The 72089-nt window shown below is 34.5% G+C and overlaps 2 protein-coding genes, 3 long non-coding RNA genes and 1 pseudogene across 8 annotated transcripts; 3 read left to right on the forward strand and 3 right to left on the reverse strand.

Annotated features, from left to right (window-relative positions):
• Positions 1 to 2763: 2763 nt before the first annotated feature.
• Positions 2764 to 8557, forward strand: LOC126876510 (venom serine protease Bi-VSP-like). Of its 4 annotated transcripts, none has more exons than XM_050639363.1 (7): positions 2764 to 3223; positions 4641 to 4838; positions 5021 to 5116; positions 5188 to 5342; positions 5670 to 5724; positions 7379 to 7474; positions 7551 to 7772. In XM_050639363.1, exons 1-6 carry the CDS (start codon positions 3121 to 3123, stop codon positions 7384 to 7386), a joined length of 615 nt encoding a protein of 204 aa, XP_050495320.1. In that variant the 5' UTR covers positions 2764 to 3120; the 3' UTR covers positions 7387 to 7474; positions 7551 to 7772. The 4 variants fall into 4 exon arrangements, 2 of the variants coding, with proteins under 2 accessions (XP_050495320.1, XP_050495321.1); XM_050639364.1 differs by lacking the exon at positions 2764 to 3223 and adding an exon at positions 4228 to 4569; XR_007694244.1 differs by lacking the exons at positions 2764 to 3223; positions 4641 to 4838; positions 5021 to 5116; positions 5188 to 5342; positions 5670 to 5724 and adding exons at positions 5997 to 6011; positions 6422 to 7186; positions 7905 to 8173; positions 8257 to 8353; positions 8516 to 8557 and having other exon boundaries at positions 7551 to 7829.
• On the forward strand, positions 8556 to 9628 carry LOC126876526 (uncharacterized). Its single transcript, XR_007694254.1, has 2 exons — positions 8556 to 9058; positions 9207 to 9628. It is a non-coding gene; the product is annotated as an uncharacterized LOC126876526 (long non-coding RNA).
• An 8682-nt stretch (positions 9629 to 18310) lies between these two features.
• Positions 18311 to 20104, reverse strand: LOC126876509 (uncharacterized). Its single transcript, XM_050639362.1, has 2 exons — positions 19107 to 20104; positions 18311 to 19019 (listed from the first exon to the last, which is right to left on the reverse strand). The coding sequence occupies exons 1-2, from the start codon at positions 19978 to 19980 to the stop codon at positions 18691 to 18693; spliced, it is 1203 nt and encodes a 400-aa protein (XP_050495319.1). The 5' UTR covers positions 19981 to 20104; the 3' UTR covers positions 18311 to 18690.
• Positions 20105 to 22723: 2619 nt separating this feature from the next.
• LOC126876524 (uncharacterized) lies at positions 22724 to 38237 on the forward strand. Its single transcript, XR_007694252.1, has 3 exons — positions 22724 to 23990; positions 37021 to 37152; positions 37779 to 38237. It is a non-coding gene; the product is annotated as an uncharacterized LOC126876524 (long non-coding RNA).
• Positions 38238 to 41313: 3076 nt separating this feature from the next.
• LOC126876525 (uncharacterized) lies at positions 41314 to 42116 on the reverse strand. The gene is made up of 3 exons (XR_007694253.1): positions 42036 to 42116; positions 41850 to 41952; positions 41314 to 41776 (listed from the first exon to the last, which is right to left on the reverse strand). It is a non-coding gene; the product is annotated as an uncharacterized LOC126876525 (long non-coding RNA).
• A 3-nt stretch (positions 42117 to 42119) lies between these two features.
• Positions 42120 to 43652, reverse strand: LOC126876505 (uncharacterized; annotated as a pseudogene).
• Between the last annotated feature and the right edge of the window lie 28437 nt (positions 43653 to 72089).

Below are 72089 nucleotides of genomic sequence, written 5' to 3' on the forward strand. Positions count from 1 at the left end.
CTGGCAAAGATCTCAAAAACGAGTTGCGGCACAATTTAAAGCGACAAATAGCATCGCGTGTCTCGTTGTGGTAACACACGGTTCGCCAGTTTTTTTTTTTTTTTTTTTTTTTTTTTTTTTATATCGGTGACTGCCATATTCTCTTGAGTTTCCAAATCGTAAAGAATCTTTCCCCAGGGATTGGTCAACTGTGTATGTCCCCATGCGACGTAACTTGCTTAAGGAACACGAGCCGGTGATATGCAGGCAACGTATAATTGATTATCATTCGCTCTGAAACGCTGAAGTAATGACCAGTGCAGTGGTCCAGTGGTCATATTGAATGCCGCTGGATATATCAGCATTTGGCAACCTAACCCAGAGAAGCAGGAAATATGAAGCCACCGAATACCAATTAACTTCGTAGTTGCACGGTTCACATTCCATCATTTCTGAATATGCGAGGACAGTCCTCTTATTGTGCTTTTAATTCTTTTATTTGTTTCATTTTCAGCAAATATACTGGTTTTTTAAATTAAGCTTCTTTTTATACAGAGTTACAGATTATATTAATTTTATATAGGATATATTTAAGAAAGATATTTAATTTTTTGCTAGTTAAGTATTGATCGATTAAGTTACTGTACCTTTGTTCCGATAAATGCGTGCCATTTCCTCGAATCTAATATCATAGCAAATGCCAATACCTATTTTGCAGCCCTTCACATCGAACGTCGTTAGGGAGTTACCACTCCCTGACTGAGTGAATCACTCTCTCGAAAAGTAATCTTATTAGGAATGTCGATGTCGAATAGATGTACCTAATAACATAAAAATGTGGTCGCTAATTCTATTGCTGCAACTTTTGTAATTTAATATCAAAGTTACCAACTCCTAAACTTTAATTATTTTTTATTTAATAACTGACAGCGTTTTTATCACTTTCTTTTATTAAAAAATCTTATCATTTAATAATGTTTAAAAAGGAGAAAAAATAAGTATAATAATATTTTAAGTATGTGAAAAATTTATACAACAACAAACACATTACAACAAAAATGGGCGTTTCCCGTATCATAACGTATTTTATAAACCGTAAATTATAGAATTGGTTATAGTATACGTATGTACATATGTATATTCCTAAATTATTCCTAGATAGAGTCACTTTCTTCACCCCAATATTTTCAAATTCAAAGCCATAAAGGAATATATTACTTACCTTTCGGTGTTTTGCTATCAAAGTTCCATCGGGACCCCAAATAGTACAGGTATTGTACAATTTAGCGCCCTCTATTTCAGGCATCGTACCACCAACTACATAGATGTTGTTTTCTTTAGCTGCGTTCGATGAAGCAACGCTCGTTTCACCATCAGGAATACTCTCGGCGTATTTTGGAAAGTACTCTGCAATGCAATATTTCAATTAATGAAATGTCTTTTGTTCCAACCATAAATTAAATTGAAATGTTTGTCAGTTTTTTATTTTTTAAATTATTAAAATAACTAAGTTTTATATTTCGACTTAATTAAATATGCAATTACTTAGCTAATAGTATATATAATAAATTGTTTCTACAGGTTCAAAATGAAAAATGAATATTTAGAAATATTTAATTACGACAATGCTATTTGTGTTAGCATCAGTGGCTTGTTACTCAACGACTTTGCTAGTACTTTTTGAAACATAAAGTTAGTTTTCAATTAACACTTATACTAGAGGCGGAATTATAAATGCAAAATAATTGATAATACTAATTTATAAGTACCTAATTATTAGTATCTTAAAAAATATATTTATACAAAAATCACGATAATCATGAAAATGGGGAAATCCTATATTCTCGAATCAATTCACAATTTATTTTGTATATTAATTAGATTCCGCGCTCATCAGTACGTACTCACTGGCGACATCGAGAAAATGTATCGGCAATTCCTCGTACGACCAGAGGATCGGAAATATCAAAGGATATTATGGCGCAGCGCGAGTGGAGAAACAGAAACATATGAGCTTAACACCGTAATACTCTTATCATAGAAATAGAAGCAGTCCTCAATTCCCGCCCGCTAACTCCTATCTCCACCGATCCAAATGATCTCCTAGCCCTCACTCCCGGACATTTCCTCATTGGCGATTCATTAATGTGCTTACGTGATCGAGATTTCAGAGACATTCCATCGAACCGACTCTCCAAATGGCAGCATATCCAACAGCTTAAACAACATTTTTGGAACCGCTGGCATAAGGAGTATTTGAACGAGCTAACCAACCGCAATAAATGGAGCAAGGGTGGACACAGCATCCAAAAGGGCACAATCGTCATCCTCAGAGAGGACAACGTTCCCTCCATGCATTGGCCTCTGGGCCGAGTTCATCCAGGCGCCGATGGTGTTGTCACGTAAAATAACAAAATAAAAAAGGAATTTGAGGTAAAAAATAAAAAAAAGAAAACTTTATTTTTTTTCTAACATCAATACACTTTACAATCTACTTCCGAACTCTGGGCGTGACTTTTTAAGACTGACTCTTATGATTTTACTTTCGATCGGATCCGATTACTTTCTTTTGTCATCCCTCAACATCCCCACCGTCCATGCATTTGCTAGGCGTCCGCGACCGTTGCCACGTGCTCTTTCTTCTAGAACCTTCGGTGGAAGGACCGTTGGGATGTTGATGGTTCATTAGGCACTTCAGCGATATACATTGTCGCCGAGTGCTTTATCTCTATCGTCAGTCCGTCGGATTTGAAGTATGCCGGTCGTGACAGTGTCATCCGGACAGCTACAGTTCAGACGGCAAAAAGCATTTTGGATCGGGGCGTCAAAAGGCTTGTCCCACTGCCAATTCAACCCGATCTCGAGAAACCCGAACAACTAGCCACCGAGACGAAATAAGATGGGAACTTCAACCACACCTCGCTAGTTTGATCGGTACCCTCTCAACGGGGGGAGAATGTTACGCCATGCGGCTTACCATAGGTCATATTCTTAACTATCGATCGCGGCACTATAATGTCGCAGACGGACCGTCGCGTCTGCCCGGCAAACAAACATTGTAGTGGCAAGCGCATGGTTCATTAAGCAGGGCGACTTCCAGAAACGTCGACTCGTAGTCGTTATTTTACCTCGCGTAAAAGAATGTGGCGTGATCCGAACGTAGTGGAGGTCGCCTTCCAGAAAAAACGAAAAAAATCGAAAGGCGTTCAGAACTTTTCGAGAAGTCGAACCGTCAACACAGGTGGTATGTCGCGCATTACTTATCAACCAAAACGCAGTTACATTTTTTTTGTTCCATTTATATCTTTCTAGTTAATAAGTTGTTGAAATAAACATTAATTTATTTGTGTTAATTCTGTGGAATTTCATTGAACTACCCTTATTATCATAATCGAAATAAGGGGATCGATCAGTTCGTGGCGTCGATTATTTAATCGTAATGGGAACTTACAACTCTCGTTGACGTGCTATCTCGCGATCGCGTCTCTCCGCGAACGGTCGAAACAAAATGATTCACTAAAAACTGTCCTGAATTCCTAAGAATTTATTTACCGCAAAACTGACAAAGTGTTTATTTAAAACATGAGGTTGAAGGTAGTCCTTTTCTTTCATTTCATTCATTTTCATTTTCTTTCTTAAGTATGGCTAACACGATATCTAATCAATTAAAATTTTATATTTTCACGTGAAAAGTTTCTTTAGATAATTATTATCAACATGATGACTAACTCTTACGGATTAATACGTGTCTGTAGGGCAATCCGGTGGACTTGATCGGCCTTTTACTTCGAAAGTTGAGTAATCGGTGTCGCTTTCTTACGCATCTTTGAACTGTATAAATGTTTTAAAATTGTTTGATCCAGAATGTACCACACCGGACAATCAAGAAGGCAGGTGCCTTGACTACAGAAAATGTAAACCTCTGCAAGAAATATGGCAGATACAGTACCGTACAGCCACCGATTTTTATAGACGATCAGTGTGCAGATACCAGGGCAATGTTACGATCGTTTGCTGTCCGAACGATCCAAACAAAGAGAAGAGAGAAATTTTAATAAAAACTGTGTATAAGTATAAGGCTTTGCGACCACCATACTGTGGTTTTAGCAACGTCTCTCATACCAGGGTGGTCGATGGTAAACCAGCTGAACTTGGTACGTTTTATGTCTTTCTTTCCGATTAATAATAAGCCATTTACTGCAAAGAATGAACTTTAAAGGCATTAAACAGCACATCAATGTACATTTCAATTAGACTAAATAATAATGCTATGATTTTATCGGTAGTAACTTTACTTATTAACTTGAATTATTTCTTTCTTTTACTTCATGTTAGGAAGAGTATCTTTTTGCTTGAAATAAAAAATTGATATAGGAGTAATAATATGGATAGAGATCAAAAACTGTTAGGGCAGAAATTACACGTTTGAACTTTATAGTTCAGTATAGTTCAAATAGAAATTATATAGAATTATTTAATAATTTGTATTCCACTGGAATAAAAATTTAATTTCTGTCTTTATCAAATCTCTATTTCAGAGTATTTGTACGTATGTACTTATCGTCTGCTGTATGATCGAATATCGAATAGGTAATAATCGTTGTTACTCGTTATGTGAGAAAAAATTATGTACATTCACAACTATGACTATTGCATTTTAGGCGATTGGCCATGGATCGCTGCATTAGGTTTTCGTAATCCCCGAAACCCAGACAAACCACTATGGAAGTACGGAGGTTCCCTGATATCGGCTAGGCATGTTTTGACCGCAGCACATTGTGCACATATGGATGGAATAGAAAACATACACAATCATAATATTGTCATTCTTAGATTGGTGGAGGAGGTGCCATTTTCGAGTAAGTCCTCAAATATATATATATATATATATATATATATATATGCTATTGAGTATTACTGAAGTATCATATCCTGAAATTTCTTACTGTACACATATATTGTGTCATAAAGCGTGTATAATTCTTTCTCATACTTTTGGTCATTCGTTTCCTGCATTTTCATTTATTTTTTTATTTTTCAGGGTACGTATATCCCATTTGTACGAAAGAGCCCCTACGAAAGAGCAACTTCGTCGGCTATAACCCCCTTGTTGCTGGATCGGGAGCATTAAGATATAGTAAGTGATATCAATTTTATAATAAAATTAAATAGTTCCAGTCTTAAATATCTTTCTTATTTTCTTCGTAGGACGACCACGACGTAATGCATTAATGGAAGTACAAATGCCAGTGATTAAGAACGCCGAATGCAAAATAGCTTATTCCAAATTTCCTAATGCACCTGATATCACTGATGGTATAATATGCGCCGAACATGCTCAGGGTGGAGAGGATTCTTGTACGGTAATTAAGTTACGGAGTTACTACAAACTATACGGTATCTGAAGACACGTCGATTCGAATTAACATCAAATCGACGTCTTAAACATTAAAAATAATAGATAAACACAATTTAATAGTTTTGCCCACTTCTCACACCTCGTTATGGTATTTAATCTAATTTCCTCTAATCTTAGTTTTGCTCAAAATACATATAACATGTACGTTATAAATTGGAGTATTTCAATACACAAATCAATAGAAGATTATTACTGTATATAAGTATAATTTCAATACAATTCGATCGATATATTTCAGTATCTTTGATTAAAAATTTAACGATCCTTTCAGGCTGACCGCGGCGGACCACTGCTGATACAACATGAATTAACCTCGTATTTAATAGGTATTGTGTCTTATGCTTATAAGTGCGGCACAGCTGGGTATCCCAGCGTTTACACTAGGGTCACATCGTACCTTGACTTCATTCTCCAAGCGATGCAATAATATGATATTACTGTTCCATAAATATCATTGTGTAAAAAACGTAAAGTTGGATTTTCTTATTGTGGAGATAAGAAACAGCTCAAATTTACATTGTTTTGTACGTTACAAATTATAGGCTTAAAATGTACGAAATGTAACTTTGAAACGACACTAATTTTTTACGCACGATAAACCTCCACGACTTAGGTATGTAAAGATGATAAACGTATATTAATTCTATTAATTTGGTAATAATAAACCAACTTTCTGAGAAGTTCTGTAAATTTCGTTTCTGTTGTATCAAGAGAATAATGGAATATTCCACTTAGATCGTATACTTCTTGTACGTACGTACAAAATTTTCCGGCTAATCTAAAACACTTCATAAGATAGAGAGCTTCTGGAAATTCGGACACAGAGAGTGCATAAAATACAAGATAAGTCTCGTGTCTTTCAAAATTATTTTTTATTCGCTAAAAACGTCCTGTGTACTCATGCAATCACATGCAACCTCGAAACTTCACTTATTTTTTATCACTTTCCAATTCAATACACAGTTTCAGCATTTTTGACTATATGTAAGAGAAATTTCCATTCAGCCAAAGGTGTACTTACAGATTATAGATTCCTATACGACTCTCAGTAAAAATTTATCCGCACTCCAGATAGTTAAAACTTCTGTCGACCGTATTGATCCATCTGCACTCTTCGTATGACGTCAATATCTGTTCAGTGCTGCTGCGCAGGTTTCTTTGTGTTACGTCAATTCGTTTGTGACCGTTGCGCGAGTAATGGCGCTTTGCAATGGTGATTTGCAGGAAAACAGTGCAGGATGCTGTGATTCGTTTCTTGTGGTCGGAGGTTATGTTTGATGCCTATATTTATCAAAGATTTAATGCACATTATGGAGAAAGTGTTTTGTCACGAAGTGTGTTTGAATGGGCACAAAAGTTCAAAGAAGATCGCACAAGTGTTATGAAAAAACAGCTGGACGCCCGTCCACATCCCCGATGACAACATTGAACGTGCTCATGAACTTATGCTCTATGGAATAGACGAGTGACAGTGGATAATGTGGCAAATCATTTGCAAATCAGCCACGGCTCTGCTTATGCAATAGTACACGACAGATTTGGATTTTAAAAAGTTTGTGCGAGATGGATGCCGAAAAAGCTGATGAAAAGGTGAAGACGACGATGCATTCGTGGTTCGCAGCTCAGCCCAAAACATTTTTTAATGAGAAAATACAAAGGTCCTTCGGCAAATGGACAAAGTGTATACAGAAATCGAGTGATTATGTCAAAAAATGATGTATGTCTTTTTTGACAATTGCTTAAAATAAATTCTACACCGACAGAGCTGGTAACTTTTTACTCACCCTCGTAAGACACTTAAATTTCCAATCTATTATGATGAATAAAAGAGCTTATACTATTAAATCTAATTGTATTTTGTTGCATGAGAGTACACGTGTATGTGATGTACATTACCTTTATATCCCCTTGAACGCTTCAATATTGCGCATATATACTATATTTTGTACAGCTTCTATAAAATTTCGTATGTTTGTTTAGGCTGTTAATCTAGAGGCTGGAGTACAAAGAAGTGGCACAATGATGTGGGCTGATGACATTTATAATTATCAAGGAATCACCCCTACATTCGCTCAGGTATATATCGTTGACTATAACGTATTTAACATATATGATTGTTAGAATATTAATAATTAATTTTTAATTCTATCAGAATTTTAATGAAACTGTCCCTTGGGAAGGAAGAACTGATACCTTGATATCACGGTTTGTACATCCTATATATACGACAAATTTTAGAACATTATATAACGAAGAACCAGATCGTCGTGGCCATGTGATGTGAATAAAAGGACTTGAATTTGATGATATTTTTATAATGTTAGATAACATAACTAAGTATCTTCACAGTAAGATAGGATGACATGGTTTACATGATCTTAATGTTGTTCACTTGAGTGATGATATTATAAGGAAAAGTGTAATATCACAGGTAGGATGATTCATAATTTAGAACTACTAACTCATGTATGTATTAAAAATTAAAGAAATATATTAAATTTTATAGGATATTTATGTTTAGTAACCAGTAATTCAGAGATTGGTATTCATGGTTACTATAACGAGGCTGTAGAAACGCACCCTTTCTTCTTTGCAAATGGTCCTGTATTTATGTCTAAGCCGAAACTGGAACCTCTGAATAATTTAGATTTATTCTTGTTATTTTCTAAAATACTTATCTACAGTATACCATAAGGAATGATACCGTATCGCACCTAATCAAGTGCCTTAAGAAACATCAACAGGATATCACAGTAATCCCTTATCGACTGATATGTAAGTAAAAGTTATCTGTCATTGTTATACACAATTATGTGTTAGTGTTATACACAGTTATTTATCATTTTCTATTAATTCAGTTGTAGCCACTACAATATCTATGACACTGGTAGTAATTATAAGAACAATAATGATGTTCTATAAGAGGAAATGATGATTAGGAACAAAAACTTACAGGTAAGTCAAAGTATATGTTATTTGCCATTTGAAAAGAAAGTTACTAACTTGGAATTTTTTGATAAATAATAATTGTGCAAAATATATTGGATTTCAAATTTGTCAAAAATTGAAATTTAAGAAGCATTGTAATAATATAACATTAATATTTTGATTTTTCAGGAGATATCATGCGGTGGATGGATAATATGTAAAAAATATTATATAAGAAATAGCATCATGACAAAGAATATATAAAGACAGTTTCATTTTTTATAAATAAAAATTTGTTGTTCCAGATTTTGAAATATAGTGAAACGTTTAATTAGTATCTTAATATCTTTAAATAATTATTATTTTAGAATCAATTGTAATTGTATCATACGTACTTTTGAATTCATGCAAGAACATATGTAATTTTGAAGTAGTTATTATTAGGAAATTGTTAGACGCGAACAGTATGCGAAAAGTTAGTATGTAGTGTAATAATTATCAATCAAAGCACAAGAATTAAATTCTTGAGGAAAAAATTTCCGGAATTTCTTATTTACATGATTATAAAGAAATCCATAATAAAAAGGAGCTGTTTTCTAATACTTCTCTTCCTTGTAATGCCTACGTTAATAATAACGAGGTTCGACTTTTTGTTTTTAGAGGGATACTGGAAAATTTGAAAGTACAGTACCATTGGGAAGAAAATCACGATATTGAAAACGATATTTGCAAGTAAATTTCCAAAAAATCTGTTTTCAAATTTTCGCTTTCTATTTCACATTAAAAGAAAGGGAGGGCTGCCTTCTTTTTCTGCAAGACAAAACAAACATTCTGAATCTCGTATCAATGAATGATGTCAATAAGTTATTTTTCTTTTCAGATTGAACAATATTCCAGATTTATTCATAATTTCATACTACGCGAAGAATAGACTTTCATAGGTATATAAAGGAAATATTAAGTATTGGAAAACTCTTTTTCGTTGTAGGTGACATATGCTTCACGGTTGAACACATGTATTTTTGAACACATATAAATGAAGAAGTACTCTTATGGAGAAAAAGAATTGATACCTTCGATTGACATTAGATAATGTATATAAACTTATGAACAATCACTATCAGTTTGTATTTTAGGTGCACACGCAGATTTGTTGGAGTTCTTATAAAATGTACTTCCTGTACGAACGTTTTATTCTTCCAAATTTTACGATACTATGTCTCATATAATAACTATATGGATTAAACGTAATATAAATGATCCGAAAATAGACTCGAACGACATTAATTGTCTTTCTATTTATACCAATATCGAAAATACAAGTAAAGCTGGAGCAATAGTATGCAAGAATGGACTATTTATTATTTTAAACCAAATCATAGCATATTCAGAATGCACAATATTATCATGAAATGTAAATGAATCAGTTGTAAACGAACGATTTTACTGTAAAATCATTGCCACCTTTTTTTCATCTGAAATATAGCAGCAATGAGTACATTCTTTTAATATATAATAAAACGAGATATCTTTATAAAGTTACATATGTCATCACTGGTAACTGTTATCTCGTATGACACCAAATATACCGTTAGTATGGAATGATATTTTTATGAAGATATACTTTAATGATAGATTTTATGAATGAAACGTTATATAAGAAAAATTATCTCTTGTTATTCTATGAAGTGTAGTAGCTAATGAAGATTAATTTTACGAAGTATTAGGGCAAAAGAGAATTAAAAAATTAAAAAGATCTAAATAAGATTGTTCGTGTGGCTTAATTATCTCAATTCTGGTACACCACTTGTTACATTCTAACTACTTAGCGCTAAACAATAACTTGCAAATATTAAAGATATTAACACCTTAATATTAACACCTAAAGGTTTTCAGGAAATTTTATAATATTTGATTATTGTATATCTAGTCATTGATTGATAAAATTTCTTGTATAAGCATAGATCGAGGTTGACGTCATACGCAGATTGCATTACAGGTATCGTTTTAATTTATTTTATGGCTAGAATCATTTGAATATTATACGAATAATTATTTCCATTCGAACGATTAATAAATCACGTACCTATAAAAGATATATTATGAAAAAGACGTGACGAAACAAAAAAATATTGGAAATTCCATTGTCATTAGATCAATTATTTTTGCAATGATTTTTATTTCCATGTAATTACATATGAAATGGGTAATTCATTAACATCTCCTCGAATCGAATATAATTCGTTACACTTCACAACGATTCAAATAATGGACGGGAAATATATAATAACTTTCCTGTCCTTGCGTTAAAATAGTACTGTACAAATCAGATGATACAGGAAATATCCAAAAAACCCAATTACATCCACATTGCATGACAGCACACTTGCAATGGATTTTTGTGATTTCAATGTCACAGACAATGACACAACTAATCAGAACACGTTCGAGGCTATAGACATTGAAATTACCGCGTGTTTAATACGTTTAAAGCATAAATCTAAATTTCACGCGATTATTTCTTTGTACATTGTGAAACTCTTAAATTATCTTAATCGAATAAATAATCCTAATGTAATAAAACATCTTGAAATAGACCTAGATATCTGAAACAGAAACTCGAAGGATAAGAAATCCTAAAAGGTACTAATCCTAAAATAACAAACTCCTAAATAATAAACAAGTGATAAAACCTGTTATAAATAATAAACCTTACCTGGAATAATCAAATCCTAACTAATCGAAAATAAAATAAGGCAAGCAATTCTTAATCTTTCAAGTAATTTTTCCGAAAACACAGAAAGATAGAGAAATTAAAAAGACGCAGCACAAATTGCAGCACAATGAAAGTTTCGGAGCGATGAATACGATCGTATTAAACTAAATAATTTTCAAAAGTGAAATTACACTGAAACGTATATCGATGATATTTGTCATTTCTACGATCTGTTTCGCTTGATCGTGCTTCTTTTCTGATGTAAATTCAATTTATAATACGAACTAAGTTTCCTTTATTATTATTAGTCCTGCGTCTTTTTAATTCGTCACTTCTTTTATTTCAGAACAATGACGGGCTCCAAGATGCTGTTCGGATGTTTGGCGTTAATTGCTTTTCTGCATCCATTAGTTCACGTTTGTACTTCGAGTAGTACAGCTCAAGGTTTGTACTTCGAGTTGTCTTTTTCCATGCACTTCAAATTCCAATACGATCTGGTCACGTGGCCTTCGTACAATTTCGAAATTTTACCTGTTTGGTAATCGTCAATGAAAAAAGAAGTTATGCGTGACCTCAACACATTGAAACAATTTTTATGATTTTTTATTTGCCGGTTGGTCAGCAAGTTAATGGAAAAATTTCACTTAACTATTCGCGTTAATTTCTTCGGTTTAACTTTTGGGAAATGCTTCGTTAGCTTCGGGAATATTCCAACGATTCGTTTTACGTACAAAATAAGCATGATAAATATTACATCACGGTAATGTAATATCGGAATATATTAAAGGTGTAATTTTGTCCGATTAATTATAATTTATTAATAATGGATTGAAAATACAGATATTAGTTAGACAGAGAAACGATGTTTGATTAACAGGAAAACTAAATGCAACGCTCGTATTTACAACAAATAACTTGACAACTATTTGGTAACTCTCTCTCTCTCTCTCTCTCTCTCTCTCTCTCTCTCTCTCACTAGCAACTCTAACACTCGACAACACTCGCAACTCAATTCTAACGACTCTATGCTTCGACGTCTCGATCAACTCTGATTCTCGCAACACGCACACTTTTCGATTCGCCTTGAATAGCGAAACCGTCCTTCTTCTAACGTTGTCTATTGTTTCCCTCATATCTATGTAAGAACTACCAACTACGTGCCTTTAGTCACGTAGGCACTCTTAAATGTAAACGAACCACGGAAACACGACGTACACGGTTTTTCTATTTTCAGCCGATCTCCAATCAAAGCTATTCTACGATATTACAATCGGCCTTTCCTGACAATCACATCTGCCCTCAGATGTGCTCATCAGCGCCGCTCGCACTTACATCACTATCGTCAGCATTCCACCATTTCATGTGATCGGCTGCCGTGGAAGTTGTACGTGGCCCTTCGTGCTCCCCCTCTCGCTGCACTATGTATCGGCCATTTCGCAGGACATTTATCACCCGATACGGTCCAAGAAACTTCGGATGCAGCTTTAGCCCGGGACCCCTCTGCATCCTCTCGATTGCCACTAGATCTCCCGTCCTGTATGCTGTCGCCTTCTTGCGTCTCCTGTTATACGCCCGCATGTTTCGGATTTGGATCTCCTCAATCCGTCTCTTTGCGTCCGCACGCAGCTGATCTCGTTCCTCTTGGAACACCGCGGCCTGTTCGTCCTCGATGCTACTGCTCCTCTTTCGCTCTTCCTCTATCTTCCTCTCCGTTGTTTGTTTACCCATTTCACTCTTGTCAGGGGCTTTGATGCGAAAAGCAAAATTTCATATGATCTCACCAATTTCGGATGTCAGTCAAATCAGTCAAATCAGTCAAATAATAAGTTCGCGTTAATATACACGTTCGATTTTTGAAAAGCTTGTTCAATTTAATAAGAGTCTTGGTAACAGGCTTATGTTTTTAGACCTAATTGGTTGTTTTCATTTACAAGTACCTCGTGTTAAAGTACTCATAAAATGACATTAAAATCAGAAAACTAATAACTGAAAGATTATCATTTTTTCTCTGTGGTAGTTTACATATAACATAATGCAACTAACATGTCACGATTAATGCAAAATAAATAAATTACTAATATAGACATTTTTTTAGTAATTTGTATAATCGTGAAACGAATTGGACTTTCTAAAGGCAAATATTAAAGGAAACATGGAATTGATGCCAAATCTATCACAAATATTATTTATACTACTTATTTGCGCCGTCTGAAGCTTTATACTATATACTGATCTACTACATACTATATACTATAAACTGAATCCTTTGACGTAATCTTAATAGCTTGAAGGAATCTCTAACCCTGTAAGCGTTTTCGTTTTATGGATGGTCCTTAGAACAATACTTAGGTTTATTGCGCACTCTTACAAATAACGGAGAAAGCGGGTAGTTATTTTTCCAATAAACAATGTCACCCACGAGCCACGTTGGTAGGAGGCTTCCTCCTCCTATCTTCGTTCATTAACGTTGGCTATAATCAATGGGCACCCTCACTTTCCTAACGAAAAGTGTGAACAACGAATCCGCGTTCTTCGTTCAGAAAGCACACCCACACTGAGATTTCCTCTCGTGGCGGCACACGAGAACGCAAATCTCACCACTCGAAACCAACTAGTGTCGGACGACGGCAGCGCAGTGGTTAGCGCCATAGAGTACAAACGTTCGGATCCCGGGTTCAAATCCCGGCGCCTCGTACTTTTCCAAAGTCCGATGTTTCTTCCACGACATCTAAATAAGAAGGAAATACAGCAGTACTACACCCCGGCAAGCGACATCTACAGCCAGCAGCCTACAATTATCACGGATATATGAAGGAAGACGGAGAAAAAGAAGAAAAAAAGTGTGTTTCGTCCAGAGCCTGCTAGTGGACTCATCAGTAAGGCTTACCTAGCAGGCTCATGCCTTAGACACAATGGAAGGAGGGGGAAACAAAGCTATGTACATGGCAGAGACATTGAAGACGGATTCCTCCCTCCCACGGCCGGACACTGTATCCAAGGCCGGTCGGATCTCCTACCCTCTCTTGCGACGTATCCCAGTGGAGCGGCCCCACTCTTAATCTAGTTTGGTGGGAAAGGTTCGCGTACACACCGTGTGTAAGAACTATTAAAAACCACACAGTGTATCGCGACTACCTTTCTACTACTTAACCCAAGTCCTATATATTATCAGTCTTAGGTCCGAGGCGGCTCCTGTCACGTAAAGTTGGTACTTGGGTGGTAGTAAGAAGGCTGAGTCGTAACCCAACCACTTATTTTCCTTTATAAAACTTTATTATAAACACTTACAAAATAACACCGAACCGGAGAATAGGGGTTGTATGAGTACAGCAACTAGAAGAGGAACAAGAACTACCCGAGCTGGGTGAAGTCTCGGTTTATATTCGTTTTGGTTTTAGGATGTTGAGGGGCTAGGTGTAGGTTATGATGTAGAAAAGTGTCCGAAGGTCGGGGGTCCATATCCTATCTCTGATGTGGACGGAGGTGCGTCACAGCCTTGGTGTATGCTATGATGATAAGGTGGTGATGTGTCCAAAAGTGTCCGAAGGTCGGGTGTCGATGTATTATCACTGATGTAGGTTGAGATGTGATTGATGTCACATACCCCCCCCCCCCCTCTTTAGATTGATTTTGGTCCTCCAAAATCTTAGTGTTTCCTCAGTATGGAGCGATGGAATTGGACTCTGACTGGTTCGACTTGTACTTGTTCTTCTTCGTCGTGGTATATGCTTTTGCTATTTCAACCTGTGAAGGTTATTGGCTGGTTAAATTTCGACTACGATTAATAGGGATAATTTGCTAAGTTTGACGAAATGCCGCAGTATCACGTGTTGAATCTTTTGTAGACTTTCTAACAGCCTGTGATATAGAATGAGTTAGTGGTCTTTGAGTAATGGTTTTATACTATCTTGTTGTTTCTTTATAGTTTGATTGTTATCCAGTTGTTCCTTTGATACTTGCATTTCTTTGTTTTGTTTAGCAACTTCTAAAGCCTTTTCAGCATCTACAACTGGTTCTTTTTCCATGCATGTAATTTCTTCTCCAACCAGTACAACTGTGCTTTCCTCTATAGTTCGTGTTTTTGTGTCATTTAGTAAACTTTTCAATTCAATTTCCACAGTATCTGGAGCTTTAGATACCGACTGACTGTCATCTTCTGCATTTTCAATGCCCCAATCATCAAAGATATCCTGAATGACACTTCTTTTGTTAGTTATGCGCACTTTATCTGCTTCACTTATAGATTTATTCCTTCCTTCTGTATTAGCAACATGTATAAGTACGACAATTTTATTATGAATAATTTTCTTTTCTACATTAATTTTATGTGAACTATCAAAAGATCAATCTTGCCATTTCCATTTGTTGTTTCTTGTTATTCTTTTCTTTAATATCAATGTCATCTGCAGTTTCTAGATCACTAATTACTCCTGAGGTAATAGGAGTTATAGAATCGTTTCTTGTCTTTGTATGATTTAATATGTCATAATTGTATTTCTGGCTACAATTTTCAGAAACTTCTTGAGCCACAATTTCTGTTGAAATTACTTCTATAATTGTTCCATCACTTTCTCGTGCTTAACCTATCGAATTAAATTCTTCATTTACAATTTCAGCGTTCTTCATTCCTTTTTGTTCTGCAGAAACATTTTTTTTTCTTCATTGGAATTTACAACAGCATCCTTTTCATGTACAGTTAAAACAATATTTTTTTCCGTACTTTCATTCATATCATTAATATATAGTAGTTTCTACAGTCAGTACCATTACTTCTGAACTACTATCAACTAGTTTAGACAAATCTGTGTCTGTATCCGTGAGATGCAATGTTTGGGCTTTATCATCAAAAGTTTCACCAAGTGTTTTAATTAATGCTTGACACTGAGCATTAGTAACACTAACTGTATCTATATTTAACACTGTACAAACGTTGTGTTTCTCAATGTTTTGTTCACCCTCATTTGTATTAAATATTTCAACATCGTTCGTACTTTCTTTATCTAAAGATGTGTCACCTGCATATCTTGAATGATCTCCAATCTCAGTTGTATTCTCTGCTTGCTCTTCTTGAAATTTCTCATCTTTTTTTTTTTTTTTATATTGATCATCAATTTGTGGGTCCTTATTTATTATTTCTTGTTCTACTTCATTAATCGCAGCGTTCTTTATGCTCTCTGTCTCACTACTTTCCTTACTTTAAAAATTTTTTTTTGTTTTTATTTAAATCTGTTACATCACATTTATTTACTACTAAACCATCTTGAATTGTATTATCTGTACATTCCTGTGACTTTTTTTTTTTTGATTTTCTGGAATATCATGCACATTCTTTATAATATCAGTCGTTGATTCTGATATTAATGAAGAAGATACATCTACTTTTATCGATGATTCTACTTTATTAATGTCACTGTGCACTTCATCTAGTTGTTCCATAGTAAAACATCAAGATTGTTACAATTACTTAAGAAGTCATAGATTGTTATTTAAATATTTACTGCACTTTTCCATCAATGTAACTCTTTATGGCAGTTTGACATTCTACAGAACACCAATGCTGTATCAGTTTATATTTTTCTTCATCATGAAGTTTTATTATATCACCTAATTCTTCCTGATGTTTTTTTTTCTTTTTTTTCAATTTTCAAATAAGAGTGTGTTTTCTATGTGAATCTTTTAATTCTTGGTTCGCCTCGAGTAAGCGATTATTAACATCTTTGGAAAGTTTTTGGACGTTTTCCAGTTCTTTTCTAAGAAAATTATTTTGTTCGTTCATATCTTTTACTTGACCTTCAATTTCTACCCTACGCAATATTTCAAATTTATTTTCATTGACAAGGATCATTTTTCTTATTTTTCAAAATCCAGTTTCAATTTATTAGTTTCTTCTTCATATTTATATCCAAAATCACCCACTTTTTCATATTCACCCTTTAGTTCGTCTAGTTCACATTGAAGGGCAGATTATTTGTCCTTGTGGTTCAAGAACTACATTTTATCTCTTTTGCATCTTTAGCTCCAGCTTCACGTTCCTCCATTGAATTACTAACACATGAATTAAGTTTGGCCTTTTTTTTTTGTTCCAGCAAGTCAACTTCATATTTGTGACTTATGTTATTTCTTCTAATTTTATTGTTAGTTCTTCAATTTGTATTCCAAAAGATTGAACTCTTTTTACGTGCGTGTGTGTTTTTTTTTTTTTTTTGTAACTCGTCGAGTTGCAATTCTAATTTTTGCACTTCCTCCTTCATGTCCTCTATGTGCTTCTCGAGCTCTTGTGTCGTCCTGTCTTTGTCGGAACATTCTACTTGAAGATCAGCGAGTTGATGCTCGGGATCGTAATTCAATTTTTGGTCGTTAGCAGTAATAAGCTCACGTAACTTCACTTTTGAATTTGATCTTGTTTGGTCTTGATTGTGTTTTCCTGGTGCTTGTGGTGTTCTAAAAGTAATCGTCACGTTGCTTGCATTTTTAGTGCACATTGATACACTGCACTCTGCACAGGCAATGCTTTTGCTGTCATGAAATCTCTCTAACTTTTCAGTAACAAAACCTTTTATTTTATTATTTAATTTTGGATCATGCCCCTGGTGGAGATACATTATGTGTTCTCTTTACCTTTATTATGCACACGTTTTCCTTTTGCTCTCAATTTTTCGATCATCTTGTGCTGTTCTATATATTGTGTTCTTATGTTCTTCGCATATAAATCCTGTCGATTGATTTTATCTTTCAGTTGAGGTACATGTTTAATTATTTACCTGTGATTATGATGAACAACCTCAGCGTATTTCCTTTCTCTCTCTCTTTTTTTTTTTATGGATTTCTTGATAATCTTTTAGAAGTTGCTCGTTATATTTGGAAAGCTTTCTCACTTCGTCTTCAGCTGTTTCCTAACGGGATTTTTCTTCTTCAAGTCTTTCTGTAATCATTTTTTCTAAACTTCTCCATTTATTCTGTTCTTCTTCGAGTAATTTATTACGTTTCGGTATCTGGCTATCTTTTCCTTTAAAACATTTAATTTTATCAGAGAGTTCTCCTATTTTCAAACTTGCTTCATTTAAGGTAACTTTATGAATTTCCTATTGATGCTTTAACATTTGATGTAAGTCTTCTATTGCTGTTTCACGTTCTTTCAACTGTTCATTAAATTCGTTGTTTAGCATATCCACTCGAGAAATTTCGAGTTCTTGAGCATCGTTTCTTCTTTTAGAAATTTGGTTTATTTTCTCTCGCCTGCTGCTACATGTTGCTGTCATTTTATCAACTTCTTTCTTCTTTTTTTCTTTTTTTTTTTTTGTTGAACTTAAAATCTTGATTTAAGGTTTGTGTTTCACTATATGATTTATTATTATTAACTAGTTCAACATTATTTTCAGTAGATTTTTTTTCGCGTGATTTTTATACTTATTTAAATAGTTTAACATGAGCAAATGCATCGTACGTCAGATATACCATTTTTAATAAATTGTCGCCTTTACAACTCGAGTTACCTCTGAACGAGTCGCATGATTGATCAATAAGCCATGAGTAATTATGCAAATTCAGTTTTTTTTTCATCTATTTATTTGAATATTATAACAAAGACTTTACATTGAATATTTTATTAAAATTGTAAGTTTTTCATAAACGCTTCAAAAGCCACAGTCTATTGATCAACTCCTCTATCCTTTCTCTTTCTCCTCACTAAAATAGATAAATTCCTAATGTAGTTTGTGGATAATATTTTTTTTTTTTTTCTAAAGCAAATCACATTTATCATCTGATATATTTTTTGAAATAATTTCTGTCTGTACATTTTCTTCTTTTCCCTTACTCCTCTTTCTCTTTCTAATGAATTCTTTTTATTCCGTAAAATAGTTTTTGTATATTCAATTTTGTTAAGTGCAATCCTTATTTCTGATAACTTACTTTTATTAGATAATTCTTGTGAATCTTCTACTACATCTTCCATATCATTTTGAGTGCGGCTTCTACCTTCAGTAAATTTAATATCTTGAACCGTATCATTAATTTCAATAGCTCTTTCGGTATCAAGTAAATCGCACTTATTATTGAATATACCTTTTGAATTGACTTCTGTCTCTGTAGTTTCTTCTTTTGTATCTTCTTCGAGTTTTCTTTGTTCTTCTAATCCACCCTTCTCATTTTGTAGGATCTTCCTTGTATCTTCATCTTTTTTAACTTCGACTTTATCCGATCTCCTAGGTCTGCCTCTATGTTTCGCTTCATCAGTTGCTATTACACCCGTTACTGCATTATCATTTTCTACAGATTTATACCTATCGCTATCACTAGCTGTGTTCGTTAAAAGAACTTCCCTTCGTTGACGAGTATCAGTTGTTTCGTTTTCACTATCTGAAATTGATTTTTGTTTAACACCTCTTTTTTCTTCTTTGGCAAATTTATTTTCTACATTTTCCGATGCCTTTTGTTTATTAATTATTTCACACTTGTCTTCGATTAATTTCGTCTTTAAAGCGCTTCGCAAAATTTTATTTGTGTTTGATTGTCTGGCTTGATTATAAACAATTTCTTCAAATTTTGGCGAAGTAGCAGGCTTTGCAGCAACATTATAACGACTGCTCCGTTTACTACTATCTAACATAGATGGAGATGGATTCTTGTCATCTTTATTCTCTAAAGACTTCTCTTGTCTATTAGCATCTAAATTTCTCGACATAAGATCTGCTGAAGTTTTTGATTCTGTAGTGTCACACGCATTTTTCGCTGTCATCATTTGGTCTTCTTCTATAAGCAAATGTTCATTATTGTAAGCATTATCTCTTGCTTTTTGTATGGATTCTAATGATATATTTTGTTCAACGTTGTCTATTGATTTTGTATCATTTTCAGCAGTTGATTTACTAACTGCTTCTAATTCCTTCGTTTCAATTTGGTTTTCTTTATTTGTATCGCCGTCCAAAATATTTCTCATTGAAATATTATCCTTCTTGTTATGATCTTTTTCTGCTTCTCCTAAACTTTTACTTTTTTTGTCAAACCATTCTTGTAAATTTTGAGTATCTTGTGACGAAGATGGTGACAAATCATTATACAATACCGCAATATCTTCTTTCCTTCGTTTCACAGACTCTTTCTGGTATTCTGTTGAGCTATTGACATCAAACATTAAGTCTGTTTTAATGAAAATATAATCCTGTGAAGCGGTGTCAATTGATACTTTCTTTTCATAAGAATTTTCTACATTAGACTGCAATTCTTTTGAAAATTCTTTCAAAACCATTTCTTCATTTCCTACAGTAACGTCTGTTTTCTCCAAGCTTTTGTTCAAATTATTAGAAACTAAACTACCCTGATAACTCCGACTAGTCGCTGCTTTAATAGTCTCTGTTACGCCATGCGGCTTGCCATAGATTATATTCTTAACTGTCGGTCGCGGCACTATAATGTCGCAGACGGATCGTCGCGGCTGCCCGGCAAAACAAACATTGTAGTGGCAAGCGCATGGTTCATTAAGCAGGGCGACCTCCAGAAACGTCGATTCGTGGCCGTTATTTTATCTGGCGTAAAAGAATGTGGCGTGATCCGAAGGTAGTGGGGGTCGCCTTCCAGAAAAAATCAGAACATTTCGAGAAGCCAAACAGTCAACACACATCTTATATCGCGCATTACGTAGTCACATTTTCTTTTTGTTGTTCCATTTATATCTTTCTAGTTAATAAGTTGTTGCAATAAACATTAATTTAGTTGTGTTAATTTTGTGAAATTTCATTAAACTACCCTTATTATCATAATCGAAATAAGGGAATCGATCAGTTCGTGGCGTCGATTGTTTAATCGTAACGAGAACTTACAACTCTCGTTGACGTGATATCTCGCGATCGCGTCTCTCCGCGAATGATCGAAACAGTCTCTTTTAACAGTTTTCTTAACTTGATTTCGTTCTGCTTCTGCATAGCGTCTAGTATGGCCCGAATACTTGGATCCACACCAGTAGCCATAGGGCTAACAGAAGATGTGTCTTCTGATTTTTTGCTCATAGTGGTTATTGTACTGTTGTTGGAATCTGTACTAGCGAAGCTATTGTGACGAGTATATAATATTTAAAAGAATCCAGTTCTTTACCTGAATATTCTTCTTTTTGTGACCAGTTTCAGTTTTGGTGATGACCGTAGTCCGCTTTCCGTAGAAGTCGTTTTCACGTAAAGTGAGCTGATCTGCAGAGGTCCGCTGATCCCTCAATCGTCAATGATGCACGTATGCCGAAATGCGTAATTTCGTTTCCTTGAAGTTGATGGATCCGGGCACGGATCGCCAAAATGTCACGTAAAGTTGGTACTTGGGTTGCGAGAGAAAAGAAAGCTGAGTCGTAGCCCAACTATTAATTCTCTTTTATCGAACTTTATTATGACTTTGGCACTTACAGTAGAATAACGTTGAACAGAGAAAGGGGTGTTGTACAAGAACAGCAACTAGAACGAGAACTCCCCGGGCTGGGTGAAGTCTCGGCTTATATACACCCTGGCTTGGGGATGTTGGGGGGTTTGGTGTGGATTCCAAGGAGTCCGAAAGTCGGGGTTGGGGCCTTATCTCTGATGGGGACTAAGATGCGTCGCGGCGTTGGCGTCCGACAGTCGGGAGTCGATGTCTTTTCTCTGAGAGGTAATTGGTGTCACAGGGTCAACGGGACGAACTCTCCATCTAACAAAGGCATTAAGTAATCCTATAGCTCTCCTTAAAAGAAAGATTTGTAGCGGCACATGGCAGTAAACATTCCAACGGTTTCTGTCCCGTAGCTCGCCACACGCAGATCCTATTCTCCGGGCAGGATGTTTACCAGATGTCGACGCGTCTCCACAGTACGCGATCGGCTAGCCCGAGGACCGTCATAAACACTAATATCTAGTTACCTAAAATCCTTCAACAGATACACAGTCTTTGTCCCAGTTACGGGAAGACAGGAGAGACCTATTTTTCCACGAACGACGTCTCCCACTAGCAACCCTCCCTCAAGGGCGGCTAGCATCCTTTTCTAACTACCGATATGGAGATTGGCCAATTAGCAGCAACGTCAATTTCCCTTACTTTCCGAACGTAGGATGTCCCCGACGAATCCGATGATTTCGTGTCCTTAGACACACCCCGTCATATTTTTCCTCTGGGGTATCACCGGGTCGGAAAGTCTCTCTCTCTCTTGCGGTCTCATCGACAAAAAAGGATTAACTCCTTACGGTCAGCGAATATTAACACAGAATCCGACTTAGATTTTTTGCGAGTGCGTACGACTACCGTCCCGTTGTCCGCGGATTCGTTATTGAACCTAGGATCATTGTCATTAGTCTCTCGAATATCTAATAACCACGGTTACTTGTCCGGTTCTATGGTAATCGTATTTGCACTAGTCAATGTCTTCTCTATTGCATAACGACAACGTGTAACCCAAACGAAGATTCGTTTCACGCCCCTAACCCTAATTCTAATGTAAACCCGACGTATATATATATATAAATAAATAAGTAATTATAAATTAATATTACCTATTATTAATAATAATTTAATTATATATCTCAAGATAATAAAATATTTATAATTTATATTAATTTTTATATATAAATAATTAATTATATATAATACATTTTTTTCAATTTAAAGTTAAAATATTTATATTTATATTTTAATTTTTTTTATAAAATTAAATGTATGTATAAAGATTTTAAAATTAATATATTTAAAATTAATAATTATATATTAATATATACTTATATACAAGATAATTCAATTTTTATCAATTTTATTAAAAAATTTTATTTTATTACGTTAAATATTTATAAATTATTTTAATTTAATTATCTAATTAAATTATTATTAATTAATTATAATAGCAATATTTATAATAGTATTGTTAATTTTTTATTTTTATATTTTAAAATATATATATAATGTACGTATCCATTATGTATTTCCAATGTACGTACAGCAGATACTCACAGGAAAAACCAACGAGACTAATAATAAAATCAATGAATTAGAAAAAAAGAGCTATAGACAAATATCTTATAATATACCGTGGCATAATCTGCAATTTATTATAAAATAATTGATCCGAGCAGTATCAATTATAAAAGAAGATGGCTGAATATGATAGACACTGTCGAATACTAATCAAATATAATCATTTAGTTAATCTTTAAGATTTAAGTTAAGATACATCTTTGAGGAATCAATAAGTGTTTCGCTAATAGCCTAATAGATCTCTTGATAGATCAAACGAAGAAATACCTAACCGCGATTACAGCCAATTGGTACATATTATTCGATACATAATTAATATTTGTATCACGTACAGCGATGCAAGTGGTATTGAAGAAAATAGCCATTTTATGTTACAACTATAACGAGTAAATTTACTCGTTTAACTTGAGAGGAATTAAAAAGGTACCTGACTTTTAAATAAGCATTAAATAAGAAATTTAAATATCGCAGACGGTGATGTCGGTGTTATTCAAGAAAAGAGAACATTTTATTTTGTAATTAGCACGAGTAAATGAACGAATATCGATAATATAATATAAGGATTAATATGAATTTTATCTGGCTGATTATTTAAATACCATAACATATTTCACAGTAACGTCATCGACTGCCGTTAGGCTCTTTTCCCTTTTTGTTCAAACTAATTGATAGTCGAAAACTAGTATCAAGGAGGTGTGAATTTAGTCTTAGTTTGTAGAAACTATTAAAATGATAAAAATGGATACCGTATTAAATCGTCGAAGGCGCCAATTTACGATAAAAATTAAGAAATTGTTCAATTTGATTTTGTTACAATGGAAAACCCCTCCTTTGCTATGTCAAGAGATCGTTAACGTTTGATTGACATCTCGACACCTTGTCAAGATATATAAGGAACGCGGAAGTCGCGCGCGAGCTCTTTCGTGCCTGAAATTCCGGACAGTGAACATCCAAGAAGAATTTAAATATAAGGTAAATAAAAAAAATATCAAATAACAACATTGTAACTAGTAGTTTATAACGTCTAAGCCATTAATTTACAATACTTGAGAAATTAATTTATAATATTTAAGCTATTAATTTATAACATTTAAGCCATTAATATATAACATATAAGCAATTAATTTATAACGTCTAAACTATTAATTTATAACATTTGTTGAGATATGTATAATTTTCTGTGTTGGACTGGGTTAAATGTGTAGTAGAGATACTTGTATGTGAACATCAGCGTGTGGATGTATGTGTGTGCGCGGCGTCTCGAAAACAGATGAATGTAAACTGTCCAGTCGGTTAACAGTCGGGTATAGAAGAAAGTGCTGAGACGCGTGCAAGTGTGTATCGATGAATATATAAGAAATCGTCCATGAAATAAATATATTACTATTTTAAAATTAATCCTCAGTATAAATTTAGTGTTCTTATAACATTATTTCGACTTCAAAGATCCACAATTCTCAACAACATTTGTGCTATTAATTTATAACATTTAAGTTATTAATTTACAACATCTAAGTCATTAATTTACAACATTTGAACTGTTATTTTATACATTTAAGTTATTAATTTATAACATTTAGGCTATTAATTTACAACATCTTAGCCATTAATTTACAATATTTGAACTATTATTTTATACATTTAAGCCATTAATTTATAACATTTAAGCCATTAATCTAAAACAATTATATCATTAATTCTTAACAGTTATAACAATAATTTATAACAACATTTTCCCATTAATTCAATGTAATTATGCTCTTAATTTATAACAGTTGTACCCTTAATCGGAAGTAACTCTACATTCATTGATTTTAATCAATGCCATAAATTCATAGTGAGTGAATTAAAGATTTATTTTGCTTTATTTTATTAACGAAATCTATCAAGTCTTTGAAGTGCTATTTCATTTCCATATAGCATTATATTTTAACTCTGAATACAGTATTTGATTTCCAATTTCACTATTTCGTATAAAATCTGTGGTAACACAGAGTGTCGATGTATGTGTCACGTAAAATAACAAAATAAAAAAGGAATTTGAGGTAAAAAATAAAAAAAGAAAACTTTATTTTTTTTTTAACATCAATACACTTTACAATCTACTTCCGAACTCTAGGCGTGACTTTCTAAGACTGACTCTTATGATTTTACTTTCGATCGGATCCGATTACTTTCTTTTGTCATCCCTCAACATCCCCACCGTCCATGCATTTGTTAGGCGTCCGCGATCGTTGCCACGTGCTCTTTCTTCTAGAACCTTCGGTGGAAGGACCGTTGGGATGTTGATGGTTCATTAGGCACTTCAGCGATATACATTGTCGCCGAGTGCTTTATCTCTATCGTCAGTCCGTCGGATTTGAAGTATGCCGGTCGTGACATATGTAACGATATATGGTATAACGTTGTAACGTATTACTTTACATGATATAACTTTATAACGTATTACGTTATATGTTATAACGTTATAACGTTATAACGTAATACGTTATATGGTATGACGGTATAACGTATTATGTTATATGGTATGACGTTATAACTTATTACGTTATATGGGATGACGTTATAACGTATTACGTTATATGGGACTACCTGTTTCTGTCTGGAGATTGATTCCTAATACAACGTGTGTCCCATTATATCAGCATCTCTAAAGTACAATTCTATGTGATTTCTAGGGAGAACAATACAACCGATCCACACCTTCGTCAGGCAAAACGTTTATCCCGTGACCGTGGCTACGTTCGGCGACCAGTTGTCACCTCGAACCCACTTTCGCTTTCACAAATGTCAAACAATTACAAATGACAATTGCTTAATTACAGTTATGATAAAATCTAGGCTAAAGCATTAGAAGGCTTCCTCAAAATTGCAAAGGGAAGGCTCCGGTTTTCCTTTCATCTCCGACATATATAATAACCTGTTAATAGCAGCGTTCTCTTCAAGTTAACTACCCTTATTATCCCAAAAGAAATAAGGGATTGAACGATTCGTGGCGTCGATTAGTCAATCGTAACGGGAATTTACGACTCCCGTTGGCGCACTTCCTCGAGATCGCGTCTCCCCACGAACGTGCGAATTTACATATTTAACAATATATATATGGCGGGTTAATGTTGAAATTTTGGGTGTTTGGGCGTTAATTTTAGTTTCTTTACATTTTTTCCCTTTAGAAATACCTGCACTTTATCATTTATGGAAGTTTTGTTAACAGAAACGAAAAATTTAGAAAAGATATGTATAATCAAGGAATCTCAGGATAGCACACTTAGACTGCAGATTTTTCTGTATGCAAAAGTAAGTCAAAGGAAGAGGATGAAGTTTTCTTGTATAAGGCTTTGTTTCTGCTTGAGCTAGCTTACAATGAAATACGTTCAGTGTGACAGAGTATCGACAACTATTTCAAACTTTAGCTTTAAATACAAAAAGTTTACGCGCAAAAATAAGCTGAAGAAAAGAAAAATGTTTTTTTTCTTGTTTGACGTCTTATCCTGTCTGGCGGTATGGAATTATTCTGGAAAAGCCTGTATATGTACAGAGTATATAAAAAATACACTTATTTGACCGGACCACCTTAATTCTACAACTCTAGATGATACAGTTTTACAAACGTCTACTCATCGCGAGGACCAACTTGCCAACTTTAGAAAATAAGCTATGAGTCGCAATTGAACCGTTTTCTGGAGAAATGACGTTGAAATTCCATTGGGTCTTACATCGAGATTATTCGCAACAAGTTTATATTTCGCAGTCAGATAGAAAGTAAGCAATGTGACATTAACGAGAAAACAACAAGTTTTCGTTAGCAGGTGGGATAGCCCGTGATAAACAGAATGGAGCAATCAGTGTGATTTCACATTATTACAGAATTATCTACTGTGTGAAAAAAGACTTTCAAACAAAGATTCTGATTTTATTAGCTTTCTTTTAGAATAATAGAAAATAAAATTTGTAAATAACAATTAATCTCATTATTTTAAATAATATATTTAAACTTGTTGAAATTGCAAATAATTTATTTCTGTCTTTTAACATTTAAACAATTATTTAAATGAAAATTTATTTAATAGTGCCCAGTATTGCGCGCAACACATTTTTGGAACAACGAACAATTCGATAGTCGGTAATAGAGATAGATGGCAAAATAATTGGATTTATTGATAAAATGAGGATTAAATTGATTAAAAAAAGTATACAAATGTATACAAAAATGTATACAAATCCTACATATACAAGAATAATATCTTGCACATCATGGTATCCAAATATACTTTCCCAGTAAAGTTCCATTTGATCCTCGTGCTAAGTAGCATACGGTGCCAGCAAACGTCAATTTTTACAAAATTTTGCATGAATCAATCGATCCAGAGGCTCCGATCCTCCGAAATCACGCTAGTGGACACTTATACGCCCTGACACTTTTTATACATGCTGTACATAAAAATATATGTATCGAAACTGTTGTTATTTCTATACTCAGAGGTAAGATCAGAGTAGTTATTATTTTATTGAATGGATAAATCTATTACACCGTTCTGAGCCAAAAAAAGCCTTTATTGCACACGCTTACAAAAACTAGGGATAAAAACAAAAAAGCATCTTAAGCCTATCGATTAAATCTATCGATTGTAACTAGCATCATCCTCTAGTTACTATTTCTTATCACTAACGCATCTGCATATGGATGGCGAGCACGAACTCACGTTGTCATTTTCAACAGAAACTTTGATACAAAGTACGCAGATTTGTGTATAAATACATTACGGTTGAAAAATTGTTGAATATTTACTACTGTGTATCTGTTATACTTGATCGTTAACACCTGTTTTTTTCGCCTGCCTAACTTACTATCCTCAAAACATTATCAGATTATACATTTTGTTCGGCTGATAAAATGGAATTTCTTGGAATTTAGAGCTCCCTTTACATTCACTTGTTATTGTACGAGTATTTTGCTCGTTCACCAGCCGTTCACTCATTTTATTTTGCAATCGTGACAATTTGATGCTGCTTCTCCACTCTGTATAACGTGTTACCTACAAACACCAATATGTATATTGTAATATCGTAGAATAAATTTGAATTAGAGATCGGTTGAAAATAGAAAAAACCGTGTACGTCGTCCTTCTGTGGTTCGTTTACATTTAAGAGCGCCTATGTGACTAAAGTCACCTAGTTCTTACAGAGATATGAGAAAAAACAATAAAGAACGCTAGAGCAGAAGGACGGTTTCGGGTTCAAGGAGCGATGACCGAGAGGTCAGAGTATGCGAGTCGAAAAGCGAGTGTGTTGCGAGAGTCAGAGCTAATTGAATCGTTGAAGAGTAGAGTCGTTAGAGGTTTCGAGTTGTCGAAGAGTAGAGTCGTTAGAGGTTTCGAGTTGTCGAAGAGTAGAGTCGTGAGAATTGATAGAGTTGTTAGAGAGAGAGAGTGTGTGTGTTAGATTCGTTGTGACGAGAGTGATCAAATAACTGTAAAGTTATTTGATATAGATACGAGTATTGCATTTAGTTCCGTTAAATAAATATCGTTCTCTGTCCAATTTATATTTGTATATTCAATTTAATATTAATAAATTGTAAGTAATCGAAAAAAAAATTTCTATCCTTATTTTCCGATATTACAATATAATCTGATGCATTAATTACTATACGATACACCATGAGGACGTTAAAACACGCAAAACGAAATAGATAAACAGTATCTGCTAAAATTATAGCTATAATATATAATATAATATATAATATAATATAATATAATATATTTTTGTTACAGTCGACTTCTCCAAAAGTCAAAAGCTTGTCTTGTTATTGGCACGTACCGTAAACACTCGACTAATTGCGTATTTCTTAAAGCTATATTTTCCCTCTTTACAACTTTTTTACGAGATTAGTTTGAAATCAGCCCAATTGATAAACCATTTCAATTTTCAATCTCTATATTCAAAATTTATTATAATCAATTCTATTTTAGTTTTTGCTATCAAAGGAACATAAATTGGAAGTTGAAAAAAAAACATGGGTTCTAATTAAATATTACTATCTGCTTCTATTCTTAATCGTTACGAATTATTTATACATTATTACCAATTATCAATTGTTTATTATACATTGCTCGTTGCATTCACCCTATTACCCCTACACTTCCGTATCATCAACCATATTGCTATCTTCGAATAATTTTCCTCAAACGCAAAATCTCCCACATACCTAACCTTTTAATTTCAAAGCTAATTAATTCAGGGACATCTTCGATCTTTAACAAGCGTGTATCCTACCAATGATTAGCAGCTACTCTTCATTAATTCATTAATTCATTGATTCAATCTGTAACGTTTCTAGTATGTACATCGCATGTCGTATCATTGTATCGGTATTGTATCTGTTGATTCGAAAGATAGCTGGTTACTCAGGTGGCTAAATTGATCTCGCCATAGACGAAACTTATTTGTGTATCCATCTATGTATATATAAAAGATATACACAAGCAAACAGATAAGGCAATCGAGAATCAATGGATTCAATAGCCGGTAAATATTTACAAAAAAAGGAGATACCGCCGATTTTGACATTTTTTAAATATTTTGTTAATGTTATCAGTTTGAGTAAGATTTTATTCGAGGATTGCCGTTCATTAAAAAGTTAATATCAAAAAAGTTCAATGAGTCATTTGCATTTAAGAGAGTGTACTTAGTCAGATTCTTAGTAAACACTTATCCAACAGCCGATCGTTTAGTAATTTTCGATTCGATTATTCGTGTTCGTTTTTTCGTGTTCGATAACGTTTTGCAGAAAAAATTCGATTCAATGTTTGTAATATGTCGTGTATACAATTTTAATAATTACATTCGATAATTGCACAAAAATCGGGACTGAAACGTTACAATTATGGAGACTCTATTCCTCAAAATTGACAACGCGAATGAAAGAGAAAGAGAGCCTCGTTAAAGGCTGGCGATAAGTTGAAAGATTCTTATTTGCGATTTTTGATCAATGAAATTTTTGCTAATATGTTTCTTGCGTTTTACTGGTTAAAATGACACCAAACACGATAAAATTTGGAACATATTTGCTTACTTAATAATTGATAATTAAATATTATTCATATTATATCATGTTTGATCTTATTTTAGTCGGGGAAATCCTACAAATGCGTTAGTGGAAATTTAATTTTAAAAAGCCTAAAATAAGGCAATTTTCAGTTTTGAATGATTACTCGGATACATTGTCTCAACGATAACTGATAATATTGGATCATGTTACACTGCTTGATCGCAATGGACCGCCAAATTTCCGCGATACCTCAGGGAAATCTGTCCTTCTCAAAGTGGACACGACGGCTGTGTAACTACGTAGAGGACTTTTTCGTGCAATTATCGAATGTTTGTACTAATCGTTTAATTTCTTGTTCCAAAATTCTTATTCTTTATATTAGACGAATAATTCAAATATCTCACTGTGAAGTACCTGTGTTATTATTGATTGGTGTTTTATAATTATATTAAACAACTAATACTGAATAACGAAGTATTTTTCGGTTAAGGATTTCTTTCGTTATTCATAATTAATAATTATTATACATAGCAATTTCGACAAAGTAACGAAGATATAGAGTCGAATTCGAGTACGATAAGTAGTCACAGAAAATTTATCTTTTCTCCAATTGATTGCGTCTCCTAGTTTAATGGTGTTTTATAAACGGGCCGCTTATCTTGAAAATGGTAAATCCATTTTCCTTTGTTTCGGAATATTGAAACATTACGTTCTGGACACACATTACGATTGGACTATTTTACTACGTTTTATGACCTTGAGTGACCTTAAATGACCGCGATATTTAAATCCGTCTTCAAAAGAGCAACAATGGGACAAATAGGTATTCAAAACTACACGGCTACACTTAAAAAAAAACGAAGCCTATTAAAGTGTTCTTTAAAACTCGTAAACGCGTCCATCTGAGAAAAACTTTTTCCATCGCGTAATAGCCTCCTCGAAACCAAACAACTTTTGTTTCAAACATTTCCCTGCGTCTCAAAAAATTGAAAGAATTATTCAGGTGGTTTGCTGTTGAAGACTCAGCCTGTATATCCCCAAAATTCCATGTAGTTCTGATTGTTAGGCAAACTGATATTGTAATCTAACACGAGTCAACCTTATCAAGGGGCGAGAGGGAGGGGGTGTCAATAGACTAAACACAGAAGTATTCGCCTCTATATGTACCTCTATTCGCTATTTTGAACATGAACAGAAAGATAACAGTACGGAGTGGGTGAGAAAAGCATTAAGAATTTTGATCCAGCATTTTTTAATCTCTTTATTGCGACATGAAAACTACGGAAAAAGTAATTTAAAAAAGCGACCAGATATCAATGACCTACGAAAAAGATAAAATTCATCCGGACAGAAAGAAGGAAGAAAACTATTTAACGTTTCATCAGAGAAAAAGAATCGAGGAAAAGGCTTGGTTATTGATCTTGTGAGACAGGAACGTCATAAATGCTAGTATAGGTAATCTTGCAGAAATTGTTAAGAATCTTTATCGTAGTTTGGTATGAAAAATATCGAATAATTTGGATTTCGAATCACATACAAAATAAGATGCAGGGGAGAGTCGCACAGTACCTTGTGCTAGAGTTGGTAAAAATGAAAATTTACAAAGTGACTTTATAGCACAAATGGAACTTGATAAAAGTAGGAAAATTAATTTTATGAAATTCAATAATACGAATTGACGAATTGACAATGTGCAAGAATAGTAATGTCGGAATTTGTAGGAAACGAAAAATTGTCGTCCAGTACCGATCAATTATTTAATTATTTGATCTTTTGCTCTAAATGGTTAATAATGTTTTAAAAAGTCCTCTAGATGTCAGTATACATATTCTTATTCAAATTTGATTTTTATGTATATCGTATGGAAAACACTTAATATTTTCTTGATCTGCGCATTCGACGTGTGCCCAGACTTCACATTCGTCGTTTTTGAAACATTGAAAGCTTCAGTGACCTGTCTTTGGGCCATTTTATTTTTGAAGAGTAGCTTCGAAGCCCCATTCATGTTCTCCTCTGACCATTTCTCTCTTTTCTGTTTTGGACTTTCAGACATTTTTCTATGGAAAAGGTAGAAGAAAAATTAAACGGACACCTTCTAAGTTAGTCTCAGTTGCCAAAATATTGAACTTACAGGTAAAAGAAATTCGGTCTATGACTAAATCATCGGTATTGGACGACAAATACGTTGAACAAATACGTTTTAGATTATAATGTATATAATATACAAAGGAAATTATAAAAGTGGGGCAAATAACTGGTAATTACACTTAATAAATTAGATATAGTATACATTAAAAAACATTTTACTTACCTGAAAAACAACATGTCAACTCTAGAAAATAATTTTTAATTTTCGAAATATCAATGTATATGTTTGACATATCAGATCAATATGGCTCCGAAATATGTTACACGGAATTGTTCATTTTCATTTGTTTGTTCCAATAAAAGCGCTAATATCTGGTGAAAAATCCTATGTATTTAGAAATTAACAGAAATGTTAAGTGAGCTGTTATTTCGCCCGCATTGTATTTCTTACATGTAATGCCTGTTATACGTTTTATCTTTAAAATAGTAAACTCATTATTTACTCGAGATTTATTTCTAGCGCACAAATATTTTTCAATAGAGCGATGCAAAGTTTTACTGTATCTCGGATCATCACAAGTTAATCAAAATCTTGAGGATTCGATTTCACCTGCTCAAAGTGACTTTTGCAGGCAAAAGAAATTGTTCCTCGGATACTTTAATATTTTTTACTAAATTTCATCAAAAATAGAATTTTATTTGCTAATAGAAGATAACTATGTTTTGGTACTCCTACAGAACAATATCACGACATTCGCTAAAATTACAAATATTGTACAGTATATTCACTACAAGGCTAATTGAAATAGCTTGTAATCCAACATATAAGAATGCTACTTGCAAAGTATCTTTGCTAGTAACAGTTTAAAGTAGAGAGATATTCCTAAAAAATCATATATTTTATACATATATGTACGTAGTATATACAGTGGATATAACTATCTTTCTGAATTTATAAAATAACAGTATATAATAATAAATAATAATAATAATAAAAAAATAATATAATAATAAATAAAAATAACATAATAATAATAAATTTATAAAATAACAATATTCCAATATTTATATTTTTCCTTGTTGCAATTTTGTAAACCGTCAAAGCGTTTACAACAGAAATTCCCAGAAGGAATTGAATGCCAAGTTTTCTGTACCATTTGATTCCTTTTCTAATTGTGGTGGCATAAGAAACCATTTGGTCGGAATAATCTATACCACACTTTCCTTCGTTATATTCGACAACAGCTAGCGGTTTTAATGTAGCGAACAAGCGAAACGAAAGATCATTCTTGAGACCACCACTTGAGCGATTCGCATTACTAAAATATCGATAGGAGCACCTAGCAGAGAACGCTTGGTACTGCTGTACGCGTGGCCTGACGCAGATTTTTTTGAAAACACGCGTGGCAGTCAATGTGTTAATAAACTATTAAACTACATGTCGTGAAGAAGTATCCCCTTTATGAACATTTATTAATAGCTCTAGAGTTGATAATATTAGCTTGAGGAAGTTCTGTATGTACGTGTAATTGATAGTACTCGCGTACACCTGTGCGTGTAAAACGTTTCAAGTTAATAAAGAGAACATGATACACGTGGAATAGGTATGAATAAAAATTACAAGAAGCCGGAGAATATCCTAAAACATATGCCATGATAAAATATAAATTGTAAAGAGTTATAGATCATGTTATTATATATTAAAATTATGCTTAACAAGCAGATATTAGCGTAAATATGACGCTGCGTTAATTAAATCCAACAATATTGAGAAAAGAACAAATTGAACAATACCTAGAAATAATTTAGAAAAACACTGTTAGATCAATTTCAAATTGGGTTTTCTTTATTCGATGTCAAACTTAACTCTTATTCGTCTTTTGCATAAACTCTTTTCGTGATATGAAACTTTAGAGTTGACATGCTGCTGATATTAATTGCACACGCAGAATAAGATTTTCCAAATTGAACCGAAACGATTTAGACAGAAAAATGTAATACTTTCAATACTCATAACAATTATTTATGCATTCCGCATATAAACCTACCGAATATTTATTACTTACTTTTAGCTCAAAAATATTTGATATACTACTACCAAGCAAATATTAGATTGAAGAGGAAATCATACATGAAAGATGTCACTTTTTTTTAATAAAAAGTTCGTTCTCATCAAAGTTTCTGGCAATTTATTACATACCTGTGTACAAAGTGGATTACTTTGTAACACAACTGGAAAGTAACTTTCTTTAGTAATGATTTACGTAATAAATTACGCAAAAAGTAGAAAGAAGATTATATTTTAAATCATATTCTAAGAATAACTGTATTTTAAATGTGATTTCAAAAGAATTTTGAATTTAAAAATTCGTCAAAAGTACATACGTACTTACTACTTCGACACGATCTAGGCTAATTATGTGTACTAATGTTTATACATCTTGATAGTAGCTGTATTCAAAGAGCGCGTCGAATCTTTTTATAGTATTTGCCTTTTGATGTATTAAAAGTATTGTAGTAACTGATGGTTTCTTAGAGTAAGGACAAGTGATGATGGTAGAGTTCAAAGTTTAGTGTATTTTAATAAGTGATATTCAATAACAAAAGGACCGACTACAATATCGTCGCACGCCGACTCACACTCCGTATCCGCTCAACTCGCACTCTGCTTCTCGACTGACTCTCTGGCCGTTGTAGCACTCTATTGTCTTTTGCTAGGCCCACCGCACACGTGTTCTGCAGACGCTCGTAGCCAGGGTCACGTAGGTCTTTTCGGCAAGGCTATTTACTTGAAGGACCCGGTAATGCATTGATGGAGCCGACAGCGCCTCGGCTCTCGCGACATTGTCTGTAGTTAGCTCGACGTTTCTTGGGCCCTTCTCCCCGATACTACAGTATCATTAGAGATATTCTTCTTATTATCGCAAATATGTATTGTTCTGCTCATTGCATCGACAAGTGAACGGATTTTAAGCTTCCTATTCTTTTACATTTTCAATATTTCCAGTTATTTGTTTTCAGTAGAAAAAATATTAATTCCTGCCACTTTTGAGAGGAATTGTTTAGAAGTGTATCCTGTTTATCTCGAATCGCTCAAATATATCGGGGAAAAAATGAATGACACAAAAATCGAATGACATCGAAAGGGATATACTATTATATTCGTGTGTATTTACTTTGCGTGTATTGTCTTAACATGAAATCTCTTGCGTGTTAAAATATTTCAATGGATATCTCCATTTTTTGTTACATAATCACGCAGCTGACGTTCAGACATCTCTAAAATACTAGAAACTTGCGTCTTTCGCACCATCCGCTATCGTAATAGAAACTTTCAAATTCGACAGAGCAATACAAAGCACGTGTCACGTAAAATAACAAAATAAAAAAGGAATTTGAGGTAAAAAAATAAAAAAAGAAAACTTTATTTTTTTTCTAACATCAATACACTTTACAATCTACTTCCGAACTCTAGGCGTGACTTTCTAAGACTGACTCTTATGATTTTACTTTCGATCGGATCCGATTACTTTCTTTTGTCATCCCTCAACATCCCCACCGTCCATGCATTTGCTAGGCGTCCGCGATCGTTGCCACGTGCTCTTTCTTCTAGAACCTTCGGTGGAAGGACCGTTGGGATGTTGATGGTTCATTAGGCACATCAGCGATATACATTGTCGCCGAGTGCCGCCACATCTTTATCTCTATCGTCAGTCCGTCGGATTTGAAGTATGCCGGTCGTGACACACGCGAAAAGTGACTGACCAAAAAAGAACTGAATGTTTTGACGACATTAAGAAACTGCAGCCTTGTATTTCAGCAATATCATACCAGCAATAACAAATTTTGAGAAATATCTTTATGTTCTATTCCTGTGGCATACTTTGGATAACGCTAATCCCGGCGACACACTAAATTTTGAAATCCATACGACTGATTCTACAGAAGCGGGGATTCTACAGCAGCGATTTCGCTTGCACAGTTGTTCATTTAATTTGTGAATTGTAAGAAACCTCAAGTATGTCAGAGGACATAGTGATATTGCTACAAAAGCGACTAGACAAATAGAGAGCTACATGTGATTTTATCGTATATTTTTAACCCTTTCGCTTCGGCAATCCAGTCCGCCGAAGTACTGTCACTGAACGGAAACGCGCGCCAGAAATACGCACAGTGTGCGTGGCTACTGTATATACGTTTTCCTAAGTCTTAAATAATAATAATTCTTGTAAGAACCGTATACGAAATATCGTTTCACTGTCAATGGATTTAGTAGATTTTTTAGCATGAAACAATATACGATTTTGATGTTGTTTCAACAAGGAGTAACTTAAAGAAGTGATTAATCCAATATGTCAATAAAATCAAGGGAAAATGTTCTGTCGATAACGAAAAAATATATTAATGACCACAGATAGCATTTGTATATGCATCATTTTTGTCAAATTTTGTCTTCAAAACACAACTTTTTAATATTCCTATTTTATCTACTTTTGATAAAATACATTAAACACATTTCAATACTAAACTAAAGATCTTTAAACTTAAAAATGACTTTTGCTTATTTCCATGTCACAAACAATTGGCTTTAATAATTATCGATCAATACTCTCTTATTCGTAAGCACATCAGCATATTCGATCCATGCAAATTCACGTAAAATGTTACTACTTCCTGCCTTTCGTTACATGTATCTTAATAAATTGTATCTTATTAAATCTTAATAAATATGAGTCTTAATAAAAAGAAGTTACTTTTTACGTAGACCAAACCTAGTTCTATTATTAAGCGCGTAAGCAGATAAGATGAAGATCAAATAGAGGCAAAGCTAAAAAATAACGACTATATATTTTCATGTTTCAGCGTTGAAAACTTATGTGGGTGAAACGCTAGAATTGACTGGAGTTCTTCGACAAGAAATGGGCACTTGTCTTTGCATAGACAGCAACAATGTGCCTCCGACAGTCAGCAAACGTTACTCTGTACAAGTTCACTGTATGTATTATTAAGCGCTTATCATAGAGCTATTATACAAATATATTTGCAATTATCATTCTTATATATTATACAAGGTGAATCAGAACAGGTGGAAAATATGGCAGAGGTTGATTCTGAATACTGAAATAAGAAGAAAATTTTATATAACATAATATGCCTAATATGACCATACGTTCCGCTTATAGCTTATTTTGCGATGCTAAACATTACACAGATGAACGATTTCTTGGAAAATAGATAAATCGTGCTGGCCTTATTTCCGGACCAATACGCTCTTCGGATCCGAATCCGTTCGATTATTAAATACGGGGACGTTTAAAATCTCTTACTTATAAAACGTTAGTTGACGTGACGATCAAAATTTTCGACAAATTCGTGTAAGCTGTTCGAACAAGATGGACGATCTATGACGCGACGCATTCGCGTTTCCGTAGAAACTGGAACTGGTCGATTCGAGTAATTTCTCTAAAGATAGGTAAGAAAGTACTGTGACACAAAGCAAGCGTCTACTCGAAAACGTTTATACGAAATTTTCTTCTTATTTTAATGCGCTGAATCAGCCCCTGCTTGCCTGGAAGCCGTACTTTCCACATGTCTCAAACTCTATCATGCCGATCCACTAGGTAAACAAAATAAAAACCTGCCAAGCACTGTGGCGGCACGGGCCACGGAACTTTTCAACGGCTCCGGATGCAAAGCGCGACGCCGCCAAAGCGCAACACCGACGTGCCCAATGTACCATCGATATCTTCACACTCTTTCCGCCGAATTCTCGGAAGAGCATACACGTGCCAGCACTGGCGGCACATCTAATGAATGCACGCTAGTGGGGGATATCGATGGGCTACGAAGGGAAGAATCTGCGCGATCCGAAACAAAAGCACAGGCAGTCTGTCTTACGCCATTAAATGTGTAACTCCTCGGTACTATTTGCATAGCAACGCGTCGAATGATCTCTCGGTGTCTATCGTTATTTGTTAGTTGTTACCAGTTGTCTGTTAAGTGTAATTGTTAATTGTTAATTGTTAACTCTGATTGTTGATTAGTTCTAAATAAACTATTGTTCGTTAAAAACACCAAGAGTAGTTTCTTACGCACCTATCACCATACAACCTCAGCACGAACGCCGTATAGATTGTTTTCATCTGTTCGATTCGTGCTAGATTTGACTAAAATACTCATGCGAAGTTATTGAAAATATAAAATCCGAATTAACATCCAGTTTTCAACAACCTGTCTAAAGATACCGCTCACAAACAAGCTATCATTTCTTGAAACAAATATATAAGATTTATTTACGTTATCAATTTTGTCGTGTGTCGAAATACAGCCCACTCAAAACATTCTATGGACCAAACGAAAAAATTGTTGACATTGATTGTCAACAAGTCCTACAAACTAGGATCTTTCATATTTCTTTCGCTTTTGATAATTAGACACAACCTCCCGCTAGCCGATGAGTCATTCTGCTATATTTGGCTTATCCTTTGTTATTATACAAATTACTGCCATTGTTCACGGCTGATCTACTAATTCGTTTGGTGACTAGACACTACGTTAGATATTTTAATCAAATAAACTCATAATTGTATCGATAAAATACTTCCTATCAGTACAATATATGATCTAAAATTTAAACATCCTGCTTCAGGGCGACATATCCAGTGAATTAACGGCGCCTGAACAATCCCTTAAAACGGGTAAATCTATAACTTTATTATCTAATTTCAACATAATATCCACAAACTGATCAACATAATTTCACTATGCCCAAAAAGAATCGCCTTGCAAATGATATCGATATTTACGACATTTCTTTGCTATATTAATATAGTACTATTTGTTATAGATCCAGACCACCGACCTCGACCAGGGCTATCAAAATTTGCCTTCGTCATGGCCAATAACCAATATAATATTAACTACGATAGAAACTGTCATTGTTAATTTAACACTAGCTATCGCTGCTATAATACGAATAGCCTGTATACATATTAAATAAACTGTAATAAATAACTTATTATTTTTAAATACACCCTGTCTTATTTATCTACACCTTCCTTTGTCTTACGTCCACCTTGACCTACGCATTGTCACGTAAAATTCGTGATAAAAAAGGATTTTTGCAATCCACTAGCGATAAAAAGTTCGCGTACAAGGTAAATAGCGGGCAAAAGAACGGTATAAAGCATAGAGTGTAGAGTATAGTAGCATCGCAGAAAAAGAAAAATCAACAGCTTGGTCGGTCATTGAGCAGCAACAGATCGAGCAACGATACAAATGATCATGGAAGTGCGTTTCTGCTTCCCGGTCTGTTCGAACTATGACGATTTGTCTTTCTGATCTTTCCGACTCGACCGTTGCACCGTTCACTCGACCATCGACCATAAATTGTTTCGAATTTTCTAGAGAACGGACACTTGAAACTACGTGCTTGCGGTACATTCGATAGCCAGGACAGAGGGATCCTTCGTGAGCCTGTTTTCGTCCTGCGAGACGAGCAAATTATTAGAAATTTCCTGATGCAATTGTACGCGGTTTTATGCAACTTTGATTATACACGTGAACGATATTTGGCACAGAGGAGTAACATTTTCGGGGTAACATTTGCGCACTAATAGGTTCCCACGTAGCTAAAGTAAAGCAAAAGTTGCGCGAAATTAACGGATGACAATTGAGAAATTTCTTGGATGATCTACGTTTATTACGAAATGGTTGGATGCGAGAATCGATATCTGGTAGCATCTAAGTTGTCCGAGAGAGTTTCACGATAAAGGAACAGATCTCTGCCGATACTCTCCATCCGACTATCGTAGCAGATTTGCGTACTTTTGCAAGGTTCTCCAAATTAATACAAATTTCTAACTACCGTAACATCGAGATATTATACATCGTAAGGCAAAGTTAAGGAGAGTGGCGATGACCTCGGAAACGCGAAAAATATCTCAGAAGATAGAATTTTGATGGCGCGAAGGACAAATGTTCGTGATGGTTTTCCAATTTGTGAAATTAGACGTTTGCTCGCTTTGAGACAAAGTAAACCGCGTTTCTCACAGGTGTTCGGCAGATGGCGATGATGAGATATAGTGCAACAAAGTGAAATTTTACGCGCGTAAATCTAACAGGATTATAATGTAACAGAAGCACAACAAAGAGGAAACTTGTGATGAAAAAGGAAGAATATATTACCAACGAAACTCTTTTGCTCCATTTTCTTTCGTAGAATTATATTTCACTTGCGAGTATTATAGCAGGTCTGCCTTTGATACAAAAATCATAAAAGGTTTACGTATCTGCACGTATATTTACGCTGTATGAACGACACTCGAGTATTACACGCATGCATTATCGACAAATAGATCCACGTTCGAGATAAGAGTTCCTCTTTGATACTTTCTTATGGTATAAATAACGAGAAATTATCAGGAAGTATGTTACAGTGAAACTGCTCGTACTTCGTTACTTTTACTCGCATGTATGACACCTACAACGATATTCTTTATTGAATCAATAAATAAAAGCGCTCCCCAACGTACGTACAAGACTAGATCTTGAAATATAAGAATCGACGTAACAATAAGACTAAAAAAGTTCGAAATGAAAATAATTCGCCGAAACGGCAAAAAGAGAATACCTGACACAAAAATAACGATACGGTAAATCTGCGTCCCGTTTTAATTTTCATCGATCAGTCGTCCAGCAAGCGAGATGTGTCAAGCAGCAACGGCGACAAGGTAACAGAGACGAAATATTATCGAGTTAACGCACGCGAAGTGGTCGCAGGAATGGCTGACGGGTGCGAGAGTGTAATGCACTTACGTCACGCGAATTTCAGACGAAACAACTGGTGGTGTAACGAAAATTTAGCATCGCAACCGAATGTGCTAAATATAAAATGGATGGCTGTTGACCGAAAGAAAAATGCTCGACGATACGGTGCCGCCGTTTGTTCTCTTACAAGATTGAACGTCCACGGTCGACCCATTTACCAGACCCTCCTCGTTACACGAAGAGACGAAATCACCAGTGCTATTTAATCGTGCGAATTATATCACGCGTATCTCGCGAATTATTACACGACAGTGATAATAAGGCAAATCTAATAAAATTTACTTCTCATTAAAAAGTCGTACCAAAACAATTATTTATTAATTGGTTTATTTATTAATTCTTAAGAAGATACATATAAATAAGAAAAAATGGTAAAATTTGATTAGTATAATAAAAGTAATATATGCCTATGATCATTCTAAAATATAAAAAGTGAAATAGTCTTACGTTCATTGGTATATTTTAAGAACACATACATCTTTTAACGATAGTTGCAATGTAACATCATTTTTATATTACACGCAAGGTATGGCAAGTATTCCTGCTCTAAGGCACAATTTGAAATCAACAACATTCAGTTTAACAAATTATAACTTCTATTCGTTTTCCATCATGGAATAACGCGGTGGTGTCTTCCATATTGCACTGGACGTGCGTTGTAATCTACTCCTATCTATATTTTCAAACATTTCAGTTAAATCTGGTGTGCACATTCTTCTATCAAAGAATTTATAGACTGCTTTCTTCGGAATTTATCGTTGCATTGCAAGTTCATTTTCGCGTATGTACGCTAAGATTGATAAAAATTCGAGTACTCCATGCATTATAATGTTTATTAACTCATTAAGTAAAACAACACTTACATTGCGCCTAATGTGGAATTGTACGCCTTGGTCTGGCTTCATCGTCCGATGTGTCGTCGTCAGGTTTACTGTGCAAAACAGAAGTGGACCTTGCTGTTTGGAGCTATATTTTGGATAAAATATCGAATGAATAATAGCTTGTGTTTTTATAACAGAAGAATACTTTGATACTGTTTGTAATGTTACCTGCGATGTCATCATCTGAGTCTCCTTCTTTTGTTTCGCTAATAAGATTTTTTTTGCTTTTTCGACAGATCTTCGTGCCAGTTTTTGTACAATGGCTTTTTCTGAAATTTTTTCTTTTTCAAAGGCCTCGATTCTCCTTCTTACGGGCACATTTTTCTTCATTTCATTTTGAATGTCCTGTTTCGTCATGTTTCTATTAGACATTTCCCTTTCACGGGATGGCTCATCTTCTGCGAATAATTCTTCGAACTCGGTGAGTCCAATCGCTTGATTCAGCTGCTGAACCTCCTCCTGCAGAGTTATTGGCGACCGTGATGCAAATTTAGGTTCATTATTTTTTCCTATACTACTAGCCAAGTTTTTATTAATTACTACAGTTTCGTTTGATTTTATTGGTGATAAAGGTTCTACAATTGCGGTAGCGTCCATCATCTTCTGCGTATAAGTAGAATTGATGTCCATCGTGGAATTCATAAGAGGAGTAAATTTCTCAAGTGCATCCTCGCACATTGAAGGATCTTCAATATCATTTCTTGCTGATGGAATTACTGTATCATCAATAATATTAGAATATTTACCCTTCGTGTTTTCACTCCGTGAAAAAGTTCTCTTTATATTGTTGTCTATCTATCTCTTGTTGTCATTGAAGACTTTAATGGTTCAATCCTTTCTGGCTGTATTGCATCTTCTTTTGAAATTGTTTCGCTTAAAACATTCTTTTTTGTTTTACTATGTTTTGTAGGACCTTTTGTGTTTTTTTCATCTGAACTACTTCTAGCACTTTCCTTTTTTTTAGGTCGGCCTCCACGTTTCCTCTAAAAATTTAGAATATATTTAACAACGTTATAGTAGTATTTATATACACAATGTACATACAATTGTATAAGCAATTAGATTTTGACGCATTAATTAACCGATATCAAACATTATTGGGTACTACATATAAGGGTTAGTATTGATTAGTAACATAAGATATGGGGTAAGATTAAAAGTATTAAATTTCATCATAATATGACACAAACATTTACATTACTGTCATCATCAAGAGTTAGCCTTCGTAATTTTGTAACAAGTGACATTGACTGCTGCTTTTTAATATTAATTGCAGCTTTTATTGCAGCCTTTCTTTTTGTTCGGTCAATTGTTGTTTCCAGCACATCCCCAGTTTTTACATCTTTATTTTCTGTTTTATCATGTACTGCTGAATCTGTTACTGTATTATCAGTATTGATAATATCATTTTCTGGGATAGTCTCTTTACGGCGATAACCTTTTTTCTTCAAAACTTTCGGCCTCTTTGTAGTTGAAGGGCCAGGGACTGATTGTGGTATTTCAGCAATTAAACCATGTAAATAATCCAGAGTGTCTTCAAGCTGGTTGTTAATATATTTTTTAACATCCAAGGAATAATTATGTATATTCGATATATCTTTGGTAATCATTTCTTTAATCTCCTTCTTTGATCCAGTATCCATATTTGAAATCTACGAATAAATGATATATATTTAATATATACATTAAACTATACTTTTTAATAATACATACCATAATTTAATATTATGGTTGAAATTATGACGTATATAGCAATTAATACATACACATGTGTTTAGTTCTATTAACTTAGAAGCACATGTAAATTAAAAAAATATATATATATATATGAAACAATAATAAAATAATGAAGTAACATTGAGAATAGAATCTAGTTTAATTACACATATATACCCTTTTAATAATTCCGTTCTTATAAATTTTATTAAATTTACAGTGAAGCTTACAATTACACTAATGCCAATGAATATTAACGTATGCGTTTATTATTACACTAAATAAAAATGAAAGTAATGCAATGAAAAATACAATATACCTTAATGGAAATAAAATAAGTAAATAGCGAAGTATTTATTAATATTATTATATAGCATTATATTATATTATTATAATATTTATTAATATTTACTTACGTTTTACGTTTGCACAAAAACTATAAAATTTTAAATATAAAGAGAGATTTATAACAGAGATAAAGCAAGTCACAGAAATTAGTGTCTTTCAATGGCAAAAATGCGTTAAAGGAAGTGAAACGATAATCTCCGTCTCGCGTCACAAGCGGAACTGTGTCAGTTTTGCTCCTTGAAAGTACACGTAGCGGTACATGAGCTAGAGAACATTTCAAATCATGTTGTTGTTTTTTTTGCTTCGGAGTATCAAGATCGTGAGGACATACATAATATATTAATAAATAAACTCCGGGCAAAACAATGTCGCCGTTACGTTACCGTCGAACCGTCGAACAAAGACGAATTTGAATTCTCCGACTCTCCCCCGATCTGTTTATACTATACCAGTTTAAACGGACGCAATCGTAAAGAGTTCACGAGAGTTATGGATCAGTATCTACGAGTATCTACCGTCTTTGCGAACATTATCTATAATTATTTATTTAATCATTTGAAAATATACTTGAAGGTTTCAACAACGAGCAATCTTGTCTAATAAATCTCACGATCAACCATCCTCTACACACAAATCCTCTGAAAACATAACGACTTTTCAGTTCAATTTGAATCGTTGCGTTCAACGCCATCAGGGTGTCCTGCATAACGCGGGCATCCGACTAGGTGCTGATACCACATACAAGAACAAGTCGAATATGTGAAATAAAGCTTTTTAGCTTAAGGTCCCGTTTTGAAAAAAATACAGTTTGAACATGTTCGGTTGGCAATTGGCTTAATACACGCGTATGATAAATAACAAGATTTATTACATGATTTTACAAAATTTGTTAAAATTGATTAAGAAGTTACTTTCAAGAAGTAATATTTACATAATTGTAAATTGAACCCTATGTTTAACAAAATTAGGCATTCTTAAGTATTTGTTATTGTAAATTACTATTATGCTTCGCCAAGTGTGATTGGAACACATTTCTGGAACACAGCGTCCATCGATGTCTTCAATGAAAGAACATAAGTTTAATAACCTAACTTATCGACGAAATAAATCCCTAGCCCCCGGGTAGCGTGTTAGGAAGCTTCCGTGGTAATTCTTTTAAAAGCAATTAACGAGTGATCTGTTCGCGAATTATTGTATTGTATTATATATTATGTGGCATCATGATATCATAAGGAATACAAGTCACTATGATTTCTTCGTACTATTTCACAGATGGAGTGTGCAAATTTGACTTTACAATGAACAAAGTCAAATGTGACAATGACAAAATTGTATATGGCAAAACTGGATACCTCAATGTTATACAGTGTGTCAAGAAAGTGTTTGTTGTCATCTTATGTCTTTGGGAGGTAATTCTACACCTTCGGATTTGCGAAGATCTGTTGAAAAAGAGGATCACAAAATTGACCTCGAGCATTCTATTGCACGTATTGCGTGTTTGTGCGCGTATTTATCCATCGATGTATTGCAAAGAACAGTTTGTCCAATAGGGGTTTCACACGCAGCAGTGGGAAAAATAATACTCTCACCCTGAGAGAATTGACCGGCTAGGGCGCGGCAGAGGCCATGGAAGCGCTTCGGTGAGGTGCGCTAGGTCCGTCGCAAATCTGCCCGGCAGGGGAATCGGATTGTCTGGCACGGCGGCTCCGGCGACGAGGCGCGGTGTGACGTGGCTGCATATCGCTCCATTAGGTGGTGTATTGAGCGCGGAGGGGGTGTATCCCTCACACCAGTTCCCGGGCCCCTCTAAATCGCTGCCGGGACGGTCATCGTGGAGGTTTTAGTCCGTTGGCGTCTGCCACTACCACGCCGCTTTTTCCCAGAAGCGACCTGGTGTCCGTGCGGATTTCCTCCACGTTAATAAAAAAAAAAAAAAAAAAAAAAAGTGGGAAAAATAATACGCCAAAAAGGTGTACGTTATAAGGTTCGCCGTGTGCGAAATTATGTCGTTTGACGAATATTCGATGGTTAGCCGCTAAGAAAATTATAACGCAATCCTTGGAAATATCTTGTTTACGGATGAGAGCGATTCTTCCGATAGCAATATTCTCGATCGTCAGACTGCCAAGATTTAGGCTTGTGAAAGTTCTCACATTATGATACAATGATACAGAGATTCAAGCAGGCTTGAGCAAGTTTGATTTATTCCACAGCTCGCTTTAACGTGTAGATAAAATCAATTTGAAAATGGAATAGATATCATATGTTCGCGAGCAGCCAGAAAACAACACTGACGTTATTTCGTATCGCATCTGACTTTAAAAACGAACATAAAATGAAAATAAACGGTTTTTCATACAAAAATGCATACTTGTTACGATGCATCGTGAGTAGCAGAGAACGCATATGTTCGTGTATTACAGCATGAACGTATTAATGAATAAATAATATATATATATTAAATTAAAATTTTTAATATTTATTAATAATTTAATAATAATAATAATTACTATATTTATATAAGTATTATAAATAAAATATTTATAATAATATTATTAATATCTTTTTATTAGAACTAAAAATATAATTTAAAAATTTTTAATATTTTTATAATTTAATAATTATATTTATTTAAATATTATAAATAAAATATTTATAGTAATATTATTAATATTTTTTTATTAATATTAAAAATACAATCTTAAAATTTTTAATATTTTTAATTTTATAGTATCATTAATATTTTTTATTTATATTAATATATAATTAAAATTTTTGATATTTTATAATTTAATATATATATATCATAAATAAAAAATTTTTAAATTATATATTATACAATTTATATTATAGTAATTTCCATTTTTTCAAAATAAAAAGAATTGTATATTAAACAATTTAAAAATAAAGGGTAGAATATTTAAGTATTAATATTTTATAATTTAATTTTATAGATAATTAAATATTTATAGTAATATTATTATTTTTTATTAATATTTTAAAATATTATATATATATATATATATATATATATATATATATATATATATATATATATATATGTATATGTTGGGTTAACATTAGAATTTAAGTCGTGTAACGATTCTTCGTTTGAATTAGCCATCGTTTTATGAAACAGAGATTATATTTACGCGAATATACAAGATTTTACAAAATATTATGAATATTGAGTTTAATGAATGATAAGATTAACAAATGATAAGTTTAACTAATGATTCCAAACGAATCCACGGTCAACGGGATAACTCTTTACTATGCGTAGAATAATTTAAACACAAAAAAAAATACGATTGCGGAGGCACTCGGTAAATTGCTCGATGTATCACTTTCCAAGGCGATCACACGAATGAATATCTGATGAAAATCTTTTTCGCTGTACGACTGCATTTTGTTCGTTATATGCTCGCTGGAGGCATCGAGAAGCTTCCAATCGCCGCTGCTAGGCAGACTCTGCCAAGAGTTTGTTGTATACTCTTTGGAAGCATCGAGAAAGATCCAAACGTCGTTGCTAGGCAGCCTCTGTCTGGAGTCTGATTCCTAATACAACGTGTGTCCCATTATATCGACATCTCCAAAGTACAATTCTATGTGATTTCTAGGGAGAACAATACAACCGATCCACACCTTCGTCAGGCAAAACGTTTATCCCGTGACCGCGGCTACGCTCGGCGACCAGCTGCCACCTCGAACCCACCCTCGCCATCACATATATCGAACAATTACAAATGACAACAATTGCTTAATTACAGCTATGACAAAACCCAGGCTAAAGCACCAGAAGACTCTCGCAAAATTGCAAAGGGAAGGCTCCGGTTTTCCTTTCATCTCCGACACGTTCTTTTGTGATCCCGTTGGCCGCGGATTCGTTATCGGGCCTGAGACCATCGTCACTAGTGTCGCGAGTGCCAATTGTCGTGATCAATTGTCAAGACTGTAATAACTCTATTATTGTAATAAACTACACCTGCGTGTACCGTACCAATGGCTAATTCCCGTGAAGATTCATTTGACGCCCACAACCCTACTCCCAGTGCTAATCCGACATACATATTAATATTTTTAAATATATTTTTTTTTAATATTCAAAAATTTTTTAAATTTCCCTAATATTTTCAATATTATGCTCTAAATGTATAAGCTATTTAAATTAAACAAGTTCATCTTTCTCTTTATTTAATTTAAATATAAATTAGTAATAATAATTAAATAATTAATTATAAATATATTTATAATCAAATTATTATTATTAATATTAATAAATAAATATATATTAATAATAAATAAGAAATTTTTAATCTAAAATGTATTTCTAATAAATCACAAACATATCCTATAATCTTTCCTGTAAATGTTTCAACTAAACATTTTTCAAAATAAAATTCATAATAAATTATTTTATTTGTTAAATAACTCATTATAAACTTATAAAAAAATTCTATTATAAAAAATCTTTTGATAAATATTAATTTTTTTCAAATAAATATTTAATATTAATACTAAAAATATTAATCCTAATAATATTAGCTTAAATACAAGATATTTATAACTATAAATTAAATTAATATTTAATTGATAAAAGAAAAAATTAAAAATAAATTTTCTTAAAATTAATATAATTATTAAAATTACTGATATAATTCCAGCTATAATACAATCCTCATTTAAATAAATTAAATTTATTATATAATTATTTCCCATTATTATAAATATTGTACGAAAAGAATATGATACTGTAAAAATTGTTCCAAAAATTAAATTTATTGTACTAAAAATTCTTTTCATATTTAAAAAATAATATTCAACAATTAAATCTTTAGAATAAAATCCTACTAAAAACGGAAATCCACATAATATTAATAATGAAAATATTATTAATAATCCTTTTATTGGATATAAATAAAATATACCAGAATAAAAACGAAAATTCTGAATACCATTTATATAATGAATAAATCTTCCAACACACATAAATATTATAGATTTAAAAAATGCATGAATAAATAAATGTAAAAATGTTAAATCTGTTATTCCTAAAGAATAAATTCTTATTATAAGACCTAATTGACTTAATGTTGATAAAGCAATAATCTTCTTAAAATCTATTTCAAAATTAGCTATAACTCCTGAAACTAATATTGTTATTCTTGAAATTATTAAAATGAATCTTTTATATTTAAAATCAATTATTATCTCATAATTGATTAATAAATAAATTCCAGCAGTATCTAAAGTTGATGAATGAACTAATGAAGACACAGAAGTAGGAGTAATTATTGCAGCTGGTAATCACATCATAAATATTAATTGTGCACTTTTTGTAAATACTATTAAAAAGAACATTAATAAAATGAATAAATCTATTTTATATAAAATTAAATTTCATGTACCAAAAATTACTAAAAAAGAAATAATTATTAATAAACTAGAATCACCTAAACGATTTAAAATTACTATAATTATTCCTGAATTAAATGATAAAAATTTTTGATAATAAATAATTAAACAATAAGAAATTAAACCCAGACCATCTCATCCTAATAATAAAGTTAATATATTAGGTCTCAAAATTTAAAAAATTATTGATATTAAAAACATTAATATTAAATAATAAAAACGATTAATTAAATATTTATTATTTAAATTTATATATCTAATTCTATATAATTAAATAAAAGAACTAATTAATATTACTAAAAATACAAATATTAATAATTTAAATCTAATCATAAAAATTGTTAGGGAAGTGATACATTTACACTGTACATGAGAGTGTGTGTGTAAGGGTTAGAGGGCGTCAAGGTCTTAGTGGAGACAAAAGACTGTTGCCAGATGTTAGAAGAATCTAGGATAGTCGGTTGGCGACCAGCGTGCGTGCAAGACGTTCTTCAGAGAGTAATATAGATGTATAACTGTTGTGTGGGAAATATAGTCAATTATTTGTATTACCAAATCCTTGAATTTCCTTAATAGATTCGTATTCCAATTATGATCGTTATTACAAAATTTATTAGAAACTGACAAAGTAACGATACAGAATGTTATAACAGAACAGAATAGAATGTCGAGTACTGACTTGGGAGGTTTTTTTATATCAAGGGGTTGGCTCCTGTGGAGGGGTTATCGTTGGATGCCGGTCACATAGGGATCCTGTTACTGCTTAGTTACTGTTTCGATGGCTAAGGTATGTGAGATATGATTATCCTATTGCTGCATTCCCGGGGCCACAGTGACACTAGAGACGTTGTCTGTGTTTTATGAATTGGAGACATTATTTTGAGAATGGACCCTGTGGTTATTTGGATTATTTTGATTTCCTTGTACTGTTTGGGAGTAGTATAGGAGATTGAAGTAGTAGTGAATTTCGGAAGACTGGGTATTTGATTGGTTGTCTCTTTGGCTCTAAGCTTGGGATACTTATTTATACATAAGGTTTTGTAGGCTGAGCGGCCTTTGTAGTTAGCAGAATGGTCACCTTGACAGTGGATGCACTTCGTTGGGGTTTCCGGTGATTTAGTGCACTGGTCAGTGGGGAGTGTAACTGCACATTTAACGCAGCGGATTTATATGCAATCGCTTCCTCTGCAATGTTTGCATTTTTCAAAGCTTTTGTTCATGCAATAGCTCTAGTGTTTTGTTCTCGTGTTTTCGTTCTAGTTATCCTAGTTGAACAAGTTTTGAAGTGTCCGTGCCTGCCTGTTCAAATGGATCGAATAGAGCATTCTCTCTTCCTCCGAAGATGGTTGTATTTCATCTTCACTCAATATGTTGCGTCGTGCAACACTCTACCTGGACCCGGCCATACACCGCGGGCCAGACAGGCCCCAGATGTCCGCTCATTCTTACGGCGTACTCTCAATAACCTTAAGCACCCGTCATAAATCCCACTAATTTGCTTGCTAAGGTCCTTCAGACCCAACAAACATCTGTTTTCTGAATCATTTCTAAAGATTATTGTCTACCACGGCTTGACAAGGGAAAGTTGGGTTTTCCCACGTACGATGCTTCCTAATAACAACTTTCTATCGAGAGCAGCTAAGACCCTTCCTAGTCCACCAACCTTCGTTTAACCAATTAACAACAAATCCGATGGTCCCGTGCGCTGGACATACGCATCCTTAGCTTTCCTCCGCTACAGCATCGTCACCGAACATCACTGATTCTTCAACCTTCAAACATACAACATCCTTCGACCGGGTCTACACCCGAAGATCAGTCAGTCACTTATCTTATACATACGCACCAGCGTAACTATCTTCTTCACAAAGTTGTTGGAATAAACTGTCATTCACACCTTGTTACATCAGTGTCATATTCAATTAACCACCTCTATTATCCTAATCGAAATAGGGGATCGATCATTTCGTGGCGTCGATTATCTAATCGTGACGGGAATTTACGACTCCCGTTGGCGTGCTTCCTAGCGATCGCGTCTCTCCGCGATCGAAACACAATGTCATAGATCTGTTTTGCCGCTTTTTAATTTCTTGTTTCTGAATATTTGCTTGAAACTTTTTCACTTCAGGGAATGACTCATCTTCTTCTTTTAGCTGATGCATCTTCGTGTTTTCACTCTGTGAAAAAGTTCTCTTTCTATTACTATTTCTTGTTGTCATTGAACACTTTTCTGGCTGTATTGCATCTTCTCTTATAGTGAATGTGTCTGTGAAGTACCCGCGATCTTCCTTGAAATTGTTTCGCTTAAAACACTTTTCTCATTTACTATGTTTTGTAGGGCTTTGTGTTATTTCTTCTTCTGAGCTACTTCTAGTACTTTTCCTTTTTTTTTAGATCGGTTTTCACGTTTCCTCTAAAAATGTAGGATATATTTAATTACGTTATAATAGAATTTATATGCACAATGTACATACATTAAGCGATTAGATTTCAACATATTAATTAACCGATATCTTTTAGGTATCATTATTAGATACTATATATAAAGGTTAGTATTGATCAGTAACATGAGATTTGGGGTAAGATTAAAGATATTAAATTTCATCATAATATGATACAAACATTTACATTACTGTCATCGTCACGAATTAATGGCCTTCGTAATTTTGCAACAAGTAACATTGACTGTTGTTTTTTAATATTAATTGCAGCTTTCCTTCAACCCTCTTTTTTTGCTCGGCTCTTCAAAACTTTCGGCGTAGTTGAAGTTGAAGGGCCAGGTTGTGGTGTTTGAGCAAAGTATCTCCAAAATGGTCGTTAACAGATTTTTTAACACCGAAGCAACGTATATTCAATATATCTTTGGTAATTAGTGCTTTCATCCGATTCTTTGATGTAGTACCGATATTCCTACAATCGATATATCTACAAATAAATTCTTTATAAGTGTAGTATCGTGGAAAGAAGGGCCTGTGGTGGTACTCGATAGTTAAATAGCACCACTCGACACTAACTAGTGTCGGACGACGAAGTGGTTAGCGCCTTAGGTTACGAACGTAGGAGTCCGATTTTTCTTCCACGGTACAAAAAATGAGGAAAAGAGCGGCCGTACCCAACAGCGACCTCTACAGCGCTGAGCACAGCTCAACGATACTACATAAGTATTTAATATATACATTAAACTATACTTTTTAATAATACATACCATAATTTAATATTGTGCTTGAAATTATGACATATGTAACAATTAATACAAACACTTAACTTAGAAGCATATGTAAATTATTTTTCAAAAAAAATATTTATATGAAACAATAATAAAATAATGAAATAACGTTGAGAATAAAATCTAGTTTAATTACAAATATATACACTGTTAACAATACCGTTCTTATCAATTTTATTAAATTTACAGTGAAGCTTACAATTACACTAATGTCAATGAATATTAACGTATATGTTTATTATTACACCAAATAAAAGTGAAAGTACTCTAATGAAAAATACAATATACTTTAATGGAAATAAAACAAGTAAATAGCGAAGCATTTATTAATATTATTATACAGTACTATATTATATTATTATAATATTTATTAATATTTACTTACCTTTTACGTTTGCATAAAAACTACAAAATTGTAAATATCAACTTTTATAACAGAGATAAAACAAGTCACAGAAATTCGTGTCTTTCAATGGCAAAATGCGTTAAAGTAAGGGAAACGATAATCTCCGTCTCGCGTCACAAGCGGGACTGTGCCAGTTTTGCTCCTTGAAAGTACATGTAGCGGTACATGAGCTAGAGGACAATTCAAATTATGTTGTTTTTTTGCCTCGGAGTATCAATATCGTTAGGACATACATAATGTAGCAATAAATAAACTCCGGACAAAACTATGTTGCCGCTTCGTGCAACTGTCGAACGAAGACGAATTTGAATTTTCCGATTCTCCTCCGACCAGTTTATACTGTACCAGTTTAAACGGACGCAATCGTAAAGAGTTATCGATCATGTAGTGGATCGTGTGAGGATCAATAATTTAGAGAATACGAGAAATTGCTGCTGCAACGCCTCAAATATATTTAGAATAAATAAAATAAATACGAATAAATATAAATACCGTCGAGAGACGCTCGTACAAATGTATTCGCGAAGCTAGGGTATGGTCGCTTGCGAAAAACTCGATAACTATAACTCGGATGACTCGGATAATAACTCGTAGATATTGATCGATAATTCGTAGGTACTCGGTATATACAAACTCGCGATCACGTCCGTTTATTTATACTGGGGGGGGGGGGGGGGGGGGGGGAGTCGGAAAATTTGAATTCATCTTAGATCGACGATTGCCCATAACGGTGACTTTGTTTTGTCCGGAGTTTACCTATCGATATGTTTCGTGCGTCAAGGCGATGTCCGTGTTCCGAGGCACAACAACACGAGTCGCTCTCGATCCGCCACGTCCTATGACTCTACCGACTATCTACCGAGTATTGATCAGTTACTAACGAGTTATGAGCGAGCGGTTATACACTGTCTTAGCGAATCCGTTAATACGAGCGTCTTTGCGAACATTATCTGTTCTTATTTATTTAATCATTTTAAAATATACTTGACGGTTTCTACAACAGGCAATCTCGTCTAAAAAATCTCACGATTAACCATCCTCTACACACAAGTCCCTTAATACATAACGACTTTTCAGTTCAATTGGGATCATTGCGTATAACGCCATCTATTCGCCCGGGCGCGCCATTTTTCTCTAGAATATAAATTGTACCGCATGCTTGAATATGTACCGCATGCTGGAAATAGCCAGCCATGTTGATATGGAAGAGGAGGCGAAAGTGGAGCATATTGTAGAAGGAATAGTAGATGAAGAAAACAATAAGTCTACTACATCCATTAAAGAATTGAAGAAGAGATTAATCATGTACGAGGAACAGAATTATCGCAGAGCAAAATTGCTTGTGAAGCTAGCCAAAATTGAAAGGAGCAGGATGCCCAGTCAATCTGGAGATATGAAGAAGACGAGATGTTACAATTGCGGCGACGAAGAATATGAGTGTGCAGAGTGCCCGAATAGGTCGAGAGGACCCAAGTGCTTTAAGTGTAGAGAGTACGGACACATCGTATCGAAATGCGACAATACCGATACCGGTAGCGAACTAACTTTAATGAGAGCGAATCAGTATGTGAAAATTGGTATCGGGTCCGGAAGAAATTGTACACTCGAAGAATTTTCGACGAATATTGTGATAGATGATGAGTCGTACGTTGTAACGATACATGTAGTTTCAGATACCTTGATGCAACACTCGTTCATAATTGGCACATACTTCCTGAATACCGTCGAATTAAACATAAAGGACGGAAATGCTTCTATTCGTAAAGTAGAGGAAAAAGATTGTAATAGACACCAGGAGGTGTTTAAAGTAGATATAGAAATGCGGCAAGACAAAGTAATTGATCAGTCTTAATCCGACTTTGCAAATCCGATCGTAGTTGAAAGAAGGAACGGATCTCTTCATGTTCCTATCGAGGAGAATAGTAGAGAATGTACGGCAGTTGTAGTTACCATGAGTCCTTATCTCGAGGACACCGTCGTCATGAAACAAAAATTTGTTAGATGAACCGGTTTTTTTGCGTGAAGAGGGAAAAATGCTATTACGCGTACCCAGAGAGATCCGCGTCTCTGGGTTATGTAGGACTCGGAAGGTGACATCGCCATACGCCCTAAAAACCCCTCGATCCTTTATTTGATTAGACACGGACAACCCCGGCATAGCCGATCAGCATTCATCAGGGTTGTCATTAACCGCGTCTCCGAATATTTAACGTTGCATACTGGTACCGCTCCTCCTGTTCGCTGACCCCATAGCCATTTCCATTTCTCTTCTGTAATTTATTATCGATTTGCAGAACGCTTTGAGCTTTGTCCAGTATTCGTCCTTGGTAACCACGGTGTCCACCAAGTTGACCACACTTATCCGGAGATCCAGGAAATTCTCGAGTTCGATCGTTATGTTCATTAGGTCCATTTAGGACACACGAACAGGACGTGTTCTGCATCGTCGTTCGGGTCACCACAATCTCTACACTTAGTGTCGACCCCCTTACCGATCCTCTTTCTGTAGCTGTTGAAGATACCATGCCCCATTAACATTTGCATCGTAAAGTAATCGATGTCTCTCCTTTTCTTGGCGAATATAGACGCATTACCTATCAACTTCCTAGTAAAGTTGTCCTCTTTGTAAATGCCCTTTCCGCTTGTCACTCCATTATTGCTTTCTTCCTTATGTCATCCAGTTCTTCTTTTAACATGATGTATCTATCGATCACTTCACCTTCAACAGCTAAGCTCTTATAAATCTTCATTCTCTCGTATGATTCTTTCAACATCCTAGCTTTAATGTTGATCGGTAAGTTGCCGGTCAATACACAAAGCACCGCATGAGATACAGTGCGGTAGGCTGTAAATGTAATGCACAGGGCAGTACGTTGGGTCCGTTTTATAATCTTCCTGTTCTTCTCATAGTTCATTGCATCAGCTCATACAGGCGCACCATATGTCACGATGGGTTCCCAAACATTGTAATAGAGCCTGCGCGCCAAGCCAGGCGGACCATTGATATTCGGCAGAACTCTTAGGAAACTAAAGTCCTTCAAACAGACAAACAGTCTTTGTCCCAACTACGGGAAGATAGGGGAAACCTATTGTTACGCCATGCGGCTTACCATAGGTCATATTCTTAACTGTCGATCGCGGCACTATAATGTCGCAGACGGATCGTCGTGTCTGCCCGGCAAACAAACATTGTAGTGGCAAGCGCATGGTTCATTAAGCAGGGCGACTTCCAGAAACGTCGACTCGTGGCCCGTATTTTACCTCGCGTAAAAGAATGTGGCGTGATCCGAACGTAGTGGGGGTCGCCTTCCAGAAAAAACGAAAAAAATCGAAAGGCGTTCAGAACTTTTCGAGAAGTCGAACCGTCAACACATGTGGTATGTCGCGCATTACTTATCAACCAAAACGCAGTTACATTTTCTTTGTTCCATTTATATCTTTCTAGTTAATAAGTTGTTGAAATAAACATTAATTTATTTGTGTTAATTCTGTGGAATTTCATTGAACTACCCTTATTATCATAATCGAAATAAGGGGATCGATCAGTTCGTGGCGTCGATTATTTAATCGTAACGGGAACTTACAACTCTCGTTGACGTGCTATCTCGCGATCGCGTCTCTCCGCGAACGGTCGAAACGCCTATTTTTTAACGAACGACGTCTCCCACTAGAGACTTTCTCTCGAGAGCGGCTAGCATCCTTTTCTAACCACCGACATACAAATTGACCAATTCCCTTACTTTCTGAACGAAGGTTGTCCTCGACGAATCCGATTTTTCCTCTGCAATATTTTTAAAGCTACACATTTCGAATTTTCCAATTATGCCGAAACAATTGCGTGAACCACTCTATATATTCCATACAATAAACTATTTTTTGCGTTTTAAAGTAGTTGAATATTTTATTAAAATACTCTGAGCAATTCTCAGGTTTCTGTGAAAACAAGATAACCCAAATGTAGTTGTGTTTCCTTCAGAATTATGCAGATTTTATTTGAAATATGTGAGGTGTAAGTGTCCCCGACGTGATCGAGCTAATGAGATTTCAATGATCGTGATTCCGGGCGCGCTAACGATATGTCAAACAAGAATAAAACAGTTACGACCAGTGAAGTAGTCCGCGTGCCTTTGACGATGCCCTAGAAGATAGTGCTATGGTTCTCCTTACTAGAGAGATAGCTCGCGGCGGCGAGCATCGCGGGCGATGAAGAAAAATCCACCGCCCTCCAAGGGTGTCTAGAACCTGAGTACTTAGAGCGAATCGAGGACATAGCGTTGAATACCCCGGCCACCACAATATGATAAACTCAAGGACGAAACACTTCTCTCTCCTTTTCCTTTATTTGTCGGCTCTACATCCATCCCCCTTGCTTACTCAAGTTGTTGTTTGTCTATATAAGATTCAGCAGCTATGGAACCACATATGGGCAAGATGGATTGACAGAAAGGAAGCGGAGGATTTTCGCGACGGAGGATGTAATTGAAGGATGAGCGTTGTAATGAATTGGTTTTGGTTTGTAAATATATTTGTTATGTTCTTGCAGCACTTCTTCTTTGCATTCTCAAGTCCCTTGGACGGCCTTTAGGAGAGAACAAAGACACAAATGATAATTGTAGCTGCTGGCTGTAGATGTCGCTGCTAGGGTACTGCTGTATTTTCTTTTCATTTAAGAATCGTGGAAGAAAAATCGGACTACGGTCGCCGGGATTTAAGAACCCAGATCCCGAACGTTCGTAACTCGAGGCGCTAACCACTGCGCTACCGTTGTCTGGTATTAGTTAGTGTCGAGTTGTCGTATTTGTGCTGTCGAGTGCCGCCACATATGTATGCATTTCTGAATTGAGTGGTTTACAAGTAATTACAATCGATATACATTACAAGTAATTACAATTTATTACAAATGACTCGCTGTGCATATTACTATAACAGTCAGTACTAATTCTATAGATCAGCAGCATTGTAACTTTCCAATAAACAACCGAAAATCACGTCGTTGAATAATAAATGCATTCACTGTAGAATGAAATTATTATTACGAATATAAGAGAAACGATTTAAAAACCATGTATTTTTTCATTTAAATTATTTGCATTTGCAAAGGGAGATACAAAATTTTAACAACGTTGCAAATTACAAAGACACAAATTACAGTTTCGTGTTTAAGTTATTGTTCAGAGTTTGTTGGAATACAACGATATTAATCGCATACAGATGAGGTGATTGATCGAACGGATTCTTTCCTTCGTTGTTCAGCGATATCCTCATTAGCGTGCGTTCGTGAGATGTACCACGGCGGCTAGCACGTGCATGCTCTTTCGAGAATTCGGCGGAAGAAGCGTAGGAATATGGATGGAACATTCCCGATGGGCACGTCGAGAAGCTACTAGAAGGTTCTGTGGCACATGTGACGCCACACAGACACCCACACAGCTCACACTCATTACTGCATAGAGAGTGGGGTTCAAAACCTTTTCAAGGGCCATGGGTCACTAAGCCAGTCAGTCTGTGAATAACTAGCCAACTGACTACATTCCAGAACTCACACACTTATAATTCCTGTAATAATTGTTTAATAAATATCACATTATATTGTTTCAACACAAACATTGTGTCTTCCACAGATTATTAATCTTAATTCCAAGATTAAATTCTAACAGAGCTTCCTAATAATTATGGTACAATTGGTAAAATGATGATTTTACATGAAAAAAGTAAAAAATATATTAGATAATTGAAATAACGCGATATAATTATAATTGAAATAACATCAGTAAGAACGGATGTTTTAAGCATTCGATTTTGAGAAAACAGGGTATGAATATGTTTAGTTAAAAAGCAATCCGTGTTTATTCGAGCATTCGCGGAGAGACGCGATCGCGAGAAAGCACGTCAACGGGAGTAGTAAATTCCCGTTGCAATTAGATAACCGACGCCACGAACTGACCGATCCCCTGATTTCTGTTACGATAATAGGGGTGGTTCAATGAATTTAACACTGCATTAACAGGTTAATATAGCTTGTATATTTAAAAATAATGAATGTAATAATAAAAACGTCACAAATTATTTAGCGATAAATACAGTTGATATGTTATAGGAATTCGACCCGACTTTGCGATATCTCTCAATGAATTCGTTAGACTAAGCAATTTATAACGTTTGACTCTTCAGAAGGGACCGATTACTCATCGATCCTTTTCGTTGTCTTCTCTGGAAGACGACCCCCACTACGCTCGGATCACGCCACCGTTCGCGCCTATGATCACGTATACCAGCTTCTTTATGCGGATAAAATAACGCACCGAAGGCGAATAGATGTTTCTGGAACTCGCTGCTTGACGACAACTATGCGTTTATCGCTACTTTGTGTATATCTCGACGGTCATGTAAGACGATCTGTTTGCGACGGTTAGGAACACGGCCTATAGTAAGCCTTGGGGCGTAATAAACGGAGAGAATAGAATAATCTACAGGATTATCAACGGTGAAGTATATAAATATACTAACGACTCAGAAAACATAATTGAAGTGAGTTGCTTAGATATGAAATTATTGTTAATAACTAAAAGAATAATAGTACAAGTTAGATTAGCAGAGAGACAAACGTGATTGTGCAGTGAGTCTAGGAAACAGGATAAAATATAAAACAAATAGAAATGGAATATGCAATACGTCCTATCCAAGAAGATTGGATACCAACTAATGCATAATAAAAGAATGTCCGCAATATTTGGAATTAAGAACAAAATTCTTAAAATAAACAACCACCATCTTTACGAACAGAGAAAATTGTTTATTGAGACTAAAGAATTTTATTAAGAAACAACATGACGCTCAGAGCATAATAACTGAAGTTATAATAACCTGAGCACAACTCAAAAACTTAGCTATGACCCTTTTGTAATAACTAACAAACAAACATTTCAAACTTAATTAATTATAAACAAGCTACAGATAATTTGAAGTTAGATATGAACAAGCTTAATAACAAAATTACATAAATAGAATTTTTCTTATTTAAATGCGACAGTTCGTAGTACAAAACAAATTTTGTTCAGGAATAAGGTTTTCTGAAAATTTCCTGCGAAAATTTTTGCAAAAATTTCCTAAAGGAATTATAATCTATGAGATAAATGAAATAAAAATACAAAAACCAACTGATATTAAAAGAAGAATGATTATTTTACAAGATAATATGAAACTGTGTAAGGGATTACATATGTAACATATTGTCCCGATGTACACATATCTGCGAAGCGACTTACTACCCTGTATATTCCAGAAACTTCTTAGTTTGCCCCAGCCTTAGCAATTTGAAACTATTTTATTAAAATTAAGAATTTTCCACATTAGATCGAACGCACTTCTAATAGGTACCAAACAGTATATATATATATATAGCAAGATTTTACGTATCTCTAAATTATTCACAGAAAATTAATACGGCACATAAATTAGACTTCGGATTGTAAATATTAAGAATAAATAACCGATACAGTCTCACAAAAATAGAAGGATAAAGATAGAGATAAGGGATCAAAAACAACAGTTATTTTTCAAATTTGTATGAAAAGCCCTGAAGAAAATAAGTTCCTCCTTAAATTGAAAACAGTTATATGTATAGAAATCAAACTTGCGATAAAAGTAAAAAAGATAGAAAATAAGAAAATTGTATTTGTTTTTATGACTCACTTTTACATGTAGTATAATTTCCACCGCTATTTTAGCATAGAACGCTATTTTCAAACACGAACTGTTCCAACTCGATAGTCCCTTGCTTTACTGTAAACGGAAAATTCTTTCGTGTTCTCAACCAAATTTATCAAATTCCAGCAATGACACATGCTATGTGATTGTCAGTAGAACATGGAGAAATGTTTCCAGTAAAGTTTCGAGCGACTTATCGCCGATTTTCAGGAGACACTGCGACGATATCGCGTGTACAGTGCTTCTATCGGTGTTGATGCGCTTTAATACATAGTGCAAGAGAACACTAATAAGATTTCCCAGTGGGCCTGTAAATCCTTATAGATCACTCAAAAATATATCATATTGTTTGTTTCAACTACTAGCAATTTAAAACGTCGTCTACATATATTTAGAAAGTTAGCAAAGACATATATTTGTTCCTGAGCATGATTTCTATCAGTTGAGCAAATTGTAGCAAAATGTCCGATACAATTTAATGTTGAATTTGTCTTTTTTTAGGCTAGCTTGATTTGATTACAGGTAGATTTAAACGATCCGTGTGTTGCATCTCCAAGGCATCTTCGACTCATCGATACGCAGTGATACCCGGCAAACTTCTAGTGGACAAGCGACGTTGCTTGCAGGCAGTTTATATACATGTTTTGGCATGTGTTGTCGGCAGGCAATGTCTACAGACGCCTGTAGTCTGCCCGTACGCGCCTTAAGTTTCACTGACAGACATTGTCCGCCGATTACTACGACATCTGTCTGTGGACAATAGGCCGTCAGTGTGGAGTTATCTTTACCCGAATAATTTAAGAAATATAAAATAAACTTCAACGAAAAGTTGCTAGCTTCGATATCTTACTAATACAATGTTATCGAAATTGAATAAACCTCGTTACTGTATTTAAAAGGAAATTGCATTTATATTTCAAGTTTATAGAGACAACAATAACAACCAAACAAAGAATCGCAACGAAGAAATAAACGGATACAACAAACAGAACACTGGATCGAAGATAGAACAATAAACAAGATAGAACCAAGAAAACAACAGTAACGAAGAACCGGGGCGCAGAAAAAAGCACGAAGCGTGCGAGCTGGAGAGGAAACCTGTGACCGTCGGTGCAAGCGGTAAGCATACAAAATGGTTGCCGAGCAGGAATAATCGGCTGGAGAGCCAACCTGCTGGGACCGAGCTATATGGTGGCAGGTATCGCGTGGCGCCAGCTAAGCGAGCTGTCGCCCGAAAGGGTAGGTTTAACTTGTCCAATGATCCGCAAGGAGAGGGCAAGTCGCGCGCCGACCATCTATGCGCGCCATTCCCAAGTCGAACGTGAACATCTAAATGCGAAGCCAGTATGCGTTTTTACTGCAGGTATGGCGCGGTCGACCAAAAGGTCGGGCCCTCAAACGCACACATTACTTGTACAATTCGAGTGCTGCAGATACGGAAAAGCAATTTATAATTTATCGTAATTTATCGTAATGCGAATTTTGGAGCGTTGTCATAAATAGATTTTAAAACGAAATTCTTAAATATCCTTTTGTATCAATTCACATAACGTTAATAAATCAATATTAGACATATTACTCATAAATTGTACATATCTTTGTGCATATACGCATAGTTTTCGTGCATATATCAATATTTGTATATTTTATGTGTATAACTTTCATATGCTTTTCGCAAATTTTACATTCATAAACATCTGCAATCTACACGTTACGTTTTTCGTTGTATTTACAAGTACGGACATTAGATATTCTATTACATTCTTTTATTATAATCTTTTGATATATTTATAGTTGTTTAATTATTAGGTCATCCCATAAGTTCGTGCCGTTTTTCGAGAGGTTATATATGTTAAGATCGTTTACATACCTTTCAGTTTCATGAAAAAATGTAATCCCCCTCTCGTTGTACAACTTCTTCCCATTTTTCTGGTAGATTCCGTCTCGATAAAAGTTCTCTTGTTTTGACATTTTGTTGATGTAATTTGATTATTCATTTACATATTTTATTATATCATTATAAATTAAATTAAATTTTAAATATATAGTATAATTAAATTACATTTAATTTCCAATTAAAAAATTTAATATTAAATTAATATATTTAATTAATATAATTTATTATTTATTAATTTTTATAATTTTAATAATTATTTTTTTATTAAATAAATTTTTATCAATATATAAAAAATTTAACATAGAAAAAAACTTACCTTATGAATGTGGATTTAATCCAATCACAAAAATAAATATTCCATTTTCATTACCATTTTATTTAATTTCATTAACATTTTTAATTTTTGATGTAGAAATTATTTTACTAATTCCTTTAATTTCATATATCAAAACATTAAATTTTTTATATTTATTTATTTTAATAATTTTTTTATTTTTAATATTAATTTTTTCTTTATTAATAGAATGATCATGTAATTATTTAAATTGAATATTTTAGATTATTCTAATTAAATATTTTAATATATATATATATATATATATATAAGGATTTAAAAAATAAATCAATCTTTAAGTCGAAATTAAAAGTAAATTTTACTTCTTATATAAATTTAAATTTATATATTAAATAAAATAAATTTTAAATTGAAGCCAAATTAGAGGCATTTTATTGTTAATAAAATAATTGAATTTAATATTCCAATTTATTAATATATATATATATAAATATTATATAAAAAAAATTATTTTAAAAATTATACAAAATTTAAAATTTAATTTAATTTATATAGTTTAAATAAAACATTATACTTTCAATATAAAATTATTAATAAATAAAAAATTAATTGTAAATAGAAATAATTCAATAATGCTTCTAACTTTAATAATTGATTTAAAATATCATTATTTCTTAGAATTTATTATTAATAATAATATTTAAAATTTAAATTCATATATATATATATATAATAAATATTATTTAAAAATTTAAAAAAATTTCCCTAATATTTTCAATCTAATGCTCTAATATAAGCTACTTATATACTACAAATAAACAAATTTTTTTTCTTTTTATTTAATATATGAATATAATTTAAATTAAATTAATATCATTAATATTAATAAATATAAATATAATAATAATAATAAAGAAATTTTAAATATAAAATTTATTTCTAATATATCACAAATATATCTTATAATTTTTCCTATAAATTTTTCTAATAAACCTTTCTCAAAATAAAATTCATAATAAATTATTTTATTTATTAATTGATTTATTATAAACTTATAAAAAAATTCTATTATAAAAAATCTTTTAATAAATATCTTACTTTTTTTAAAAAAATTAATATTTAATATTAATATTGAAAATATTAATCCTAATAAAATTATTTTAAATACAAAATATTTATAAATATAAATTAAATTAATATTTAAATGATAAAAAAATAAATTAAGAATAAATTTTCTTAAAATTAATATTATTTATAAATTAATTAATATAACTCTAATTATAATATAATCTTCTCTTAAATATATTAAATTTATTATATAATTATTTATTATTATAAATATTAATTTTAATTATAAAAATTAATATTAAATAAAATTAAATAATTAGAATAATAATTATTTCCTAAACCTCCAACTAAATTAACTCATTTTAATCAATTTATATTTATTGAAATATTTAATCTCAATAAAAATATTAAATTTCTTAAAATATAAAAATTTATAAACTTAAATAAGATAATAATAACAATTACAATTGTAACCTCATTCATTTTTAAATTAAATTTATAATATTAATTTTTTGATGACCAAATTCATAATTTATTCTAACTAATAATGATAGACCTATAACTCCTTCACATACAGAATAAATTAAATAAATTCATCTATTAAAATCAATTAAAATTATATAAAATAAAATAATTGAAATTAAATATTCCAACCCAATTAAAAAATTAAAAAAATAAATATTATTATTTAATAAAATAACTAAAATTATTAAAACAAAATTCAAAATAATAAATTCTAAAATAAATTTAATATTAACCAACTTAAAAAAATTAAATTTCTTAATACAATAATTTTCAAAAATTAATATATATATATATATATATATATATATTAAAATATTTATTAAAATATTATTAATTTATATTAAATTATTTTTTTATTAAAATTTTAATTAATAATTAATTCTTTAAAATATTTTATACACACATATACACTCATATATATATATATAAATAATCTATATGTCGGAGATAAGAGGACACCGGTGCCTTCCCTCTGAAACCTCGGGAAAATCCATAAAAACGTTGTAATTAAAATCTACAGTTGTAACTAAACGATTTGCCGTCATTCTAACCAATTGTATTTGTTTGAGACTTGTGACAATGAGCTTGGGCTCAAGGCGACAATTAGTCGCCGAACGTGCCCGCGGTCAACGGGACGAACTCTCCATCTAACAAAGGCATTGAGTATTCCTATAGCTCTCCTTAAAAGAAAGATTTGTAGCGGCACGTGGCAGTAAACATTCCAACGGTTTCTGTCCCGTAGCTCGCCACACGCAGATCCTATTCTCCGGGCAGGATGTTTACCAAATGTCGACGCGTCTCCACAGTACGTGATCGGCTAGCCCGAGGACCGTCATAAACACTAATATCTAGTTACCTAAAATCCTTCAACAGATACACAGTCTTTGTCCCAGTTACGGGAAGACAGGAGAGACCTATTTTTCCACGAACGACGTCTCCCACTAGCAACCCTCCCTCAAGGGCAGCTAGCATCCTTTTCTAACTACCGATATGGAGATTGGCCAATTAGCAGCAACTTCAATTTCTCTTACTTTCCGAACGTAGGATGTCCCCGACGAATCCGATGATCTCGTGTCCTTAGACACACCCCGTCATAGTTTTCCTCTGGGGTATCACCGGGTCGGAAAGTCATTCTCTCTTGCGGTCTCATCGACAAAAAAAGAGATTAACGCCAGCGACTATTAACACAGAATCCGACTTAGATCTTTGCGAGTGCGTACGGCTACCGTCCCGTTGTCCGCGGGTTCGTTATTGAACCTAGGATCATTGTCATTAGTTTCTCGAGTATCTAATTACCACGGTTACTTGTCCGGTTCTATGGTAATCGTACACACACACACACACGCACACACATATATATATATATTTTATTAAAATTTTAATTAATAATTAATCTTTTTATTGTAAATAAAATATTTTTATTTACTAATTTTTTAATAAAAACTAAAATTTTTTAATAAAATTTATATTAATATTTATATATCTTTTATCCTATTTTTATCAATTTTTTATTCTAATTTAAAACTTATTAACAATATTATTATATATATTTTATTTATAAAAAATTTAATTTTAATTAAAATTTTATTCTCTCCGTTTATTACGCCCCAAGGCTTACTGTAGGCCGTGTTCCTAACCGTCGCAAACAGATCGTCTTACATGACCGTCGAGATATACACAAAGTAGCGATAAACGCATAGTTGTCGTCAAGCAGCGAGTTCCAGAAACATCTATTCGCCTTCGGTGCGTTATTTTATCCGCATAAAGAAAGAAGCTGGTATACGTGATCATAGGCGCGAACGGTGGCGTGATCCGAGCGTAGTGGGGGTCGTCTTCCAGAGAAGACAAAGGACCAAATGGAAGGGCAGTCAGTGGCAAATGAGAATTCAAACGGGATGCATCGAAAGGTTCAGACGAATAAAATCAAAGTCGCTTAGTCTAACGAATACATCGAGAAATATCATAAAATCGGGTCAAATTACTGTAACAAACTAATTGTATCATCGTTAAATCATTTGTGACGTATTCATTATAACTTTAAATATCGTTAAATATACACGTTTATATTAACTGTGTTAATTCAAAGTTAAAATCATTTGAACTATCTCTGTTATTCTAAACGAAACAGGGGAACGACTAATTCGCGGCGTCGATTATCATAATCGTAGCAAAAATTTACGTCTCCCGCTCACACGTTTCCCTCGCGATCGCGTCTCTACGCGAACGGTCGTAACATTTGGTCCTTCGAGCCGGATCACGAGCATTGGACGATCAAGTGAACAGAGATACAGCAGTAAATCATACAGTGATACACATGATCACATCATCATCAGCATCGCAGCAACCGTTAGCGGCGAACCTCGCGCCAACAACTAGAGGGTCAACTTCCGCAAGGAAATGTCTTACACGTCAAATCAGACACGCACGGTGACGAGCAACGTTTCAATTCGCGACAACAAGGTATGCTCGTTCATTGTATTGTCTTTACAATCCGCTATAACATTTTTTTCATCTTTATTTTTACACTGCGATTTAAGGCAAGAAAAATGATTGAAAGTTTCTTTTGTTCTTGTTTCAAATCATTTTTCCTTCTTAAAAAGGATTTTAAGAAAGATAAAAAATATATTTTTCTCAAAGTATGATAGCGTTTGTGATAGATCATGTATGATCTTGTCCTTTCTTTGCAATGCTATATCTAGTGTCCTTAAATGTTCCATATCTTTTCATTTACTTATACTCTCATCTTATTCTTCTGGTCTGAAAGTATAACTGTTACAGCTTTTAATGGTGTTTTGTTTTTATCTCTTGAATATGAGGTGGAATGGTGTAATAGGTACTGAAGTACACTAGGTGATATTTAACCAATAATGCAAATAACATCGGCTGATTCTTAACGTCGATAAACAATAGCGTCGTTCGGTTGATTTCTCGATAAAAGCGTACCCGTTTCTTTTCGTCTTTCGCGTCTCACGGCTCGTGGTCGAATGTGCTTATTTTTTCGACCGAACTGATTCTTTTTCCATTGCCCATCGATATCATCATCCCCACTGACGTGCGTTCGTTATAAGTGCCCTCGTGGCTGGCGCCTGTATGCCCTTCGGCTGAAGAGAAATTCGGCTGAAGGAGCGTGAAGATATCGATGACAGATTGAGTGCGTCGTGTCGCGTTTCGACGGCGTAGCGTAGCGCTTTGTATCGCGGAGCCGTTGGAAAGTTCCATAGTCCTTGTCGCCACAGTACCCCCTTACCAGTGATAACGCTACGTAAATAAAAGAATATATGGATATTACGAAGTAGCGTGCGCGTTGGCCGGTTCTTAACACTTATCCGAAACCTGCCTGAAACCGATCGGGAAATCGGACTCTTCGCCCAGACCGCGTAACGTATCTATTCCGGGTATTTTCTCCGTTTGTCGTTTGGTTATTGGCGTTCGCCCTGCTTTCGTCGCGGACATTCGTTTGGTCTACCGGAATTAGCACGTTGCGAGTCTCGGCGGACCTTTGTTCGAGGTCTTCGGGAATGACAAACGCAGGCTTCAAGCGATCTATGGAAACCGTTACGTCGCGATTATTTATTTTTACCGTATATGTCTTATCACCTCTCTGTATGACTTTATACGGTGCATCGTACGGTGGCTGTAGTAATGGTCCTCCAATCGCGTCGTGGCGCACGAATACGTATGGCGACGTCTCTAATTCCTTGAAGACGAAAATTTTCTTTTCGCCGTGGCGAGTAATCGGGTGTGGTCTGACCCTCTCCATGCGTTCTCTCAGCCGGTTCGCGTATTCCAAGTTGGCCCGTTGACTAGTTGGCAAAAAGAATTCCGCCGGCAGACGTATGCCGGTGCCGTAAATCATTTCGGCCGCCGTTGCGTTTAGGTCCTCCTTTATCGCGGTTCTTATACCTAATAAGACGATCGGGAGAATTCCGACCCAGTTGCTCGTGTCGTGGCATTTGATCGCCGCCTTTAATTGTCTGTGTAGGCGTTCTACCATCCCGTTAGACGCTGGATGGTAGGCCGTTGTACGCAAATGTTTGACGCCGAGCAACCGCTAGCGTTCCGAACGTTCCGACGGGCGAGGATACGTGTCTGGTGACTTTGTTGCGCTGACACGGTATGCATTGTCGTGTCCACGTTCGGCAATCTTTATTTACCGACGGCCAGACGAAGCGCGTCGCTACCAATTTTCGCGTAGCTCGCATCCCCGGGTGGGAAAGTCCATGTAGCGCTTGGAATACGGTGCGGCGTAACGGTTCCGGTACGTACGGTCGCACGGTCTCGGTTTTAATATCGCAGTATAACTCGACGTTGTGATCGGGAAATCGTACTTTTCTCAGCTGCAACGCGCTCGAGCCAGCATTGATAATTTTGCGTAGCTCGCTATCCTTTTCTTGCGCTGCAGCTAGCGTATGGTGATCTATTGGTTTTCCGATCGCTTCGATGCGAGATAGAGTATCGGCTACGTTATTTTCTACCCCTTTTATGTGACGGATATCCGTCGTAAACTGTCCGACGTAGTCCAGATGTCGAAACTGTCTCGGCGAACACTTATCGAGGTTCTACAAACATTGTGGCCTTTTTCCTACTTAGTTCGGTAATTTTCAATTTTAAGGTGTTGAACAATTTCGTTTCGTTGTAATTTAAGATTTGTTAACGAGCACTTTTCACAAACTGACCGCTGTTACTTATATATATATATATATATATATATATATATATATATCAATTAATTATTAACAATTTGGGTATTAGCTAATAAAAAAATATAATAATTAAATTGCATTTAATAGTAATTTTTAAAATATATCTAACTTTTTATAAATAATTGAATAATTTTTATTCCTATAAATTAACTATATAATTCTAAAATTATTATTAAATTACAATTTAATAAATTTAATTATATTTTTTTTTTTTTTTTTATTTGTTTGTTGAAATTACAATCAATTCTCGCGTTGAGAATTTTCAGTAATTTTTCTGGCGTGGCGCAGTGACATGGCTGTTTATTTACAATAAGTTAATACTTATTATAGATAGTTATAATTTATGATCTATAAGTATTATAAGTAAGTGCATATGCTTGATTTGGATAATTAAATGAATCTAACGTTTAGGTCTAGCGGGTAGTGCCTCTTCAGCCTGCGAATCTGGTCCGTCGTATCGAGTAGTCCAGTGATTAGGGGGTTTCGGTGTTTGTTGATTCTTTTGCTGTATCTGTTGCTATATTTTGCTATTTCCTCTTTGACGGTGGGTATCTTGAGGTCGCGGTGTATTGTTTCATTGGTTACATACCAAGGTGCGTCAATTAGGGATCTTAGCGTTTTCGATTGAAAGCGTTGGAGTATTTCGATGTTGGAGTTACTTGCTGTTCCCCATAGTTGGATTCCGTAGGTCCAGACAGGTTTTATTACGGTCTTGTAGAGGGTAATTTTATTCTGTAAGTTTAGTTTGGAGCGTCGGCCCGTGAGCCAGTAGAGTTTTTTTAGTTTGTCATTTAGTTGCTTCCTTTTATCTGAGATGTGTGTCTTCCACGTTAGTCTCCTGTCCAGGGTCATGCCCAGGTATCGGACTGTGTCCCTGCTAGGAACTGTTGCATTGTTGATGGTGACCTGGGGGCAGGTTTGTTTTCGGAGCGTGAAGGTTACATGTGAGGATTTCTTTTCGTTGACTTTGAATCCCCATTTGTGAAACCACTTTTCCATGGAGTCGAGACTTCGCTGGAGAGTGGATGAGGCTATTACCGGGTCTGCGTGGGAAGCTAATAGCGCTGTGTCGTCTGCAAATGTCGCTATTGTTATATCGTCTGATATAGGTAGGTCGGCAGTGTAGATGGAGTACAGTAGGGGACCGAGGACACTACCTTGGGGTATGCCGGCTTCTATTGGGAATGTTGCGGAAGTGGCGTCTAGGTATTTAACCATGAATTGTCTATTGGTTAGGTATGATTTTAGGATGGAGAAGTAGGGGTGGGGTAGGATCTTTTTAAGTTTGTATAGTAGCCCTTCATGCCATACTTTATCGAATGCCTGTTGGATGTCTAGGAAAACCGCTGAGCAATATTCTTTCTTTTCAAGTGTTTGGCTGATCGTATGAGTTAAGCGGTGGATTTGCTCTACTGTAGAATGATGTTTTCGGAAGCCGAATTGGTGATCTGGGAGTGTTTTCAAGTTCTCTAGGATTGGAAGGAGTCGGTTCGTGAGCATCTTCTCGAATAGTTTGGACAGGGTAGGTAAAAGACTGATTGGGCGATAGGAGCAGGTTTCGTGTATCGGTTTACCGGGTTTAGGGATGAGGGTAATCAATGAGATTTTCCAAGCCTTAGGATAGTGTTCCAGGCGAAGGATAGCATTAAAAATCGATGTGATGAGTGCTATCCCTTTTGTGGGAAGTTCCTTGATTGCTCTATTGCCTATTAGGTCGTGTCCTGCTGCTTTCTTGGGGTTTAGGCGACTGATTGTTTCTATAGTCTCAGCAGAGGAGAAGGGTTCGATAGGAGGGGACATTTGGAAGGGGGTGTGTAGGTATTCAGTAACGTCCGCGGCGGCTTGGGGGGAATGGGGTTTGAATACTTTTGTCAAGTGTTTTGCGAACAGGTCGGCTTTTTCGATTGGGCTTCGCGCCCATCCACCTTGCGGGCGGCGGATAGGTGGGATTATTTGTGGGGGGCGTGTGAGTTTCCTGGAGGCCTTCCATAGTGAGTAGTTGGTGTCGGCTGTGGGCGATAAGCTGGCGAGGTATTTATGGAAGCAGTCGTTGTTATAGTTTGTTAAGGTTCTGGTTAGCTTTCTAGTTGCGTTGTTAAGTTTTCGTTTGTCCTCCGGTGTTCTGTGGGTCTGCCATACTCTTCTTAGTCTGCGTTTTTCTGCTATTTTTTTTAATATGAATTGTGGATATTCTTGTTTGCTGTTGGTTGGCTTTGTCGGTGTGGAGAGGCGGATTGCGTTTATTATGCTCGTGTTTAAGTATTCTGTGGCTGCTTCGATATCTTCCTTTGTTTTTAGTGGGGTGAAGGCTGAGGTTGAGTGTGTAAAGACTTCTCTGAAGAGCTGCCAGTTGGTGTGTTGGTTGTGAATGGAGCCATTAGGTGTACTCTCGATGATTGTTGAACTGACTGTTGCTATCACGGGAGAATGATCAGAGGAGAGATCTGCCGAGGAGTTGATCTGGACGTGTCTTGATGGGATATTTTTAGTTATGAAGAAGTCGAGGAGGTCGGGTATTTTGTTGGTGTCAGTGGGCCAGTATGTGGGTTCGTATGTGGTGAGGTAGTTGAGGTTGTTGTTTATTATGCTGTTTAAGAGGTTTTTGCCTCTTGCTGTAACCAGTCTGCTGCCCCATTGGATGTGCTTGGCGTTATAGTCTCCTCCAACTATGAATCTGTTGCCCAGGGTGTCCAGGAAGTTATCAAAGTCTTCTTTGGCGATGGAGTGTCTGGGAGGGCAGTATACTGCTGAGGTGGTGATTGAGCCATGACAGTCTTCTATTGCTACGTTTGTTGCTTGGAGGTAGTCTTTCTGGAATGGTGGGAGTTCGTAGTGCTTAATACTTGCTTTGATTATTATTCCGGTGCCACCGTGGGCCTTTCCGCTGGGGTGTTGAGTATGGTAGAATTTGTAACC

Source organism: Bombus huntii, unplaced genomic scaffold (assembly GCF_024542735.1).
Source record: "Bombus huntii isolate Logan2020A unplaced genomic scaffold, iyBomHunt1.1 ctg00000080.1, whole genome shotgun sequence".
Taxonomy (NCBI): domain Eukaryota; kingdom Metazoa; phylum Arthropoda; class Insecta; order Hymenoptera; family Apidae; genus Bombus; species Bombus huntii.

What these genes read in the sequence shown, in the direction of transcription:
- LOC126876510 (XM_050639363.1), top strand. Translation starts at nt 3,121, where the DNA reads ATGTGGCGTGATCCGAACGTAGTGGAGGTCGCCTTCCAGAAAAAACGA. An exon ending in GGAGGAGGTGCCATTTTCGA is followed by an intron (nt 4,839 to 5,020) that starts GTAAGTCCTCAA and finishes TTTATTTTTCAG; the next exon opens with GGTACGTATATCCCATTTGT. An exon ending in ATCGGGAGCATTAAGATATA is followed by an intron (nt 5,117 to 5,187) that starts GTAAGTGATATC and finishes TTTTCTTCGTAG; the next exon opens with GACGACCACGACGTAATGCA.
- LOC126876509 (XM_050639362.1), bottom strand. Translation starts at nt 19,980, where the DNA reads ATGAGAAATATTTTGGACGGCGATACAAATAAAGAAAACCAAATTGAA. An exon ending in GACAGAAGTCAATTCAAAAG is followed by an intron (nt 19,020 to 19,106) that starts GTATATTCAATA and finishes AATTTACTGAAG; the next exon opens with GTAGAAGCCGCACTCAAAAT.